Source organism: Cibotium barometz, chromosome 30 (genome assembly GCF_041138505.1).
Source record: "Cibotium barometz isolate CiBa-2024 chromosome 30, ASM4113850v1, whole genome shotgun sequence".
Lineage (NCBI taxonomy): Eukaryota > Viridiplantae > Streptophyta > Polypodiopsida > Cyatheales > Cibotiaceae > Cibotium > Cibotium barometz.
Genome location: NC_141075.1, coordinates 30,493,108 through 30,547,277, shown reverse-complemented (window position 1 = coordinate 30,547,277; position 54,170 = coordinate 30,493,108). Strand labels below are relative to the sequence as shown.

The window sequence follows — 54,170 nt, the reverse complement described above, 5'->3', positions numbered from 1 at the left end:
TAATTACTCCGAACCACATGTGTAGCTCGGAGTAGTCTCATCCAAGTCTCATCCAATATAGCCGTGTCATTCTCCACCAAATGAGCTGAACGTAAGAAAGAGACTTGCCACAATAGTAGCCTTTTATATGACCTATGTGAGCTATAATACCCACTTTTGCATCAAATATGAATGCATTCCTAGTTAACCAAATATGCCACAAACCTATCCACCTGAAAAAACGAAATAAAACTGAATGCTCTGGGTTATTTGGCCCATTCGGAATCTTTACCTTTAACTCTCTCTCTCTCTCTCTCTCTCTCTCTCTCTCTCTCTCTCTCTCTCTCGACCTTTCTAACAATATGCCACATGCAATAATTCTTGGACGATATCTCTCACTCCCTCTCTAACTCTCTCAAACTGGCCAACTCTCTCTCTAACTCTCTTTAACTCTCTCTCTCTCTCTCTCTCTCTCTCTCTCTCTCTCTAACACTCTCTCCCTATCTAACTGTCTTTACCTTTCTCTAACTCTCTCTAAGGCTCTTTCTTCCTCTTTCTAATCCCTTCTCTCTCTCTCTCTCTCTCTCTCTCTCTCTCTCTCTCTCTCTCTCTCTCTCTCTCTCTCTCTCTAACACTCACTTTTTCTCTCTAACTCACTTTCTTTACCTTTCTCTAACTCTCTCCAAGTCACTCTCTCTAGCTCTCTTTATTTTCTCTAATCCTTTCTCTCTCTAACTCTCTTTCTCTCTCTAACACTCATTGTTTCTCTCTTACTCACTCTCCCTTTCTCTAACTCTCTCTAACTCACTCTCTCTCTCTCTCTCTCTCTCTCTCTCTCTCTCTCTCTCTCTCTCTCTCTCTCTCTCTCTCTCTCTCTCTCTGACCCTCTAATCTAACCCCTCAAATTTATAATATATAAATATAGTAGTAGTAGTAGTATATATCTATCTCACTCTCACTCTCACTCACTCTCATTCCCTCTCTCTCTCTCTAACTCTCTCTATCTCTCTCTAACTCTCTCTTTATCTCTCTCTAAGTCTCTCAATCTCTCTTACGCTGTCTCTATTTCTCTTGAACTAGCCAACTCTCTCTCTCTCTCTCTCTCTCTCTCTCTCTCTCTCTCTCTCTCTCTCACGTGACGTTGCGCAAGCCCCCCTCCTTGCTCGCGTTGCACACTGGTGGTCTCTCTCTCTTCACCCCCCCTCCACCCTTGCTGTGTTGCGCTTGTTCGTACCCACCCACACACCCGCGCTGCCCTGCTCACGCTGCACGCTGGTGGTTTCTCTCTCTTCACGCCCCCCTCCGCCCTTGTTGTGCTGCGCCTGTTTGTACCCACGCACCCACGCTACTATGTTGCGCCTGTTTGCGCTCGCGCTCCTGTGCGCATCGCCTCCCTTGAGTACATTGTGTGGTGTACTGTGTGTCTGTCTCCCCTTTTTTGTTGCACCCGTTTGTGCTTGTGCTCCTGTGCGCACTGCCTCCCTTGAGTACACTGTGTGTGTATGTGTGTCCGCCCCCCTTTTCCCACACGCCCTTGCTCAGGTCCCCAAGGTAGCAACTAGGGGAAATAGCCACAATGAACCTACAGGACCCGGAGGCATACCATCAAGACAGTGGAGGACAATACCAAGAAGTTACTGGGTGAACAAAAGAAGGTGCTGGACAGGGTTCTGAACCAACATGAAAAACAGTTGGAAGGCCTCCGCAAGGAGATACAGGGAAAGAACAACAAGATTGAAGAACTGGTAGCCTAGGTGAACCACCAGGAAGAGGTGATTCAAATGTTGAAAGAGACACAGCGCTGCAATAAACAGGAATGCCAGAGGCTGCCCCAATGATAGGGGAACTGCAGGCAGATGGAAGCCCTAAAGGTACGGTCAAGGACATACAGTGGAGGAAGGGGAACTGAATATTCAGAAGGGTTTAAGGACTGACTTGGAGCAGTTGAAAGGTGGTGAGTGATAAGCTGTGGGAAGATTTGCTGACCACTCAGAAAGATTGGGTGGAGGTGGTGAAGAAGCACAAACACCCACAGAGCATCATACATGAGACTCTCGAGGAGGAGACTCTCGAGGAGGAGAAACGCAGGAAGGATAGGTCCCTCCATGTGCGAGTACGGAGGCTATAGGCGGGGGCTTCCCCAAGGAGGATGCCATGACGCTTTGCCAGATCCTAGGAGTGGACGGGATCGCCCCCCCCCCCCCCTTTGCAAATACATGGAGGGTAGGCAAGGATATGACACGAGAGCGGCCCCTCATCATGAGATTCCCTGATGCACCAGCAGACAGGCCTTCTTAGACAGGCGGGCTGCCCTCAAGGGCACACACGTGTACATGGGTAGGCAAGGATATGACACGAGAGAGGCCCCTCATCATTAGATTCCCTGATGCCACCAGCAGACAGGCCTTCTTAGACAGGCGGGCTGCCCTCAAGGGCACAGACGTGTACATGGGAGATGATCTCACTCTCGGCATAGGTGGCACACCGGCATGAGGCGATGGTTAACTGTTCATGAGGCCCGCAGAGAGCAACCAAGTGGGCTATCTACAGAGATGGTAGAGTCATTATCACTAAGCATCATCCCAAATAGGGACGTGGGGTCTATGAGACCAAACACCTAAGGTTGGCAGTATGGAATTGCAATGGCATACTGTGGTTGAATTGAGGAGGCTTGAGAGAGATTCTCACAGGCACGGATGTCATTTTTTATGCAAAGACTCATCAAAGCCCTAAGAGGGGCTTTACCATACATAGCCGGGTATGAGTGGGGAGTCATCTTTTTAATGCGAGACCCGCACATCAAGAGGAGTACGTGGCTCTGGGGGGGTAGCTGTCCTTTTTAGATCCCATCTCCGATAGATTCTCAGCATCGTCTGGAAGGATGAGGATGCACGATATCTTTGGGTGCGGCTACAACTTAGCAGTGACAGAGTCATCCACATTGCTGTGTGTTATTTTGCACCACGCCACTCCCCTTACGCCGCACAGCATGGCCAGTCACCGTACTTACCATTATATGGGGATATCGGACCCCGAAAAGTTTGTATACAATGCACTACAGTATATACCTTCTTCTCCTAAGAGGGTATCTCAATCAGAGATAGAAAAACAGGGTCGTAAGGAGGGAGATAGACTACTAGACCAAGTGTCAAGGAAGCTAGCTCTAATACCAATTGTTGGAATTAGGGTTAGGGTTGCAACAATGCACACACACAAGATAGAGAAGCTTGAGAGCACACAAACGCACTAGATTAGAATGAACAAATGTGTGCCAGATATAAAAGACAAGTACACACCTTAAAATGAGTAGATAAGAGGGTGTACATATGCACGGGGGGAAAAACCTTCTAGTGAGGGAAAAAGTGCCCCGACGGTCCTAAGTGTGTTTACACACATCACTAACATATAATGCTACATAATCAAATAGTTAAAATTTAATAAAATCAAATGAGAAAACGATGCAAAGATTAAAAAAGAAACCCAATTTATATTACTGTAAAGAGTACAATTGCCTCTTACTACTTGGCTCACCCAAAAGATGAAGGAGGGGCTTTAATAGCTCGGAGCAAAACTGCCTCCCTCGCAAGCTCCCTTTGGATTGCTACTTTCAAAACTATCCCTACAACATCTAGCTTGGAGAAAGTCGTGCCCCTGCGACACTCCAAGTTAATTTTTATGTACTTAGAGTAGCAGGAGGGGGGTGCACTACAAGCCATTGCGACAGTTGGCCACATTGCAGGGATACTGATCCCTACTCGCGGATTTCAATGCCAAGACGGGAAGTCAGCAGATCCCACTACTTGATCTAGATGACCCTATTAGACTACAGGAGCTGGACATCACTGACACAGGGCTCCAGCGAGCGATCATCACAGGACCATGAGGAGGTCACAGTGTATGGGAGATATTTCTTAGAGCTGGGAGAGCTGCACATGGTCTTGTTATCTATAACGGGATGTCCCGATGGCCCTCCTCCGACACCCTAACCTCCTTCCCTCACTCAAGAGGTACTAGGACTGTGGACTACCTTATGGGATCTCTGGCTTTGGCACACCTTCTCCCCGACTTCTCCATTCTGCCACCCCCTTTTGAAGCTGACCATGCCTACCTCTCTTTCACTCTTACCTGCACACCACCCGTCCCTCCACCACCACCCCCCCATCTCACATTACACTCAGGTCCTTTTTTATCATGAGCTTGACCTTGTTTACTCCAATCACATCTACCACCAACTCCAGGATGTGGAACCTACTGTCGCCATATCCACCCTCACAGCATAGCTCACCACCATAGTCCACAAGTCCCACTGCTTCTTTCATCTGCACGCAGAGGTCTACCACCAAGCCACCTTGCGGTTCCATGCCCCAGAACTGTTGGTATGATGACGAATGCCAGGCCACACACTCCTGTCTTAAGCATAAGGTATGGATTGGGCAAATCACGAAGCGCCAAGCGCAACGGATTTCTCAACGGCTTACCCAATGCAAGAAATGGGAGTTCTATGCTCGAAAAGAGGATGAGTTATACCGACTTTTCTTAGGGCAAAGAGGCCTAGAGGAAACTCCGAGAACATCACCCTCCCACACCTATCACCTGCTCGAACACATGGCACTCCTATGCACGCTCCCTCTATCATATCCCCCATCAGCAACCCCTAACCCCACCACCTCCACCTTCTTCACAAAGGGCATGGTCCTCAAGGCCATTCGTAGACTACGCAATGGGTGAGCCCAGGATCATGAGGGACTCACTGCCGAGTGCATATCGCATGCCGATGATACCGTGGTGCCCCCACTAGCCTACATGTTCAATAGAGCCTTTTGTGAAGGATTTCCACCCTCTTGGTCCACCAACACCATCACCCCCTTCCTCAAAGCCAGAGATCCACTTGATCCTAATAACTACAGGACGATCATAATTGGCCACACATTGGCCAAACTCTATGGATCAGTGCTAGAGGTGGAGCTCAGTTCATTTGCAGAGAGCCAGGGATGCAGAGCCTCAGGATAGGCTCGCTTTCGGAGGAGCTACTCTACTCTTGACCACATCTTCACCCTCCGTGCCATCATCAAGGAGGGTAGAGCACGACACCAAAGGATTTACTGCTGCTTTGTGGATTTTCGCAAAGCTTTTGATACTGTACCCCAAGCCTGCCTCCTACACCGTCTACAGGAGATTGGAGTCTCATCGACGAGTGAGAGCCCCAGGAGGTACATCACATGAGATTTCCACCATTATTGGGGTGAAACAAGGCTGCCCTTTATGACCCACTCTTTTCAGCCTCTACATTGATGAGATCTCGAGCTTCATTGATGGATTAGGCGGGACTAATCCCACACTGGCAAGCATATTGATCCCCATACTACTTTATGCAGCTGACATTGTCCTCCTCTCAGACTCATCCAAAGGGCTTCAGAGACAGTTGGATGCCTTACATGACTTTTGCACTCAGTGGGACCTCTCTGCTGTTAACCTCGGTAAAACCAAGGTAATGGTCTTCGATACCTCTCGCCCCTTCACATCCAGATTGAGCTTCACATATAGAGGGGATCCTATGGATATTGTCTCATCCTATGTCTACCTTGGTGTCACTTTCAGTGTCCCACGCTTTACCATGGTTCCCGCAGCACATGCCAGAGTGACGCGGGGATATGCAACCTTGAGCTTACTTGAGCGGCAGTGTTTCCAGGCACATTTCCAGGAGCCCAAGATGAAGGGCTGGCTTTTTGACACCCTCGTCCTCACACCAGCCTTGATGTATGGAGCAGCCTTCTAGGGGCCAAATTTATCTGATGAGGATTGACAGCAACAGCGAGTTGAGAGGCTCTAGGTCATGATGTTCTCCCGTATCAGCAAATCATCACTCCCACACCATATTATCCAGGCAGAGTTTGCTGCAGCCCCGATGATAGTGGATGCACTCTTCCAGACAGTCACATACCTCCATCGCATCAGTCACATGGATCCCCATAGGTACTCGAGGCTTGCCCTGGAGTCCTCCAGATAGCTAGCACTTAAGGGGCACTCTAGAGTCTGGTATGCACTAGTTTCCACTTGGTTCTTAGTATATGGGCTCTACATGGACCACCTACCCCCTCTTCAGTACAGTTTGGACTCCCCTTTTCTTCAGCTATCTCACGAGGATACCAACCGGGTTATCCGGTTAGATCTTCTCAGCCTCTACACACATTGCACATGGATCACACCTCCAGAGCTCCCCAACCACGAAGATGCACTTCTACAGAGATCACTTCCTCACACTCACTGAGGATGGATTCATCCAGCAGCCGGGCTATTTGAGTGTTCACATGTCCCATGCCATGCGGATTGTGATTGGCTAGATACAAGTTTCATCCCACCGCCTCAAAGTGGAGACAATTAGAGCTGAGCGCATCTTCAAAGCCGGAAAGCTCATACGGAGACCCAAAGAGGAGAGGATCTGCCGACTATGCCACACAGAGGTTGAGACGACAGAGGAGCATTACATATGCCACTGCCTACTATACTATGAGATCCATAGGAGGTTTCACTGTCTATTTCGTGAGGGATTCGGTCCACTCACCAAGATCATTGACTTCCAGGACCAGTGTTGCCTGGGCCTCTTCCTGCTTGAGCTCCGTAGACACAAGGACACCTTCTTGAGAGATCCTCGGCCCCACCACCCCGCCCCCTCTCTGGCCAGGCAACCATCACCAGTTTCTTCCGGACCCAGGAGGTGAAAGACATCGACATAGTGGATATTGTGGACCCTCCACCATGAGCTGCTCTAGACCTACCTCGCCCAAGAGGAGTTACCTCGGACCGAGCCTCTGCACTCGAGCATGCTCGACACCCTCGACCCCCCCCCCCCCCCCCCGTTGGCCATGATTACCTCATCAGCTCTTCAGATCCAGGACATGCTTCACCGCCAATCGAGCTACCTTTCCACGTGACATAGCTGAGGGAGACCTCTCAACTATACTCATTAGCCCCATGCTGATATTTTGGAGAGTGGTATACCATCTACTCAGAGTTGATGTTGCTCTCATGTTTCTATGTTCTTAGTATTCCATGATGAGTTTCCATGGACAGTTTTGTATCACCCTAGTGAGATAGCTATGTTTCTATGTTCTTAGTATTCCATGATGAGTTTCCATGGACAGTTTTGTATCACCCTAGTGAGATAGCTATGTTTATGTTTTCTTTCTGTTTTATTTTCCATTCCATGATGAGATATGCCATGGACATTATTGTATCACTTTGGTCTCATAGGCCCATTGGGTCTTTAGTAGACACTTAATCTCTCTCTCTCTCTCTCTCTCTCTCTCTCTCTCTCTCTCTCTCTCTCTCTCTCTCTCTTTACAAGCCAAACCAGCAAGTAGTGGGCTAGCGGGATACCCAATGATGCATACATCAAATGTGCTCCCAAAACCATTAACTAGCCTATAGATACACAAAACTATCCTATGCACATATACCTTCCTGAGTCAAACCTAGATACGTAGCCCCAATGGCTCCAAAATCGGTAGTTGAGCCTACAAATCTTAGAGCAGGAGCTCGTATTCTTGATGAAGCAAGAAGATTGCCAGATGATGCATTCTCATGATGGTCAGACTACCAAAAGGAATGAGAGATGAATACAATCATGGCTATCCAAGAATTAGAGCCTCACACATATCCAAGCAAGTGTCAAATTTTGAAGGATCTAGGGATTCCTACTACCACCTAGCCAGATTTAGACAAATATGTATGGTTGAGAAGGTAGCCAATCCTACAACTAAGATTGATGCCTTTGGATTGACCCTAGAAGGTAATGTATTGTTGTGGTTTTAAATGCTAGGAGACTCATAAAAAGGGACCATGGAGGATCTCGAGCTAGCATTTACCACATGCTTCTCAAAGACTGGTGTTAAGCACAACTCAATTACACAATCGTATCAATTCCAACAACTTGATGATGTCGTGTAGAGGAAAAACTAAGCCAAACCAAGCTAATTTAATTGTTCTTAGAAGGATTGAGAAGAAAACAATTACATGATGCATTGTATGCCAGAAGGCATAGAACATTAGTGGAGTGATGTCTAGATGCAATAGATTTTGATTATAACTTTGCATGCATCCCTTGCATGAAAAGTAGATGACCAGACTCTTAGGTCAAAACAAAACTTAGTCTCAAAAGTTAAGATACTAGGAAAACATAAGAGCCCAAGAAGGGCTAGAAGAATTGTAGAAAGTCTCTCCTAGGGAGACGGGCCATCCACATTTAGCTCCAAGGTAGGAAATGACTTGGTGTGTTGTTTGCAGAAGCAACCACACAATGCATGAGTGCCCCCTCTTGAGAGCAAGAGGGAACTAGTGGTGCAGGTATCGCAAAAGATATGGAAATCATGCACAACGAATGGCTAGAATGACAAGAGTGCTTGTGTTACTAGCCTCTTCTCAGTCTCATTAGCTTTACCAACCCCACCTACAACTAGACCAAATGCTACTCATGTAGTAACAGACCCTACATCGGCAAGAGACCTGGATAGAACATCAGATGTTCCACCTCCGGTGGTGTCACCACCACAATCAAACAACACCACCATAATCCACACCGATGAGGCTAGTAAATACAAAACACATATCAGATGAACCTCCTAGCACATCAAAATTTTTATGTTGACTACCTGGATTCAATCCCTAGAAGCCCACCTTAAAGGGAATATCATTCAAGACAACTAGGACTATTAATGTTGGATATGCAACAGTTGGTTGCTTTAATGTAAATAGGCAAATAGCATCAAAAGCTTATAGACCATGGGACATTAATGGCTTGAGGAGACCCCCTTTTTCTTGCTTTAGATGTCAAGGCCCTCACATAGTGGGGGGGGAAATGCTCCATGAAGGTAGATTCAAAAGAAGTAACAACAAATCTGCCACCATTAAATAGATGGTGTATCCGGTGGTGTGGCATAGATCACTTGATCAATGTGAATACCTATGCAAGCCCACCACTCCAAATCTATCTACCATTACCCAACAACCACCTTGGCATAGTCAATGTCATAAGCCAAACTTCTTCAAAAGATGAACCAGAAGTATTAGCGAGGATTGTGACTAGGGCTAACAAAAGCAAGATCAGGCTAGCCCTCCATCTACAACCCAAGTGCCGAAAACTTCCAAGAGTGATAAAAACAAGAAATGAGGCAAGGGAAAAGGTACATTTCCCTCCTCAGAGCTAGAAAAAGTAACCAATCAACTAGGGACCTCAAAAAGTCCTAGTGGGTAAGGGACCCAAAAGACCACCTTGGTTATGCTGAGATCGAGGATGTTTCGAATTCAGTAAGACAAATAACCTTGGATGAAGAGAAGGGACTAGATGGTCCTGATGGACCAGTCTTGGTAGAGAGAACCCCAAAACTCTAGGAGAAAGTTGGAAGAGCCTCAGAACCTCATAGAGAGGAACGAGCAACTATGCATTTAAAATCGAACGATGATCTGAGCTATGTGGAAATAGAAATCATCCTTGAACTGCTAGTTCAAATCACTTGATGAAGAACAAGGTGGGGAAGGTGAAGTCATCGAAAAGATGAGCTTCTTAAAATGGCCAAGAAAGTCGTGGAAAGGAAGTACAAATTCAGAGGATTAGAAGAGCCTCTTCCCAAGGAGTTACAAGCTTACCCTAACCCAAGAGAGGAAATCTCAAGGCTAAATGGCACGTAGGTGCTGGTGCAACAGGCCCAGCTAGAAATAGAAGGGCTTGTAGGACCAATTTCTATGTTAGTGGTGTAGCAGACCCAATAGAAATAGAAGGGCTTGTAGGACCAATTTCTATGTTAGTGGTGCAGTAGACCCAATAGAAATAGAAGGGCCTACAGGACCAATTTCTATGTTCCCATAGAGAACCATGTCAGAGAGGGAATTTCATGAGGGGAGTGTCTTGAGTAAGGTGAATTGCCTACAAAAGCACATGCATCTCACGAAGGGCTCGAAACCAAATCAAAAACATTCCAAGAGCTAGCTGCTAAAACGGAGAATATAAGGTTGCTCCATGAGCACATCATAAGGGAAAGGCTCAACCAAGAGAGGCAATTGCCAAGGGATAATGTTCAATGCACCATTCTCCCTATTGCAATTTGCCAAGATGACGCTCGATGCACCACTCTCCCTATTGATATTTGCTTAGATTATGTAGGTAGGTTCCCTAAGCTCTAGGAGGCTCATGTAAATGATGATGATTTTTCAGGGGACCCTAGCCTTGTAGAATTTTGTTGACTTGTATCAAGCTCAAATGCACCCCATGGTTACAAGCTACATTGCATGGGTATTCTATTTGAAACACATACCTCTTAACTTAGCAAAAGAGTACATTGAGCTAACAACCGAAGAGTACACAACCAGAGTGCCAATGGATATGGCCATTTATAAGGCAGACTTAACATGGCTGGAGGGCATGGGAAAGCAAATGACTGACTTACAAAAAGCTAGTGGATATGGCATGCTTTTTGTAAAAAGTCGACAAAGGACAAAGACAGAGAAGGCTCAGGGATCACAGACAAGAGCCTAAAACAAAGAGAGAAACCCATGGCCAGCTAGATAAAGAAAAGCATCCCAAAGGAAGCCATGGCCACCAAACAGACAAAGAAACACATGGATTGGACAAGGCTAGAAAACACAATCACAAAAAACCAAGGAAAGGAGAACAGCTTGTACAACCTCAACATGTTAAATATGAAAATCTACCTCCTTCAACAAGCTCACAAAGGAAGCAGCATAAGCCTCGGCACTACCTTGACCAAACAGCATTGAAGATTTCCAAGGCCTTTCCAATAGTTGTTCCCATGGAATAACCATGGCTCCCTCCATCCCCTAGCACACACTAATACTGGAATAGGAAGAAAGTGCATGAGAAGAAAGTTTGAATAAGGAAGGGGAACTACTCAAGAACTCAAAAGTCAACCTGCTATGCAAAACAGAAATTCAAAGGTTTAACACTTTCATCTACACAATAGCCTGCCATAGAGTGCAATCTCCAACAATGCTAGATATGTACAAGATGGAGTTTCCTCTACTAAAGGAGCATTTATAGCAAACATGGAGGAGATGGAATATAGACCACGCCATCAAGGAATGTACACACATGTGCTTATGCCTCGATTGTGTAATTTTCTAAAAAAAACTGTCCTCTAACAATTTCTTTTACAAGAAAAAAAAGGATAAAGAGGGATCTTACATTCTCCCCTACTTAAGCATTAAGATGTCCTCATCTCATGAAATAGGGATAGTCCTTAGCTAGATCCTCCTCATTTTCTCAAGTTGCATTTTCAAGTTACATCTTCAATAGGGAAATTTTCCACTTAACCAAATATTGTTTTAGAATTTTGTTTCTTAAAGGCTTTTCTCTAAAATCTAGGATTTCTTCAGATTCTAACACTATTGGACCAGCATAATAATCTGATCACATCCTCCAAGATATGCTCAAGGTTTGGATGATATTTCTTTAACAAACTAACATAAAAAACATTATGAATCTTAAGATGCGACGAAAGAAGTAATTTATAAGCCTGGTCTCACCAATCTTCCTCGTGATAATGTAAGATCCACAGTATCTTGGTGATAACTTCTTATAATTTCCCAAAGAGAAATTCTCTTAGGTTGCACATGAAGAAAAACCATAAGCTTAGTCACCAATCTTCCTCATGATAATGTAAGGTCCATAGCATCTTGGTGATAACTTCTTATACTTTCCCAATGATAGAGAACTTCTCTTGGATCACACATGAAGAAAGACCATATCACCTTCTTCAAATTCTCAAATGGACCTCTTCAGATCAGCATATTACTTCTATCTATCTAGAGTAGCTTTAAGATCTGTCTTTATTGATTATATCGGATTATCCATTTCTTTAAGCATTTAGTTAAAAAGGCATTCTTGTCCATATAGAGCTTTGAATGGACTGTCATACCAAAACTATGATGATAAGAAGAATTATATTGAGATTATATCCATGTATCTTGATCAAGATACATGAACGGCTAAGATCACATCCATGTATCTTGATCAAGATACATGAATGGCTGAAATCACATTCATGTATCTCTCAATCGAGATACATGAACGGTTGAGATCACATCGACATATCTTGATCGGGATATTTGGATGGTAGAGGTCACATTTCCATATCTTGTTTAAGATACATGGATGAGAGATCACAATTGTGTATCTCGATTGAGATACCTAAATGGCTAGGGTCGCATGTTGGTATCTCGATCGAGATACATGGTCTCGATGTCATGAGGGGCATAGTTGAATTGCATGGCATTACAATACATGGTTAATCTAGATCTGAGGTGGTAGTTATGCATATGTCGAATTGAGATCCTTTGTGGCATTGACATGGATACCAATGGACTAGCTATCTCAATTGAGATGACAATTGTTATGACATGGATCTTGATCAAGATAGGTGAACCCTCCCGTTGTTGCTCGCATGGTGATGCTAGGGATCTTGTTGACTGAGATACTGGGCTATTGGCTCAAGGGACACGTGTCATGTTGTGAGTGCTCTAAATATCTTTATTAAGATACCCTGCCTATTACTTTTCTCGTTTGCATTGACATCCTATGTCCCTTGAGAGTGAATGAAAGTGATCACCCTTACCATGCATCGACCCGACCCTCTACTCTAGCCACTATTGTGGGAGTTCAAAGATAGGGTGGAGATGGATCAAAACATTGAGCTTTGTTTGTATGTGAGTATGTGCATGTGTGTAAGAGAGAGCGAGAGAGAGAGAGAGAGAGAGAGAGAGAGAGAGAGAGAGAGAGAGAGGATGCCTTTTTATGTGTGGGGTGTGTGTGTGTGTGTGAGAGAGTATAAGTATGCATATATTTCTAATGGTGGGTGTGTGTATGTGTTTGGTGGTGGGTAGGGTGTGTGTGTGGGTGCCTCTATATGAGAGAGAGAGAGAGAGAGAGAGAGAGAGAGAGAGAGAGAGAGATGATGTGATGATATGTGTATCTATATGTGTGTTTTACATATGACAACTCCTTTCACAAGGAAAATGTTTGGTTAATGACAATTTGAGAATAGAAATTACAAAATAGTACTAGAAAATGGAAGCTAAGGAGAAAGAGTAGTGAGCAAGATTACAAGATAATATGCAAAAACCTCCTCCTTTAGGAGTGAAGTATGAGAAAAACTATGTCTAGCTTCACTTGAGATCCAAAACACTGAAGGGGAGGGATCCAAAAAGAAGACGAGTCAGTACTATTTTAGGAAGGCATGTGTCAAAAGATACCTCCTACATGTTATGGACATCACAATATTTTAGATAGGTAAATGAATATTGGAAATCAAATGCAAATGTTTTGTAGTTTTAGTACTAGACAAGGAGAGTATGATCAAGATTTTTAAATGATAGGAAGGAGCCTTACAATCCAAGATCAAATATTTTAGACAAGTAAATGAAGATTAGAAATCAAATGCAAGTGTTTGATAGTTTTAGTACTAGACAAGGAGAGTATGATCAAGATCTTTAAGAAACATGAAATGATAGGAAGGAGCCTTAAATTCAAGATCAAGCTATAATTAACCGCACTAGAAGAACTTCTGAAAAACAAAGATAAAATTACTTTAAAGCTAAGTAAAAAAGGAGATTCAAGTGTTTCAAAGAAATTAAGACATTCATTAAAATTTTACTTCTAGGAATGACATCTTGATCAATATATCACAGCAATTTGAATAGTAAATGGCATCATGATCCATACATCAAAGAAATTTGAATACTAAATGATAAAAACATTATAGTTACATGCTTATGGTATGAGTTTTTAAGTTATACCCCAACATATTTGATGAGAAAAGAAATTATGTTCAAGAGATGAGACTTGCATTAGGTCTAGTAAGTTATGAATCAATGTATTTCAATAGAGGGGGAGGACTATAGATAAATCAATATTAAAATTTACTTAGGATAGAAGACTCAATTAGTAGATGAAGGTCCACTAGTCTTAGAAGTAGTAGTGGTTCGTCTCCATATTAAATTCATCAGTGAGGCCATGCCAGTAACAAACTAAACAATGCAAGTGCTAGTAACAAATTAAGTGATTTTGTGTAATGTTAGAAATATAAATAAACAGGAGTCTAGAAAATTAAAATGCAACTGCTAGTGAAAAATTATGTGATTTTGTTTAATGTTATGAATATAAATAAAAATGAGTCTAGAAAATTTAAAAAATAAACACCAGAATGGTTACTTTATGATTGTCATGGAAAAAAACTTGTAAAACAAAATAAAACACATGATTTAAGAGAAAAATTAAATCAAAGAAATTAAACCCAAGAATTTCTTAAAAGGAAGCTTGCATTGATGATTAAAAAAAGATGCATATTCTATGTACTTAAATGACTCTTAATGCATTTTTAAAGACGAGAGTAGAATTTAGAGGCCTTATTGCTAGTATGGGTGTAGTAGAGGTGTAATCTTTGTAGGGATGGAAGGAGAGTAGCTTATTTAAACATGAGAGTATTCTTAAGAGATGTTTGCTCTTAATAGCACATAATCTAGAGTCGAGATGAGGCAGCTAAAGATGACTAAATTGGGCAGTGAAGCTAGGCGTAATTAGCAATGACTACTCGGTCAAACTCGACTACTAGAAAAAATTGGAAGTGATGTAGCCGTAATCACCAAAGCTTACGAGAGGTATGTGCCTAAAGTAATGACTACTAACTCGAACTCAACTACTAGAAAAAAAAAATAGAAGTGATGTAGCCGTAATCACCAAACCTTAAGAGAGGTATGTGCCTAAAGTATTCATAATTTCTATCTTTCAACTTTGATAAAGGTACATGACTAATGGTATTATTACTAAGAGAGTTATACACCTAGAGTATTACCTCAGTATTACTAATTTGTAAACTATCTTTCAACCTTAAGAAAGGTACATGACTAATGGTATTTTTACTAAGACAGGTATACGCCTAAAGTATTACTAATTTGCAAACTATCTTTCAACCTTACGAGATGTACATGACTAAAGTACTATTACTAAGAGAGGTACGTGCCTAAAGTATTAATAATTTGTAAACTATCTTTTAGCCTTAAGAAAGGTTGTACATGACTAAATTATTATTACTTAGTGAATGTACAAATTATACTCTCCTACAAAAGGGATAGTTATTAGGTGAAAACAAAGAGGAAAACATGGTTTTGCCAGTCAATAAATGAGACGATGAAGCTAATATAAGGAAAGAAATTTATAACACAACTAGGTGGCAATGCAAGTTATGCACCCCAATGAGTATAGTTGAAGAAGTTTGGAGCTTAGGTTAAAGCACCAAAGTTTTGTGTATGTGTGTGTACCCTCCTCTACCCATAGAAATGGTTACACACAATAGGTGAGACAATAGGTCGTCACCTAGTGTGATAACCTATTGTGTTCACCTAAAGAGTAAAAGGCCAGTATAGGCCTTCTAAATAAAGAAAAATATTGTCACTAATGTGTAAATAAGTCAACCCTTATAAGGAAAATTATTGTTTAAAGTGAATTAACAAGTCAACCCAAATAAAGGGTTAATCAGTAGGAATGAATAAAGCGGTCTTACTAGTAAACGACCAAGTTACAAGAGTAAAATGCTTTGTGTGTTTTATGTAAGATGCCCCCTTTCATAAGATAAATGTTTGGTCAATGACAATTTGAGAATATAAATTACAAAAAATACTAGAATATGAAAACCAAAGAAAAAAGGTAGCGAGCCGGATTACAAGATAATAATAGTCATCTTTTATTCATTTATCCATTTATTTTAGTATAGATAGTTATATTCATGCCTAGTGGTAGGTAATGCTTTGTATCTCTTTAGTTTTGTAACTTACTATTTAGCTTAATAAAATGCCATCTAGATCATCAAAATATTATCGACATATTTTGTTAGCATATTTTGTTAAAACGTTCACAATCTTTGTGCGTTTGTCTATGTCTTATGTTTTGTATTCATTATATTGTTTGATTATGTTTCATTAAGTTAATCAATATGGAGTTTAACCCATGTTGGTCATATACCACCAAGTTAGTGCTATGAGTTAGGCATACCCCCCACGTGTTATAAATGTCATAATATTTTAGATACCCAGCTCCACTAGACTAAGTAATACATGAAGATTAGAGTTCAAATAAGTTCATAGTTTTAGTACTAGTATGATGAAGACATCAAAGTAGTATATCAAAGTAATACATCAAATCAATTTGAATAGTAAATGATAAAAAAGATTATAGTTACATGCTTATATAGAAGTAATATATAGAAGAGATTTAGCAATCATCCTCTTGTTTTATAAGAGAATATCAACCCATGCTAGAAGGCACTCTCACTAGAGTGAGAAATAGCTTTGGAGCTCTTGGTGGATCGTTGCACTTACTCTTGCTCGATAACGAACGCGGGGACCAAAGCATGTGCAGCAAGGAGGTTAAAGTTCGAAGAACTTTGTTGTTGACGGAACAAGCGAAGGCCCGTATTTCAAACCAAAAAGTCTACGAGCCTCAAGGGGTAACTCAACAGCATAGAGTGAGCTTCCTTTTGGTATTAAGACAACGAACTTCCGAGGTCTCAAGTCATCATCAAATTTGGAGCACCAATTTAAGTCCCCACGTCATCTCATCAATGTTGGAGCATGCAAAAGGTTGGTGCCATAATTTTGTCCTGATTTTCTTGTGCTTTCCATTTTAAAGAAATAACCATAAAAATGTGCAAATAAATAAGAATCGATTACTATCACTACGTGCACACATAAAGTCAAGCAAATAAACCATTTCAACCATGGGCAGTAATAATGAAAGTCCACTTCTTAACAGTGTAAAACTTTATGGATCAAATTTCTCCATTTGAAAATTCAAAATGGAGAAAATTCTCAAGGTTAGAAAACTTTAGGAAAAGGCTAAAAAATGAAACCAACAAAGATGATAAAAGTCAATATGCACAATCCTTATTAACTTGAGTCAACATTATCCTATTTTAAAGAATATTGTAATGTCCAAAGAAGCCTAGGATCAAATTGAAAAAACCTATAAAAATAATAGTAACTAGATTATTCTAGCTATTAAAAGATAAATTTATTGACTAGAAAACATGAAGGAAGGAGACAGTGTGACAAATCACCTCACTCACATCAAATATTTACTAGATCAATTATCAAGGTTTGAGGTTATTGTTGAGACCACACTTTGAGTAGTCTCCTTCTTGGAAGTTGGAATCACTTTATGACATCCCTTTTTACCCATGATAAAATGCTGAACTTTAATGAGTTGCATGGTATTTTGATTTGCTAAAGAAACCAAACAAAAATCTAACCCACTAGCACGTGTATTATTTAGCTTGCTAATGATGGAATACATGGCCTCATTGAATGAATTTATTAATGTTGGAATACATGGCCTCAGTGAATTTATAGGCTATTAATTTATCGCACTTGCATTTTTCATCTTGTTAATGATAGATACATGACCTCAATGATGAGTTTATAGGCTATTATCGGATTGAATCACTACTACTTCTAAGATTAGAGGACCTTCATCTACTACAAAGTAGTGCCCTCAGTGAATGAGAGGATTTTTGTTATGTGTGGTACTTGCAAAAGAGTCTATCTTCAAAGAAAAGGATTTTGTTGATGATAATAAAGAACTAATGAGGTTGATGGTGTTAAGCCATGATGTCGAAATTCCACTTACAAAGGCCACTAAAGAGGATGTCAACATTTAAAGACCTAGCAAGGTGTTGATAGTAGCTCTTCAAGCACCTGGCTTGACTACATGTAAAGAAAGGGAAGCCTCTTGCAATCATCGACAATATCCTCACCTTCCATATGCCAAAAATAGCCCCACCTTCTAGGATCACCTTCCAATATTGTCTACATTGTCATTGTCTATGCACTTTAATTCTTTAACGTTAATGAAATCTGTGGCTTTTGCAAATTTTCATAAGGAACTTCTAACGAGTTCCTATATAGTTAAAAATAATAATTTACTAGATAATTTGCTAGATAGAATGAAGGTATCTAGTAAGAGTAAAAACTAGGAAATGTGAGACACTTCCTAGATTGTAAGATCCCTCTTTGCCCTTTTTTTTGTAAAAGAAATTATTGCAGAAAAGTTTTTTTAATAGATGAAATTGTGCATTTCTGAAGAGGAAGAAAATTACACAATAATCGAGGCATAAGCACATGTTTGTGTACTCTTAATGGCCTAAACATATGTAAAAATGAGTTTGAAGATTTAGAGAAAATTTAAATAGAATTAATGCCTAGCTTAAGTTGATTTATTTACGTATGGTACACCACTTAGAAAAATTAATGTGTCCACACTGGTGCCTGTGTGCACTTGTGCATGTGCATATGTGTAAAATCACCATAACCTTAAAATAATTTGAGAAAAATAAGTCCATAATTTAAATCAAAATATGGGGCTATGTGCTTGGCCAAAAATATTACTAGCACCTTAAGGGAATAAATTAAAAATTAGCTACACTAGGGGCACCCATCGACGAATTAATTAAATGGACTAAGGTTCAATGGTTGAGGTAAAACCATGGGTTTATGTAAAACCAAGGTGGGCACATGGTTTTTGGGTAGGTGGTAATTGTACATGGTTTTAGACTAGTGGTAGTTTGTATGGTGGTATGCATAGTGGTGTCGAACGTCCTTTCTTAAGTTGCATTAGTTGCATGGTGGCCTCATGCATTAGTGAGATTTAGTCTAGCCACCTTTCGCCCCCTTTTTGATGGAGTTACCTCATGTATGTAGAGTGCATGGTAGAATGGAACTTAAATATGGTATATATAGTAGATACCATGCATTGGGGGGGTGTTGGGCTATAAAAGAGATCCCCTCTCTTCATTTTTCCATACCTACTTGATAGCATCCCTTCGATATCATTTATTGCCTTAAAATCCTCACTTACATCTCTTGCATGCTATAGTACTACCCTAGCTAGTCAAACTAGCCATCTACTTCACATTAAAGCTTGTGTGGGGCACTAAAATCAAGGAAGAGGGGGGCATGGATTATTTGAGAGCTTGGGAAGTCATTTTCATTTATTGCAACACATATACACCTCTATTTGCAAGACTTATATATAAGTAAGTGATCAAACATCTCTCTTTTCCAAATTTTTGAAGTACAATGTACTTATGGCCTTTGTTTCTTTTCTTATATTTAAAATTTATCATCTCTTAGTTTTCTTAAGCTCTGTAAAAATTATAGAAAGCAAGAAAAGGTATTAGTTAAATGTAAATGACCTTACCCATGATTTAGATGGGCTAGATATCACCATCCTTGGGAAATTGATTATGCAGATGCCCTAGTACCTTACCTGACTGCTTGTGAGTCTCTAAAAAAATTATTAAGGTTGTTGCCTTAGGTTATAACACAACAACAAATTAAATTAGTGACCCTAGAAGGCATAGTTGCACTCAATCTATATCATTCCTTTTGTTAGATTTTTAGAAGATGATTTCACATTAGAATACCCAGAACCCGAAAAAAAAATTGTGAAGTGTTTAGTTTAGATTGAATGTGTGGAAGAAATTGTGCACCAATTTATGTGCAATCATGTACATATGAATATGTACTAAACCCTCATGAGGAATCCTTGTTATTTTTAGGAAGGTATGATGAGTAAATTTTAGAGTTTTACACATAGGAAACTAGGATTCTAGACTTTGACCCAAAAAAGTTTCTTCTTTTAGAGAGAGAAAATCTAATTTTTATGGCCCAAAATTTATGGGATAAAGCCTAGTGTAGGAGTGAATAATATCTATTGAAACATGTAGAATTTTAGGGGGAAAAGGGAAAGTACGATTTAAAACCCTAGTGAGAATTCTAGAGAGATAAAGTGCTACTTTTCTCAATTATCGCATAGGTAAAAGTAAAAACAAGTGATATGATAGGAAGTCCTTGACATTGGATTACCCCCATTTTTATGACTTAGGAGATCAAAAAAATAGGTTCTCCTAGGTGAGGAATAAGACTTTTTTGACCCTTATCAAGGTTGTAAGAATTAGAGAAAAGAGTTTGCTAGTGCATGTGAATCAAGGATATATAGAATTCCGACCTAAATCTTAAAAAACCCAAAGGCCAAGTTTTAAAAAAATTGGGGTCGAGAGACTCAAACAGAACAAGTGTTTGTGTCCAAAAACCTAAGAGATGAATTAGCTCTTGAAAATAAAAAAGAATACCTAGAGTTATTGAGACCTTAGAAGGCTTAACATTCAAAGCAAGTCAAAACACATGTTTTACTAGATCAAGTTATCGTGAGGATCATGACAAATTGGAGAAATATCATTCAAAGATCCAATGGAGAGCAGAGAATGTCTCATCGAGCTTAAAAATGTTTACTCAGTCTCAATGTATGTTTGTGCATCACTACTTGATCATGTTTTCTATATTGATTGTTTTCTTATTCATTGTATGTATTATTGTGAAAGCCTGTGAAGGTATCACACGTAGACATTTATATTGTCGATCATTTGAGTGGTGTGGATCCTATCGTGATGAAGATGGTCGTTCGAGTCCTTGATCCATCTCAGCACGGACATGGGTGTGCTCTTGACATGGTTAGTGTGATGGATGAGAGACAACTCCCATTGTATTGGGTAGTGAGTGTCTAGGGACTTGGACCGAGTGGCAGTCTATGGAGCTCCTATGCATTGGTTGGCCGGAGCGTTCATGCCTTGGGAATGGTGTGGCTGTTAGAAGTGGCTTCGTGTGACTTAAACAAATTCAAGATTTGGGTTTCTTTTTAGATGATGTGGTAGATGATTCAATCATGTCTTTCCAAGATACCTAGATTATCACAAAAAAATGACATCGTAACTTTTGCATTCAAGAATTTAGCTAATGATGCAAGCTCGACATTTTGAGGAGCTTTACTTTCTGACACAGGTGGAGCAGTGGGGTTTATTGGTTCACTCACACCATCACCACCTACTGTAGTTAGGATGTGATGATCTGGGAGAACATTTCTCTAGCTATGATCCACTTCAAGATGAGGATCATAGCCCAACTTAGACTATGTGAGCCTATGCCTAGGAATTTTAGGACTTTGACGCAAGTTTTTTGTGTTTTTAGTTACCTGTATTCCCCGACCCTAGATTTTCCCACTCCTCAAGTCATGTACCGCGTTTTCATGGCATGACTAGGAGAGTCGTAGGGCTATCTAGATGAGGGTGGAGAGAGAGCTTTAGATAGAGCCAAGGATTAGAACTAATGAGTTTTCATCTCTTTGTACCTAACCAAACTTGATATAATAAAAAGTATATGATGTTCTTTTCCTTCCTTGTCTACTTTTTTTTTTCTTGTACAAATTTTAAATGGGTAAAACTAAAAAGTGTAGTAATGGCACAAAGTATGGTATTTGTATGCAAGAGCAAGAAAGTCTTAAGGTTGTATTTCAACATTTAGCCAATAATAGATCTCCAGCAACTATTTTTTGTTAGAGTTGTAGAGAGTATTATTTTGGCCGACCATATCAACCTCTTTTCATGTAGAGATATGTTTGGGATCAAAGTGAAGCAAAGTTCACTATAGAGATGGACATTAATTATTTTACCCTATTATGTTTTGAACTTGTGTCTACCCATAATTATGAAAAGGACAAATTTACTAAAGGATTATAAGATCCATAGGGTAGAAGCCAATACACTTTAGACGAATATTTGTCTAGATTGAACCATTTGAATATGTATCTTTCTCCTCAAAAATTTATAATTGTGGGGCCAATTAGACAATTTTGTTTGTTTAGAGGTTGAGAAATCTCCCAATGATGTAATCATGTTTCAAAATAATAAGCATATCTTGTGTAAGAGGGATTTTTTGAAATACGAAAGAACTTATCTTTTTCAAGATAATGAAAATCATTACTTAAATTTTAGGAGAGAAATTATGCCTCGATGTTTAAATATGAAAGAACTTATCTTTTTCAAGATAATGAAAATAATTACTTAAATTTTAGGAGAGAAATTATGTCTCGATGTTTAAATGATAAGTACAAGATAATGACATTAAGGAGTCCTTACATAAATCTCAATCCACATTCTTCTGAGGAGAAGGGAATACTTGATCGAGAATGTGCGCAATTGAGTTGATGCTATGGATGATTATTTTTACATAGCCAATTATAAAATGAGCTATGGATGACACCCTAAAGGAAGATTACCATGATCACTCACAGTATGGCAATGATGCCATAGACCAAGACAAGGCATCTGGAGGAGCTTCTGCCCAAACGTGAGGTTGTTCCAGATGTTCTTCCACTTCGCTCCGCAGATGTGCATGTGTTACTAATATGGATCTAGCTATGAATTAACAATAACAAATTACTTTGCTATTTTTTAGATGCTCTCTATAAGAGCTTTTGACGATACAGTATGGTGTCAGTATGCCGAGAACAATAGCAACTATCCTTCCAGTGCTCAAATACAGGACATTCGATACTTGAAATTGAACGCAAGGGAGGACCATCCACTAGTGAATCAACGCAAGGAGTTCAACCTTATGATCACAAAGCATTGCCTCCTCTGAGGGTGATAATGATAATGGTGATGATGGTGGTAATGATGAAATGGTGATGACGGTAATGATGTTGAAATGGTGATGATATATATATATATATATATACCTAGATGAATCCACGAGCATGCCCAAATTCACCTTTTAGGAATGTGCATCTCATGGTAGTCAACCCACAAGACTATAAATATCAACTCCATTATGCATACTATGGACTAGATACTACGACATCCCCACTAACGTCATTAGTGCCCAATAGTGGGTGTCCAACTCTGTATCAAGATATGCTCTCACACACGCACTCCACACACACACACACACACACACAAGAGCATATATTCACACAAAGCCCTTCGTACTGAGTTTCTGTTAAACCTCTGGAGATGCAAGACAGACTCAGCCATAATGAAGCCTAGCACTAAGGGAAGTAGCAAATAGAAAGAATTAGTACAGTAAATAAATAGTTGATAGGGCAAATGCACCGCTAAAGATAGAAAGAATTAGCACAATATCAACTGGCCATGGTGGTAATGATGAAATAATGATGATGATACGGTGGGCACCATGGAGGGGCAAAGGGAAGGCAAATCTTTTTGCCAAAAAAAAAAAGGCCGTGGGGAGACTGCGTTGGCGCGGCCTCCCCACAACCATTTTTTTAAACAAAAAAATGGCATTGTTGCAGCATTATCATCATCTCATCACCACAATACCAACAGCTTTATTTAAAAAAAACTTACCTCAAAGGAGGCCACGCCCTCCTCTGAGGCAGTTTTTCTTGAAATGAAGGTATTTGTGTTTAGGGTGATGATGAGATGATGATAATGTTGATGATGGTGGTAATGATGATGATGAAGTGATATTGAAATGGTGATGATGGTGGTAATGATGATGACTGGCCAAGGTGAGCACCATGGAGGGATTAAGGGGATACGCACTATTGCTCCATTATCATCATCTTATCACCACGACACCAACACCTTCATATTGCCTCAAAGGAGGCCGTGCCGACACAACCTCCTCTGAGGCAATTTTTAAATGAAGGTATTTGTGTTTAGGATAATGACGATGAGATGATAATGTTGATGGTGTTAATGATGATGAACTGATGTTGAAATGGTGATGATGGTGGTAATGATGATTGGCCAAGGTGAGCAGCATGGAGGGATTGAGGGGAGACTATTTTTTGCAAAAAAGGCCGTGGGGAGACTGCATCGACGCGGTCTCCCCAAGGCAATTTTTTAAAATAGAAAATTGGCAATGTTACACCATTAACATCATCTCATCACCACCAACACCAATACCTTCATTTTTTTAAAACTTCCTCAAAGGAGAACCCACATTCCTCAATCCACTCAAGGAGAAGCGCCTTGGCTCTTCAAGTGATATGTTTGAGCCTCGAGACTTCTTCGCACCTGACCCACATCCAAGAGAGACACATGGAAAAAGCTGAAGATGCCCATCAAGAGTGAGAAGGTAGACAAGAATAACTTGTAACCATAAAAGTTTAGAATGAGAAACTTCCTCGTGGGAAGAGAATACTAGGAGTCCAAAGCTTCCGGAATAAAATGTCACTCCTCAACAAGCGCAGGCCTTTAAGTTGTGGCATGAGAGAGCCAACAAAGTGATGATGTATTGGTTGTCTGTTAGTGTGTCGGATTAGTAAAGTCAATCTCAAGATTGTTGACGCTCAAATCATTGTTCTCAAATCGATGCTTAAAAACATTTCATTTTTGTTGAGAGAGAGAGAGAGAGAGCTATAATCCTCCTTCCCAACGAGGAGAGGATGACCGGCATTCCACAATTTATCCCATGATGTCAAATTGTAGCACGCACATTTTTTACTTGGATGACCTAACAAACTGACAACCCTTACGTTTTCCTCGCATTAAAAGGTTTGATTGACTTGCATGTTAATTAATAAAACAAAGCTCTTAAAAAACGCTTAGGTGCCCTATTTGCACCTAAAAGTATTTTAGTGCCCTATTGGTTACATATACATATACATATTCACAACTACTGTCTTGGTCACATAAATTAATAAATGGGCTGCTTAATGTAGCCCATTTAATTAATGTTTTAACCTTAGATAAAAGTTGTGAATATATGAACACCTTAGGTCCTTTAAAACATGTTAGCCCACTCCGCCCCCTCGGCCTAGGCCACCCCCTCTCCTCCTCTCCCTCCTCCTCTAGCGTTATATATAGATGGAGTCCCTCATTGTGCTCTGCATTGAGCCACGGAGAAAGAAAGTCATGGTGTCCCATCTCTATAGACTGTTCGCATTTCCCTCTTCTGTGGTGGGGTAGGGAGAGACAGCCAACTGTCTTGTTGAGCAAGGGAGTTGGATCCAGCCCTTGTAGGACGAGTACGAAGTGGAGCTATAGCACACTTAAGATCAATGAAGGTGGCTACACCCTCCTATGATTCCTGCACAGCCTTCATAAAAAGACAGTGTGGCCTTGTGAAGAGGCCCTGTGGAGCACAAACAAAAGGGGGGCCACACATCTCTGTATGTGTGCACAAGGCAGCCCCATCAACAAGAGAGAGAGAGAGAGAGCAGCCATCAACAAGAGAGAGAGAGAGAGAGAGAGAGAGGCTTAAAGTAAGCCTCATAAAGGCGCATGGAAGAGGTGGCCAGCCTGATGGCAACCAAGAAGTGTGCGAGCAGCGGTGGAACTGTCATCAATGGGAAGGCACGTCCTTCACTGTCAGAGGGCCAGCATAATGTCAGCGCCTACAGTGTTAACAGAACGTCAAGGTCGGTTTCACCATCGGAATATCCATCTCCCTACATCTCTATAGGTCAAGCCGCCCATTCTTCAAGGAATTTGACATGTTGCCTTATGATTTCCACCATGCACATTGCTTTCAGCCTCGGAATGCTCACCACCTACTATCGACATCCTTGGAAAACATACTGCCTGCTGCCAGTAACGTGTAAATAATGGCCAGGGGTCTCCAAGTTTTTCGGAAACACCTCCCAGCTGCTGCTGCCGCCGGTAGCTGTTTGCCAGAAAACTGGTTCCCTTGTGGCCATTTTCTCTCTCTTCTACAAATGCCTTAAAATAATAAGGCTTAAGCCCTAAATTATAGCAATCCTTGCTGTAGTAGGTTGATTGGGCCTTCAGCACTCATGAGTCCTAGCAAAACACTACGTGATGATTTGAATATATTGGAGTTCTAGAAGGGGGGCCACACATCTCTGTATGTGTGCACAAGGCAGCCATCAACAAGAGAGAGAGAGAGAGCAGCCATCAACAAGAGAGAGAGAGAGAGGCTTAAAGTAAGCCTCATAAAGGCTTGTAGACTTGCATGGAAGAGGTGGCCAGCCTGATGGCAACCAAGAAGTGTGCGAGCAGAGGTGGAACTGTCATCAATGGGAAGGCACGTCCTTCACTGTCAGAGGGCCAGCATCACGTCAGCGCCTACAGTGTTAACAGAACGTCAAGGTCGGTTTCACCAGCGGAATATCCATCTCCCTACATCTATATAGGTCAAGCCCATTCTTCAAGGAATTTGACATGTTGCCTTATGATTTCCATGCACATTGCTTTCGGCCTCGGAATGCTCACCACCTACTATCAACATCCTCGGAAAACATACTGCCAGTAACATGTAAATAATGGCCAGGGGTCTCCAAGTTTTTCGGAAACACCTCCCAGCTGTGCTGCCACCGGTAGCTGTTTGCCAGAAAACTGGTTCCCTTGTGGCCATTTTCTCTCTCTTCTACAAATGCCTTTAAATAATAAGGCTTAAGCCCTAAATTATAGCAATCCTTGTTGCTGTAGGTTGATTGGGCCTTCAGGACTCATGAGTCCTAGCAAAACACTAAGTGATTTGAATATATTGGAGTTCTAGAAACCAGGTAATGAACTACACAAAATCTACATAAAATTTAATTTGTATAAAAAGTGACATTATTACTAGGTTTGCATAGCTTGGCAAATATTGAAATGTGTCAATGTTGTTAACAGAATATGATAAGAACACAAAGGGACATTATGTAGTACGATTTTTGTTCCTTGAAAATAAAGGCAATGTCAAAATTCAACCAGGAATTTTCAATTTCAATGTTGTTAACAGAATATGATAAGAACAGGACACATTGCACCTAAAATATATGATTTTTGTTCCTTCAAAATAAAGACAATGTCAAAATTCAACCAGGAATTTTTGATTTCAACCGGGAACAATACATTGCAAACTGGTTTTTAGAGCACTGCTCATGACAACTTTGCCTTGTCAACAATATGCTGATTATTGAACGAAGCTGACCATTGTTTCAGATTCGAATATACAGCAAGAAGAAGAAGGAGAACAAACACAAGGGCAGAAATTAAAGCTTCAAAAATGTAAGGGTACCTTGCTGGAGGTGCCAGGAACACATAACCCAAGTTCAGCAGAGATCCCGAAATAAAAAGCACCTTTGTCAAATGATTCAGTGGAAACATGAACTGTCTTCCCTCCTCCTTGTGTGAGAACTTTTTTTTGCCAAACAGAAGAGGAATGTCAAACATCAGAAGATGAAGAAAAAATAAAGCAACATATGGTACCACTAAACCATCTCTGCGGAGAAGCGGAAACATTGAGAACATAGCACACAAAACTACTCCTTTGTACAGCAGAGGATCCTCTAATATGAGAAGACTTGCTGGTAACAAAGGCAGCAAGATAGATTTTTCATGAACTGCAAATCATAAAACCATCATTGTCAGTATTTTTAAAATCTCAATCAAGCACCATGCTTTGAGGACTACTCAACAACCACATATTCTCATTCCTAGTGTACCTTGATATGAGAAAAGGTAAAAGGAGATGGAAGTATTAAACATGGCAAGAAGGAATCCATGATGGCTGGGAGCTTTTATCTGTTGCACAACAGAAGGTAGAGATGACATTATTGTTGCCACCAGAGCAACGCGAGCCAACAACACCATTGAACATATTTGTTTCCACTTGATAACTAGAGAAGTTGCACACCAAAAATTAGCCACATAGTCCTCAAAGATGCCACGCTGCAGTGGTGCCAACCGAGATATCACCTACATTTCACAATAAATAATAAAAGACCTAAGGTTTAAGTTGCATCCACCAATCATCCTCTCCTTCCAAAATAGCCAACAGATACTTACACCAAATGTTGCTTGCCATGAGTAAAGGAACGGCCACCAACAAGATACAAATGTGCCAATAACGACTATGCCAAGCTTCAAGACTTCAATGCATGGGTGCTGTTGACATAAGGACTTTCCAAATAGGTAGGCAAAGAACGCAGGAGCATAATATGCACTCATCTGTAGTCATAGAGCAAGTATTTGATACTATTCTGAAGGATGGGAAGGGAGAGGGAATGAAATGATTGATAGTATGTGCCTCTGAGCTAGATTCTATGCTCCATAATTTACTTGAAGAATCATGTCCAGTACCTGCTTATGGTTAAGGGCCAGACAAAACAGTACAGATGCCAAATGATCCTTTTGCAAGCAAATGGCAGCTACTGCCCCCATTGTTAAGCCTAAGCTTATGCAGTTGTACTGCGTTGTAAAGGAGGATCTTGTCAGTGCTACTTTTTTCCCCAAAAAAAAAAGTAAGAACAAGCAATTGCATTTGAACGGAAATGAGGATATACATAATATCAGAGGACACAAAATACAAACAGCACCTGAAAATGCCCATGATCTATCAAGATGAGAGCAGGCTGCAACAAGATCATTAATACAGCCCATGCCAGCTCCTCAAATCTCCTCCTACCATAATAGACAGCAGCAAAAGCCAAGGCTGCAGGAAAAAATACACAAGCATCTGATGACAAAACTGTCCAACGCATCAAAAGCTTGCTGCACTCCTTGCAAAAAACCAAACATTTATGTTCACATCAGTCTCTCTCTCTCTCTCTCTCTCTCTCTCTCTCTCTCTCTCAGCCATTCTCTTTAACACTACTAATGTCAACTAAGGACCATGAAGATCTTTGGGTGGAACACTAGTAATGTCAACTAGGACCATGAAGATCTTTGGGTGGAACACTAGCAATGTCAACTAAGGACCATTGGAACACTTCACAAATGGGCATAATACCCTAGCCCCCATTCTTGCAGCACTCTTTTATAGGACCTTGTGAAGGCTCCCCCCCCCTTCTTGGAATACCAACACCATTGTCCCTATCCATTAAGGAGGAGACCCCATACAACAATTACAAGACCATCGTGATAGGCCACACAATGGCCAAGATCTATGGGGCAGTATTGGAGGCTGAGATTGGGAACAAAAGCCCCATGCCAGGCAGGCTTCATGAGAAATCATTCTACTCTGATCATAATTTTACTCTCCAAGCCATTATAAAAAACGGAGCATAGTTTACTATTTATCTATTTGATTGGAGTTGCGGCTTAAGCCGTACGAAGTTAAAGCTTCATCGAGACAAAGGCACAGAAGCAACATGTGTATTTCTGTTTTGTAGACTTCAGAAAGGATTCTAACTCGGTCCCACAATCCAGACTTTTGCACAGTTTACAGAAGCTCCAATTTCAATCAGAAATGATATGAGGAGTGATGGTCTTTTATGAGGCCATGATCAGCACGGTATGGGCACCAAAAGGCTTGTTGGGTCGTGGGGGAAGAGCTCTGCAAGAGGCAAACACACAGATACACACACACAAGCACACAGAGAGAAACATGAGGTGCGCTCGATAGTTGCTGGAAAAGGTGTACTTTGATGATAAATGAAATGTCAAGTACAAAGTACTAAAAAGACCTAGGCTAAAAAGCCAACACACTTTAAGTGTGTTCACACGGGGAAAAACCCCACGTCCAACCATGGGAAAAAAGGTGCCCATGTGTAGACCAGTTCACACCTGAACTTCCCGGAGGACAATGGCTAACAAACCCCCCTGAAGTGAATGATGTGAACATGAACAGGGTGTAGCAGACCACCCTAATAGAGGCTGTAAGTTTAAAGCTTTGCGAAAAGCTTCAAACTTCTCTATCGAAAGAGGCTTTTTAAATCCATCTGCCAAATTGGCCCATGTAGGCACATAAGTCAAGTCAATCTCTCTAGCATGGAGCCTCTCCCTGACATAATGGTAATGTACCTCGATATGCTTTGTGCGGGCATGAAATACGGAATTTCGAGCAACAACCAAATCACTCTTGACTGTCAATGTGGATGGTGGTAGAAGACGGTTGTCTAACACCAAGATCGGCTAATAGACGTCGTAGCAAAACACATTCCACAGCATCTATAAAGGCTTCCCTATACTCAGGTTCTCAGCTAGGAGTGGCCACCTTAGGCGGCTTCTTGCTGAGCCATGAAATGCATGAACCACCAAGAAGAAAACAGTTTCCACTGGTAGACACTCGGGTGTCATAGTATCCTCCCCAATCATTGTCTGTAAAAGCAATCAAGCACATTGTAGAGGAGCTGCCATAAAACAACGCAAAGTCAATGGTGCCTTTAAGGTAGCAAAAGACACGCATACATGCTTGCCAATGCTAAGTGTCACGGCTATGCATGAATCTGCGCAACTGTGAAACATCGAATTCAATGTCCAAACAAGTAGTGCATAGATAAATAAGACATCCCACAGCCTGCTAATAAGTGGCAGCTCACCAAGATCCTCAAGTGAAAGTTTTAAGCTTGGTTCCATAGGAATTGAAACATGTTTAAAATTTGTCATTTGGAAACATTCAAGGAGCTGCTCACTATATCTCCGCTGCTGAGATAGCAAGATACCCCCGTTAACAGGTATAAACTAAATGCCCAAATAGTAATGCAAATGCCCCATGTCTGTGACATCAAAGGTGAAATTTTGTCCTCATCAAGACCAATAATGAGCCTGTCATCCACATAAAGAATAAGGATCGGCAAATTGTCCCCATCTCTGCAAACACAAAGAGTACTCTCAGTTGGACTATTTCTTAACCCATTAGCAATCAAGTATGCATGAATTTTATGGTACCAAGCACGAGGAGCTTATTTGAGGCCATAAAGTGCTTTATGTAACCAACATACTTTTTTTTTCTGCCCCTTTCTAAACAAAGCCAGGAGGCTGAGATACATACACTTCCTCTGGCAAATCGCCATTAAAAAAAGCAGTCTTAACATCCAATTGATGTACATGCCAACCCTTGTGTGCAGCCAAAGCAACAACAATACGAATGGTAGTCATACACAAAGTAGGAGCAAAAGTCTCCTCATAGTCAATGCCCTCACACTGAGCATAACCTTTGGCGACCAAACGAGCCCTATGGCGATCAACAGAATCATCAGGCTTACGTTTAAGCTTATACATCAACTTAGTGCCAATAGCACACTTGCTAGTAGGCAAGTCACATAACTCCCAAGTACTATTCTTTTCAATGGAGTCCAACTCCAAGTGTATGGCTGCAACCCAATGCTCATCCTCCAAAGCTTCAACATGAGAAATAGGTTCCTCGTTACATGTGGTGGCAACAAGAGCAATGTCAACAAAATTTGAAGATGCATGACGAGGCATACCAGTACCCTGGAGAAGTTAGAGAGGTCGTTCTATTGGCCCAAAATGCGACGGGACGTCTACCAACACGTCCAAGCATGTCAGATATGTCAAAAAGTGAAAGTTCTACATACGAAACAAGCAAGGTTACTTCAACCTTTGCCTATTCCAAAGGGACCTTTTCACAACATCAATATGGACTTCGTAGGCCCTCTTTCCACCTCAGCTGGATCTAGAAACACAGTGCATGACTACATGCGAGATGAAATTTTAAGGGAATTGGGTATATCTCTAGATCATGAAGCAATGGCTGAAGCAAGTGGACAAGCGTAGTCCCAAGCTTTCATTCCATAGTTTCAGCCCGTTTCCCGTCATTCAAAAGTTAAATGATGTCTCTATAAAGCTAAAGTGGCCAGAAAATTAGACTATGTACAATGTCTTTCATGTTTTTTGGTTGAAGCAATATGAGAAGAGTAACAACCGGATGTGATCAACTAGAGACAAGTCATAGAGCTCGATGCAATGTTTGTAAAGAAATAGTATCTTTTTCTAGGAATATTTTGTTAAAATATTGCATCTTTTCTTTTATGTTGTCGTGGAGCTGTCGACCTGTTTTCCTACAGCCGACTGCTTCATGTACTAGTATATAAGAGTTGCTCCCTTATTCATTCCAACATATCATTTCTTGCCCTATTTGCCGGCTCTTGTATTCTGTAACCTCAAGCTAATAAAGCTCAGTTCTTGCTTGCAATCTTTCTCTCTCTCTCATGTTCATTGCTTCCGCTTGTGCACATTCTTTCATGGTATCTTCCACCTAGGCTCTGGCTGCTACACAATCTGTTCCTCTACGTTTTCTACTTCCCTAGATTCTCCAGGCTGTAGATCCTTCAAAACACTGGCTGCATTTCTCTCTCTTAGCTGCGTTTTTGCTCTACAAGCTCTCCAACTGCTGTCGGCCAGCCCCCAGGCTGCGTTTTCTTCTACAGAGGCAAGTGGAGGGGTTCTAGCTGCAGATTCAGCAAGTGCATCAGACAAGTGGCACATCAGCTCTTCTCCCTCCAAGATCCCCTCCCTCTTCCGGTAGGAGGTTCCCGTTGGTGTGTTTTTTGCGTTTCTTTTGCTGCCGTCCAGCCTGCATCTTCAGAGGGGGCTACTAGTCCCTAGTTGGATCCTCTGGAAAGGTGCTTGAGAGAGCACGTGGATTGCTTAGCTACAGAGGTTGTTTGAGACATAGCTTCTTTGAGGCAGACATGGGTCCCCCCCTGCACGAACAAGGAGGACAAGCTCAATGGTACAAACTATGATCACTGGAAGCTACAGATGAAGGTCTGATTCACACACAAGGGTCTCTGGGAGATTGTTCAGGGCCACGAACGAAAGCCCAAACACCCTACCAGCTCTAGGAAGTGGACTCAGGACCAGGAGGATGCCTTTCTCACCGAACTTTCAGCTTGGGAGAATCAAGACTCAAAAGCTCACTCTGCACTTGTACGAGCCATCTCACCAGAGGTCTCCCCTGCCGTGCAAACATTGGATTGTGCTGCTTCTATTTGGAGAAAGCTGACAAACCTATATGCACGGGACTCTACAATGCGGTTTGTCAACCTTTTGGGTCAACTCTTTTCTCTGGAGTTTACAGCAGGGACTTCCATGCAGTCATTTGTGATGAAGGTTAAGGTAATTCATGACCAATTAGTGGCAATGGGTACTGCCTTGACCTCTTCTCAGTTAGCTACTCTCCTCCTCATCAGGCTTCTTGCAGATTATGACATGGTTTCCCGAGCTTTGCGGGTTAAAATCACAACACGTTCCCTCGAGTTTGATGATCTGTGTACTCTCCTCTTGGAAGAGGAATCCATCCTAGTTTCTCAGGGGAAATTGAAAGTTTCATCGTCTATTGGACCTGATCAGGCACTCTCGACAGTGCAGAAGAAAGTTCCAAGTCAGTGTTACAAGTGTGGGAAGAAAGGCTCCCCGTCAAAGGATTGTCAATCAAAGGACAAAGGCAAAGCCAAGGACAAGGGCAAGTCTTCCAAGAAGGACAAAGACAAGTCACATGACACTGACACAGACTCGTCTAGTGACAACCCCAGCTCTCCCAAGGCCTTACAGTCTGGAGAGAACATGACTGGTGTCCTGCTCTGATCCTAAGGGCATCCCCCGTGTGCTGTCTTCCAGAAACGGCTTGTGGGCGAGTGAGGGAGCTTTCAAAAGCTCTCTTATATTAAATCTCGAGCATGGGACCCGTATGTCGGAGTTCCAAGTATAAAGACAGGCAAGTTCACTTGATGGTCCGGATGAGTTCCAGGATCAACCAAGTTTCCTTCATGGTTCGGATGAGTTCCAGAACTATTGGTTAGCAGAGACTATGGACAATGATGGCTACTCTCTCTCTCTCTCTCTCTCTCTCTCTCTCTCTCTCTCTTGAAGGCTGCCCATGAAGAATACTGGCTGTTGGGGACTGTTTCGGAGGCTTCCATCGCGAAGAAATACTGAAGGCAAAGGTATTTAATCATTTTTTTATGATTTCTAGCCATTGTACTTGTTGTACCAACCTTTGTACCTACTGTACCAACCATTGTACTGGCTGTACCAGTCCTTGTACTTGTACTTGCTATACCACCCATTGTACAAGTTGTACCAACTTCTGTACTTGTTGTACCAGCCACTGTACCTGCTGTACTAGTCACTGTACATGCTGTACCAGCATTTGTACTTGCTGTACTTGCCATCGTACTTGTACCAACCACTGTACCAAATGTACCAACCACTGTACCGAATGTACCAGCCACTGTACCTACTGTACTACCGACTGAATGGAGAGTTGTACTTGCTATACTAGCTCTATTGCATGAAGACCCGTGGTTTTTGGGGAAGAATCAGTACCCACACGGAGGTATATGGATTATATTGTTGGCTCGGTATTTCTGCAGCCTATGTTCTGGCTTGGTTGCCTCATGTTGGGCTGTGTTATGGCATTTGAATATGGATAATCCGGCATCTCCCGTGGGGAGAGTAAGGCCCTCAAAGCTTGTACATGATATTATTCTCCTTGGGTAATAAAATACTCCAAGGGGAGGGTCGGCCCATTCCGGCCTCTATGCGGTGTCACACGTGCAAGCTCCACTTTCAGCATTAGTGGATGTTTTGTCCGGCTTTTATGTTTCATGCAAAGTGATGATGATGGATATATATGTTAAGGCCGTGGCCATGTTTAAATGTTTTATTATGCATTGATGGTATCAACAAGTGTGTCAAAGGCCCTAGTCCCCCGGGCACCCGCCGCGAGTTACACTCCAGCCACTTGGTGAAGGTAAAACGCAGCATTCTCATTCATTTACAGCATTCATATACAGTCTAGAACAGTCCGAAACAGCCCCTCTCTCAGCCCTAGCTTTGCATCCCTCCCTCATACCATTGGGAAGAGTGCATAGGCTCGAGATTGGACATCTTTGGTGCTTCTACAGTAGTGCACAATTCAACCCAACACTTGGTCTTCAGAGGTCTTGTGTTTGGCTTATCGTCAGTCACACCGTTAGTCTCTTTAAAGATAATAAAGCAAATACTATCTCGGTAACGGGATAGGGGGCCCTTCAGTGGGTAATCCGGGACCCCATACGGTGTACAATTTTCATCTCTCTCTCTCATATCTCTCTAAAGTTTGAAGTATTAAAATGGATTGCTAAACTCGCGAAACTCAGGATACAGAAAACGGTGTGAGCATTTTTGTGACAGGATCCTCCAATACGAAGACTTCCGCTCCAAGTTACACTTTCCTGCCCTTTCCTCCTCCGTGCCCTCCTTGTCTCCCTCTTCTTTGTGCTCCCCTCCTTGAATCCTTCCTCTTTGTCTCTCGCTCATCTCTAGCCTGCACTTGTAGCGCCCACTCGTTCTTCATTCGGCATTGTAGCTTGATTTTTGGCTCCACCCCTTCAAAGGACTCCATTGCAGCCATTCCATCTTCGCCTACAGAGACCACCCTCAATTGCCAATTTTCCGAAGTGGATGTCCAGCTCGTGTTAACCAATGTTGCCTCTTTGCAAGCCTCTTAACTAGTATGCAATCTTGCTGGTAGTGCCATCTCGCAAGGGGTTGATTCGGGACCTCTTGGAAGCTGCTTTGATCGACGAGTAGGGATGGATCTTTGACATCCAATTTGTGGGGAATGGCTACATCCAAGTGGAGTTCAACTCCTTCGCCTTGGCGGACCGAGTCCTGCGGCAAAGCCCCATTGCAGTACATAGCGCTCATGCATACTTTGCTTGATGGCATCATGGCTTCTCACCGACTCAAATTCCCTGGCGGTTGTGTCGGGATTTCCGATGACAATTTCTTCCTAGGGCTTCCAAAGTTCATTGAGACGCCTTGACGTGGCAGCTCGCATGGACAGTGTGAATGGTGGCATCTCCGGTGGTGAGGGCTTGCTTGAGGTAAGTGTAGAGTCTAGACTACGTGATGCTTTAAGGGTTGTATTTTTTTTTTCCCCGGGAGAAAGATCCTTCTGTTAGTTACCAAGAAAAACAGCCATAATGGCAAAGTACAAACTTGGCTCTACATGGGAAGTGAGAGTGTTAGAGTCAAGAACATAAAGAGGGGGGAAAGGATGCTCTTCTCCTCCAGTTGGTTGCTCTAGGAGGAGAAGGCTATCTCATACAATGAAGGGAGGGGGAAACAACTACACAGGTGGTCTATAGTGCCAAATGGCTCACCACCATTATCAGTGAGAAAGGGACCGTGACGCTAGATCCTCGGGAAGGCCCGCAGCGCTTCCGCATGCGGTCTGAACCACCCTGAAGCTTCCCCCATTGTCCATGGAGGGTATGAATGGTATCAAGTCAGATGCTCCAGATGGACTCTACTAGTGGGGTGAGGGTGCCTTTGATGGCTTTGTTGCATTGAGCTCTCTAGATATGTCATGCAACAATACTGCTGTAAATCTCCTATCTTTGGCTAAAACTTGGAGTTCGGTGACCAATAAATGGAGCTAGGACTGGCATTGCAGAAATGCGGAGATGAGAGACTTGAAAGGCTAGTCCCCCACCCTCCTTCTCATATGACATGACGGCCACAACCTCAATGGCCCAAGCAACAACGCCCCACATAATAGTGTGGGAGGGGGCTTGGTCCATAGTGAAGATGCAGAGAATTCACTGTTAGACCTGTTGGATCTATTCGCAGCCATTGCTGATTCCTCAAGAGTTTTCTTAGACTTGGATTCCTTACCCCCTAAACTAGAGCTAGGACTATTGTCTGTCTTAGTGTCTTTAAGAGACGAATTACCCTTCCCCTGTTGGGGTTTGGTATTGGACTGTGATGATTGCTTGGGCTTGCCTCCGTTCATCTTCATTTCTTCATTTCTTAGCGAGAGTCAAAGCCCGGTCATATGTGCTGGGTTCAAAGTTACGAACTGTGAACCGAATGTTAGGATCCAATCCACGAATGAATTGCTCCATCTTGGCCTGTGCAGATAGCCCTAACTGTTGTGCTAAGGTGATAACCTTGCCGGAAAACTGAAGCACTAGGGATCCGTTCTGTCTGAGTCCATAGAACTCATCTGCCAGACCGGTCATGTACTGGGACGGGAGGAAGCTGGTCTTCAAGTCATGGACAAAGGTATCCCAACTGAAAGCTGTGACACCTGTGGTCTGGTCTGTATAGAGATTAGACCAATGCTGCCACCAAGTGACTGCCTCACCAGTGAGATGGAGAGTCGCTACGTGGACTCTATCCTAAGAATCTGTGATCCTAGCTAATGGAAAATGAGCAATAAATTGATGAATAAATTGATTTATTGCTAGTTGATGCTACGGACTGCTGGCTGGTGGCACCTGAGACTGGGGATGCTGAAGAGAGGTGGTGGTATCTAAGATGAATGGCCTCCTTTTCTCTTTGGTGCTCGAGTACCATACGTTCTCGATCGAGCTCTCGTTGGTGCTCCCGAGCGACGAGTTCAACCTGACGCCGGTCTTTGTCGATCCTGCGTTGGGCTTCTTCATAGTCCCATCTTTCTGCTTTTTCTTGTTGCTTTCTAGCTTCTGCTTCTGCTTTTTCTTCTCTCCTTCGGGCCTCATCCTCTCTCCTTTGTTGTTCCATCTGAAAGAAGAGGGAGATGTAGTCAGGTGCTGCTGGAGGCGGAGGACGTGCTACTGCTGCCTCCAAGAGTTAGAGACACTCCATGAGCAGTTGGTTCTGAGCTCTAAGAAGAGCTATGGTGTCTGTGGTAGACGGAAGAGCAGGGTCTCCTTCGGGCGAGACGCCTTCCGGCTGATGAGTACTCTCCTATGTAGACATGATGCTGAAGTCGGTGGTCGTGCCGGAACGCAATCTTACCATGCAAGGATGCCCTCACGCTAGGATACAGTGTGTGTGGACAAGCTAAATCTGATACCGATGTAACATGCAGCGGAAGTCTTCGTATTGAAGGATCCTGTCACACAAATGCTCACACCGTCTTCTGTATCCTGAATTTCGTGAGTTTAGCAATCCACTTTAATACTTCAAACTTTAGAGAGATGTAAGAGAGAGAGATGAGAACTGTACACCGTATGGAGTCCCGAATTACCCAACTGAAGGGACCCCTATCCCGTTACCGAGATAGTATTTGCTTTATTATCTTTAAAGGGATTAACGGTGTGACTGACGATAAGCCAAACGTAAGACCTCTGAAGACCAAAAGTTGGGCTGAACTATGCATTGCTGTAGAAGCACCAAAGATGTCCAATCTCGAGCCTATGCACTCTTCCCAATGGTACGAGGGAGGGATGCAAAGCTAGGGCTTAGAGAGGAGCTGTTTGGGACTGTTCTAGACTGTATATGAATGCTGTAAATGAATGAGAATGCTGCATTTTACCTTCACCAAGTGGCTAGAGCAAAACGATGAATGAATGAATGCTGAAAAGTGCATGGATGCAAAAAACGCAAGATGGACTGAAGGCTGAATGCTGAATTGCTGCGTTTTACTTATGTAGATGGCTGAATGCTCATGCGTTTGAGGCGCCTAGGGCTGTAGGGGAGAAACGCTCGAGAGAGAGGGCTGAAACTACAATCGCCTATGCTCCTGGGGCTGAGGATGGTAAGCACTTGATGGCTCTCTTGCTGAATATGATGAATGAATAGATGATTATGCAAAGCCTCTATTTATACTAGTGATGTTGCTAGTCGGTTGGCACTAGATGTTGGCCGACTGCTATATATAAACATTAAATGCTTAATGATGATGCATAAATGCTGAAAATGATGAAAAAAACACCCAAAAAATCCTAGATAAATCCTGGATAATTCCTAGATGCTATCTGAGGTTCCTCCAATGGTCTAGATGCTATGCATGAATGATGTGCAATATGCAGGATGCTTTCTGATGCAAACCCTAAGGTTTCTATTGACTGTATATGCATGAATGCGTCTCTTTAAGTGGGTTAAGGGACTTAGACTGACTGACTATGGTTAAGAATGACCTACGTAGCACATGCCTGACTTATCTTGGACTGAGGATATACAATGGGGTCACGACGTACGACAAATATAATCCTGAATGGAACTAATACTGTACAAATGTCGCACTGTTGACGATGAGCCAGCTTGTCACATGCACTACAGTGCAGAGTGCAATGTGACAAAAAGAGGCTACGCGAAAGAGGGAAGGGGCAGAAGGAGGGCAAGGGGAAAGCTTGAGAAGGGGACCCAGAGAGCCTAGAGGCTGCACAGAGGAAGGTTGGGCAAAAAGGAGAGGGGGGAGAGGGGGTGGGGGAAAGAATAATGGAGAGCTGCCCATAGAAGGGAGGGCGGCAGGGAGGTCTGCCACCAGAGGGGGGCACAGCGAGGGGAAGAGAGGCAGAACCAAGGGGTGGGGGGTGGTTGCTCAAGGCGCACGTGGGAGCTAGCTCTTGATCAGGCTCCAACGGAATATGACCAACAATCTTCTCTTTGCCACTCGTAAGTTTAACCTTAAATTTTGATTTCTTACCACAGCATTCACATAAGTTCCTTAGCTCGTACTTTGACTAGATTGAAACTTACTATGGATAATCACTATGACATCCAAAATCTATGGAATGGTCAAGGTCTTGAACATTAGAATGCTGTTAAGATTACTAGCTCACCAATCCATTTTCTTTCTGGCATAAGGTGTGGAAATTGGATCAATTATTTCATTTTTAAATCTTCAGTGCATTGAGCACACTTGAGAAACTAGAAACGCGCACTCTCATTATGTCATGTACAAATTGCATTTCACCCGGTGTCTTGTTGTTTTATAACCCCGTAAGGAAAATTCTAATTGCAATTTCTAATTCAGGATGCATATTCACTCTTAGAGATGCAAGCATAAATGGCAGAGTTCTCTCAAAGAAATAAAGAGAGGCATCATGAGAAGGAAATACCTGCTCGGAGTCTCGTAGCCACGAGACGTATGCAGAGCCACAGACTCTGGCTCGAAAGTGTTCAATGCGAGACCATGAAGCAGACTCTGGTAAGCAGTAAGGGGTGGATAGTCCAGTCCCCAGTACTGCAAGTCATTGTGGGTGGTATTCACATACCATTCCTTCACTGGTGTGTGAAGCGTGATCTCCATCCAATGGCGCTGCGCTTCATAGTCTCCAAAACGGGGGGGCATGCCAGCACCTTCACACCATGGAAGCGATTTTAAAACCTTGAACACGTTTAGAGAGTGAAATCCTTATTCAAACATATCCAAAAAGCTATGAAAAAGCCTTCATATAAGCACCCCCACCTGAGTAAGAATGCAGAGAAACAAGTATCCGGATCCAGAACGCAAACAAGGCAATCGCAGCGAGGCTCCCATGCCTAAGTTTAGAGTCCATAGTAGTTGTACGCACTGAGCTAGGCAAGCTACAGAACTCGTTCATTAGGTCTGCCTAATTCAAAGAAATATTAAGAAAAATACTTTAAAATGTTAATGAATATGCAATATTTCTATTAACAGAAATTTTTAGTTAACATTTGAAATGGTGTGCCACCCAACCATATGCATCTCCATTTCCTAAATCGATTGATTGCAAGCTGATGGGACATCCACAAAACTTCCAAAGCCGCTACAGATCTTTCAGACATGTGTACACATGCCAGTGAACCCTAGCTATGGTTGATACCTTGATCTCATGGTGAGTTCGTTTGAACAAGACCGACATCCGGCTACTACCGCCGCCCCCCTAAACATGCCGGGCCTAATCAAACAAGCCCTAATCTTCTAAACAAATCCTAATCTTTTAAAGGCCTAATCAAACAAGCCCTAATCTTCTATGCTCCTAAGCACATGACAATCACTATTAATCTGCATACGTTTGCTACTATAAAAACCCTTATCTACCTAGATTTGATGCTAAAAACATAGCACTGAACACTAATCAGCTAGAATAAGGTGGACAGAAAGATTACCATCTTGGCCTACAGCAGAATCGCGTCACGACCTTTAAAAACTCGGCAGTCTGTGTGATTTTTCCAATTGTGTAATTTTTCCGGTTGAAATAGAAAACGCCCTACCGATGGCTTGGTCCAATTTTAAAATATACTAAAGGGCACCAAAATCTTGTTTTGCATTTCCATTAAATAAATTCTGTGAGTTTTTCAAGAGTAAAAGTGTTTTTCTAAGTAGTATCTAATTATTAATGGTTGAAAAAAGTCAATTTCTATTTTGCATGCAATATCGTCTCTATTTAAGGTTTCACAAGAGTTAATAATTAATTAGTGCTTTTTAGGAAAGTTTTCTCAACAGCGTATGCCCTTTCTCTCGAACATGCACAAGGACTCGTATTGCTCCTCTTCTTGTGTCTCTTTGCTGCACACGGAGTGATAAGGGGAGGTGTGAGGGAGGGGTGGAGAGACTGATGCAAGTGGGGAGGGGAAGGGATTACCTTTTTCCACCTTAGTATTAATTAAGTGGCCACTTAATTAATACAACCAAGATAGATGTCCAATTTTAAACTATTTTTAGTCTGCCTATTCACATCATTTGCCTAACATGGCATTTAAAAAATTGGAGCCATAGCCTAAGGTTCTCTCTTCCTTCTCTCTCTACGTTCTCCCCCCAACTCTCTCTATCTATCTATCTCCCTCCTCGCCTCCTCTCTCTCTCTCTCTCTCTCTCTCTCTCTCTCTCTCTCTCTCTCTCCCCCTTCACTCGTTCTCACACCTCGCCCTACTACTCTCCCTATTCCCCCACCTCCCCTCCCCCTTCGCCCTCCTAATCCCCCTTCCTCTTGCCCCTGCTCGTCTCGCAAAGCCACAACCTTGTCCTCGTGAGAGAGAAGCATGCGACAATCATATGGACAGAGAAGAAGAGAGAGAGAGGAGCTTGACACATGGTGAGGACAAGACACAAAACGAGAGAGAGAGAGAGAGAGAGAGAGAGAGAGAGAGAGAGAGAGAGAGAGCTCTATTTGTCGAAAGAGAAAGCCCACAGGTAGATGGCTGCAATGCATCAATTACTAATAATATAAGAAAAAAATGCCATCTGTGTGACAGTGTCAAACGTGTCAAATAAGGAGGATTCATCCAGATTCACTACTAAATATAGGCATTAAAAACATATAAACCCACCAAAACCTTTTAACTCTTTGCTGATTAATTAATATAAACTCAAAAAAAAAAGATTTTGGTTGCCTATTTCGATGGTTTTAATATGTTGCTATCAATTAATGTCCATCTTTTACGCGAACATTAATTAACATAAAGGTACCCCCTAGCTAGAGCCCCTCTTATAGCCCCTTCAATGTATGATGGCTGCCTCGTGCCCTCCTCTGCCACCTATAAAGAGAGATGTGATGCATGCCCTCAAACACTTTCTTCTAGATAGGAAGATCACGCCTCTTGCATGCTTCTTCCCAGAGCTTTGTTGTACACCAAAGAGGGGAGGAAGATGACCTCTATGTGCATGTGTGTTGCTAGTTTAAAGATCACATCTATGTGCATGTGTGTGTGTTGCTAGTTTAAAGCATATACAATATCCAAAGATGAATAGACAAAACTATTCATGAAGCCATACCATCTTGATTCAAATATATGCAAGAAGAGGGGGAGGGGGTTATCCAGCGAAAAGATGAACGAACTCTGGTTCAGAAGAGGAAGATTGATGATCATTAAGTAAAAAACACATCAAATACCATCCAAGCGAGAAACTCAATAAAGGCTCCTCATACATGAACACCAAGCAAGAGTTCCACAAAAGCAGTGCCTCAAAGGTTGGTGATTGGTGGACTTGAAAATTGAAATAGATACCAAAGAACAGCTGAACAGCTGTGTGTGTAAGTACACATGTTTCTGTGTCTGCACATATCATATATTGTATATGCATGAGCATATAGGCGTATACAGGTGCTGGGTCTTTATCTTTGAATCAACAACTGCCATCGCATGTGTGTGTACATGCATGAGCATATAGGCATATACAGGTTCTGAGTCTGTATCTTTGAATCAAGAATTGTCATTGCATGTGTATGAGTGTGTATGTACACATACAGAAGTGTGTACATACCAATAAAAAGTTCAGGTCATTTTCCAGAGTTAAGGATATCAGATACGCTCAACTCAATGAAAGTTAACCACAAAGCTTAACATGGACTCCATCGTGCAAAGCATAGACTACACTCGTGTCATGGGCACCCAACAGTAGGTGCCAATTCATGCATAAACGCATGCCCTCAGTAAGATTCTCTGATCCTAATAATGTTGACTCTGTTCAAACTCAAAACAGAAAGCAGCAGTATATTCGATATCCGGGGGTTCCAAGCAAAAAAACAAGCTGGACGGCAGAGCTACATGATCTTGTTTGTTTCAATGCGCAACCAGTGGATCAGCTACAACGAGGAGTAGAGAGGGTAGAGAGCTACATTGATGGATGAAGGGCCCTAAGAGAAAACTCGGATCTGAGGCAACATTCTGCGGATGGCAAAGATGAAAAGCACATTTCTGGGCACCCAAAACAGAGTCTTTCTGGAGTACTCAGAACTCATTTTGGGTACACACAAGACCCATTTCGAGCACCCACAGGACCCATTTTGGGCAACCACAGGACCCATTTCTGGGCGCGCGCAAGGACCACTTTTTGGGCACCTTCAGGACGAACCCATAAAAATCCATAACCGTTTGATCCGATGGCCTTGTGAACCGGTTTCTACGAGCCCAATATCTACATTTCATCACAGAGGCGTGATGAGGAGAAGTAGCAAATCAAACCCAAGTTTGGGCGCACGAGAGAAACCGAAGAGCTACTGAGAGAAGGCGGAGCTCTTACTGAGAGAAGGCGGAGCTCTTACCTTAGATCTGCTCCAGCTGCAGTTGCAACAAGATTGTGCCTCTCCTCTTCTGCGAAAAAACACAAGAGGGAAGACTCTGAACTGGAGAAAAACTAATGAAGCCACCGCACATAAAAGAAAGCCACCTGGGACCTGCTGGCAAAAGGTTCGCAAGCAGGTCCTCTTTATGAAAAAAAAAATTGCCAGGCCAAGCTGGCACCCAACAAGCCAAGTTTTGGTCCTGCACATTAACCATCATTTTTAGGCCGCCCATTATCAGCTCTGATGAATCTAAGCCGTCCACTACTACTACCACCCATCTCTTTTTTAACCTTGGAAAGCACACACAACAGGTCCCTATCCAGCCTGTCCTTTTTGTACCTACTTCAAGCTGTTGTGTCTCTTTATTAAATTTAGTGTGCTACTTCATAATTTTGTCATGTGAGTTAGGCCCTATGCACACTAGAGTGGCACCTGAGTTGAGTGCCTAAAGCATGGGCATGCAAAAATACACATGGGCACCCATGTTACACACTCATAGCTGCCCATTTAAAAAGTGTTGCTCACAAAAAAACAAAAAATTTGAAAAGGGAAAATTTTGATTGGTTGGAAAATGGGGAGCCCATCTTTGGGTAGCCTCAAGTGGCTGCCCACGATTTTGAAAAGTTGGGTAATAGGTTGCAGCTGACTAGGATTGAAGTCTAGCATTCAACTTGGCAATGTGTAAGGGGGGGAGTGCCCGCCAAGCCTTTTTTTGAAACCTTATTGGCTACATCAAAAAATTATTGGCAAGCACCCTCCAGTCTGTAGCAGCCCTTAACCTTGAACTTTCTCTACTCCATAAGGTTCGTTAGAGGCGGGGGAGTAACCCAACGGTAAAGCTTCAGCTTTGGAAGATTGGAGTGCGGGTTCAATACTCGACACCCCCCCTTCCCCCCTCCTACACCATAAGGGATGGGGTTTAAAACTAAGTGTCGTTACATACATTAATTTAGCTCATCATTCCACACCCAAGCAATGGCCAGCTTGACTTCATTGTTATACCTAAACGTGCCTTTACATACCAATAGGTATTTACATACTACTAGAATCCACTACCTTTCATGGAGCATACAATGGAGATGTTATGGATGGGCAATACTCTTCATCCATCAAAGTGCTTGCATGCCCGTCCAAAATTAGTTTGTAAACATCCTAGGAAACTCTTGAGGTCGTGTTGGGCCTGTAGCAATATAATCATTCCCAACCTGACATGAAATCCCAATTCACACATCCACACAAGCTGCAAGAAGGGCACACATTGGCACTAGGCTTGGTGATTCAGAGCATGGGTGATAATTGTGTGTGTCCCCTACATGTCAACTTTATCTACTAATAGTTGTACTATGTTCATACGGACATAACTTAATTTCAAGGCTTGCACTAGCATACACCAGCTACTCGACTCGTCGAACACAACATCCCTACTCACTTGCATCTCACGCATAGTGGGGTTATAACAAGCATGTATAAGCTTTCTGCTCAAGGGAATAACCAATTAATGTACATGTTTCTCACGTGTGTAATGGGGCTTTAGCATCTGATTCTTTGCTTCAATCTCTATATGATCCTTCACTACCGTATACCAGCTACTCATCTCATCAAACCCAACATCCTTGCTCACTCGCATCTCACGCATATTGGGGTTATAGCATTTATAAGCTTTCTTCTCAAGGGAATAATCAATGAATATACATTTTTCTACCTTGGGATCCAACTTACTTCTCACCTGATCTAGTACATATATATAAGCAATGTACCTAAACACTTTTGGGTGTGCCAAATCTGGTTTTCTACCTGTAAACTTTTGTTCAGGCATCATGCTATGAATTGTTGCCATGGGCATCTGTTCATAATATAAATTATAGTTGCTACTACTTCAGCCTAAAAATAATGGGAATCTCTTTCTCATTTATCAATGCATGGATAACTTTTGTAATATGCCTATCTTTCCATTCTGCAACCTTGTTTTATCATGAAGTGTGTGCGTACATATAAACTACCTCTTTATCCCATGCTCTCTCAAATAGTCAATGAATTCATTGGATAAATATTCTCCCCCACAATCTGACCTAAAGCATTTTATGTGCATGCATTTCTCTTTCTCTACCATAGCATTGAAGCCTCGAAGCTCTAAAAGTGAGTAAAACACTTCACTTTTTTCTTTCATGAAATAACCCACACTTTCCTAGTGTGTCATCAAAGAAAGATACATAATAATGGCAGCCTTTGATTGATACAATCTTTATTGGGCCCTAAACATCAGAATTCACCACATCCAAAGGTCTTTGACTTGCATGCTTATCATGCAAAAATGCATGCTTACCGTGATTCCCTAATTGGCATACTTCATATACTCTGTCATTCCATCTACTTTAAACTTTGGCAAACCTATAATACTTTGGGTAGCATATTCTTCAGTCACCACTAAATATTGACATATCTAATGCGTTTATGCCAAATATCAATGTCTTCAATCGCACTTATACCATATGCAATCACTTTGGCGAACCTGTATAATAATACTTTGGGCTAGCATTTCAACCCCATTGAATATTGATATGTCTAATGCATTTATGTCAAATATCAATGTCTTCAATCACATATGTACCATATGCAAACATTGTAGCCTTAACTTAAGGCATGCCAATGTATTGATATGTCTAATGCATTTATGCCAAAATCAATGTCTTCAATCACATATGTACCATATGCAAACATTGTAGCCTTAACTTAAGGCATGTCTTAACTTAAGGCATGCCAATGTAAAAAATCTACTAACTATGTATTCCTTTGCAACCAAGCCACATACCATCCACGAGAGTTGCATACCCTACTCAATCATTTTCCCAATAGAAACCAAATTCTTTGTTTTGAAGCACATCAGCAAGGTACTTCATTTTTCCTACCTACATAGACAAAGAAACTTTCCCAACATAACGTGGAACTATGCACGCTCACTTTGGTCACTTGAATCTTGGTAATTTGTTGTGCCTTAAAATGCAAGAGATTGTTCAAATGGAAGATCTTCATAAGTAGATTACAAGGGTGTTGATTAAAAAGGTCAGGGTTTTTGACTGAATTGTGGTTTTGACCTATTGACCCTCTTGGTTTACGGAAAAAATTTGACATGACCTTGCTGCAATGTGACCACAATCTCAACCCCAAACCAAACATAGCAATTCATACCCTTACTTCATAAAAATCATTTGCTTTACAATCAAGTGTCAATTGGTAAACCATTGCTTGGCATAGCGTTCTATTGACCTTGCAATCAGGTGTCAACTGCTAAACCATTTCCTAGCATCACTTCAAAAGCTTATTGATGAAGAGATTTTTCTTGCCGATATCATAGTCCAAGCCTTCTCACCCTCTTACCAGAGTTTGAAATCTAATGGCAAGAGTTGAGGCTGTTTCTTCACAACATGTATCTAATCCTTCTCCTTATTGCTTTACCAAAACACTCACGGCGGCAACGAGAATTCAAGACACACTCTACCCTTAGCTATTTCTTCACACCATGTACCTAATCCTTCCCCTTATCACTTTACCAAAACACTCATGGCAATGAGAATTTAAGACACACTCTACTCTTGGTGCGTCAAGGGCTCCCTCTCAACAATTTAGATTCTAGAATGGATATAGAACGAAGTAGATTGCCAATGAGAGGATAAAGTTGTTGATTCACTTCCAATGGTTGCATGTACTTGTGCTTATCAGTATGTTTTCCTAATCTTAATACAAGAGGTTAATGATAATGAAGAGGTTAATGTAAAGCTTGTAAATCTTATTCCTCCCATGGTTCAATGGTTTCCCAAACTTAATATAAGAGGTTGATGGTAAAGCTTATAAATCTTTTTCCTCCCATGGTTCAATGGTTTGATAGTCTTTCAATAGTACTTGCTTGAGTGGCTTCAATCTCCATTCAAGATTGCATGTATCCCTCCTTTCTTTTCCCAAACCTTATGGGAAAGCTTATGCGTGGAAAAAGCTCTGCAAATGCTTCCAAAATATAGTAATCCAATTCAAGGCATGAAGATTGATCAAGAAAATGCATGGATGAATCCCAATTAATGAAAAGCTTGCCATGGTTGTTTGCATTAGTGAAAGTCCCCCTTATTCTTGACCAAATCTTGAAACCTCAATATGTATGGAAAGAGGAAAGCTATGAGAAAAAGATTATGGCCCCAACATTTAAGAGGGATTCATGGAAACCCTAATTTTTGCAAGAAGAGGAAAAACCTAAATCCCATGTCCATCTTGCAAGAAAATCACATGTATGGGTAGAGCAGAACATGGAGAATAGGAAATAGCCATTTCCTTGATGTCCATATTATAAGAAAATCACGTGTATGGGTAGATGAGAACATGGAAAATAGGAAATATCCATTTTCTTGATATAAACCGTAATTTCTTGAGAAAACCCTAGTCACCAAAAGAGTGTAAATGGAAGCTTACATGAAGGAGAACCATTGCACAAAATTGAATCACCACCATTAGCCACCATCATCATCACCAATATGCTTAAGGAATGGGCAGCACAAATTGTAGCCTCATGATGCAAATCAATGAGGGAATGTGGCCAAGAGAGAGCTCTATGTGGTGCTTGAGAGCTTGGTAATGATAGCCTTAAGTTTTTGTTAAGCGTAGGAGGTGTGTATAATGGCCCATAGCCATGGAAAGCTTCAAGAAATAAGAAGAGGAAAGAGCAAAAAACACGAGATGCAAAAATTTATCCCGAATTCCATCCCCACATCTAAAAATTTGGTCAAAACTAGGTTAAATTTGGTGATATGATTGCCCAATTTTTACACAAAAACCTTCTAAAGATGACTAAATATAGCAAAAATATGCTACAATCTATCTCCCCCATCACCATTACATGAGAAGAAAATTTTTGCAGGTCTATATTTGTTGAGAAAACCATCAAACTTATAAAAATTAAGAAAATCAAGAAACCATGGTGCAAAAATGCATGAGAATCTATCCAACTCCAAGGAAAATTGAATCAAAGCTCTCATACTAATGCGAGAGAGAGAGAGAGAGAGAGAGAGGAAACTAATGCACTTAAGTGGAGTACCACATGTATGCACTCTATGGGAGTACCACCATTGCCAAGAGCTTGGATCTCATTCTTTATATTATGAATATCAAGATTAGTTACATAAACTTGTCTAAGTTCACTTATATAGGCTTTAGTGTGTTCACATAACCTTATTGTCCATGGTCCTATTTACATGGATGAGTTCATTTACATAGACCTTAGTATGTTCACATGACCTTATTATCCATGGCCCTATTTATATGGCCACCCTTGGCAATGTGTTCCTCTACATTACGGGGACGAGGGGGGGCTTTTATATTTGAAAATGACGGTTGCACTCTCTACATGATACTTAACCTTAGATCCACGCATTTTCTTATGCACTCAACCACTCTAAATGCATCCCATAAATTTAGTTAACTCCCACATAAATGTATAGAGTTATCTATTAGTTCAGCATACTTATCTCCACATAATTTTTATTTTTTCTCCAAAAATTATCCCTAATTTTTTTGCACTCACCTTTTAATCTTTCACCCATCGACCTTTAAATGTATTAGTTGTGCACTCTATTCACACCTTTTACCAAGGTTAATGAACATACTCTCCCTAACATATTTTTATGAATAATAATTATGTTTAATTTCCCTAAAAATACTTTTTTTCTAATAATTATTTATTTAAATTTACTTAAAATAATTCTTTTATTTACTTATTTATTTCCTTTATCTTTCTAATCATAAAATGTACAAGTGGTGCACATATGCACATGTGCATATGGAAAAATCCCAACTTAATTTTTGCACATGATAACTTGGCTTTTATCGTTAAATTTTATTTTTCTAATTTATAATTTTTTGAGGATTCCAAATATCTCATTAAATTGTTCATCTTATTAGAATTTTAAATTCTCTCACTAGAAATATACATCCAAAAATTAATATCTCAGCCACACTAGGTTAAGTGATCTTACATAACATGGAAGGATTGTTGAGATATCGAGCTCAACTAGTGCTGCAGACATTGATGATCCACCTCGGTGATAGATTTTGCACTTATGCCATTGGCACAGTTGGTGAGATTATGGTTGATATGCCACCAATGGATGACACATTGTGTGATAGCCACATTTGGATTACTAGAGTATGGCATAGTTATAGCACCGGCTCATATAGTCAGGTTCACACTATGGACTGACCATAGTATGAACATGACCATTGTATGTTATAGTAGGAGAGTACTTTCCCTTATAGCATGTACTCAATCTCTCCCTCTCCCCCACATTCTCTTTAAGGGTGTGTCATGCCATGTAACACTCTCCTACCTCCTCCATATCTTTGCATAGTAAGATTCAACTCTTTGAAGTTGTTGCAAAGATGCTCAACTTATGGTGCCAAAAAATGTAAATCATTCTGTGTGATGAAGCTCATGGGGAATTCCTCAAAGTGTTCGTAAAAGGATTATGCTCGATTATGATTCTTCATTTGCATGGAATTTCTCTTACATCTACCACACCAATAAAGTATCCTTATGCGCAACCATGCATCAGTTCCTATTATAGGGCTTATCATCCAAGCTAGATGATGTTGACAAATGCGATGATATCCCATATTTAACATTTAAATGTTAGTATAACATCGAAAAAAGATATACAAGTTGAACTTATATTTTTTCCTAAGGTTGTAAGTGAGAATGATCTTTTCATAAGAACTTGTTCCGAAATAAGATTTACAAGTTAAACTTATATTATTTCCTAGGGTTGTAACTAAGAATGATAAAAAGCTTGTTTTGATGTTAATATAACACACTAACAAGATTTATAAGTTGAACTTATATTTTTCCCAAGGGTTGTAACTAAGAATGATCTTTTTCACAAAAATATAATCAGATTTATATTCTTTTTGTGCATTTTTCCCAGTTTGCTACTATTTTTGTTGTTTAAAAAAAAATATATGCGGTTAGCTTTTATTAGATATAAGAAGAGAAAGGAAAAGGTACATAATGCTTTTTATTAGATATAAGAAGAGAAAGGAATAGGTACATAATGTTTTTTACTCAAAGAAGCAAAACTTCTACATGATAAAATTATCAGAAGACCTCTATTCTTGATATTCCTTCATAGCTAGCAAAGTCTTGCTTTTTACTCTAAGAAGCATAACGTTTACATGATAAAATTATCAAAAGACCTCTACTCTTGATATTCCTTCCCAAGGCTAGCAAAGTCTAGATGTGGTCAACCATTTTTAGTCCTATCTCATAAACCCCTAAGAGTAGCTCCTTCCCCAAGTGAGATCTCGATCTAGAATAGGGCAGCAAGAGCTTTGGCACTTCAATGTTGTTCGGGCATGCTATTAAAAAGATTTTGGTTCCTTATTGCATTTAGCACACATGCCACTTCCTATGCCCATTTTTTGTGCTTTGGACTTGGTCCAGTAGATATGATATCTTTAGAGGAATGCTTGGAGACTAGGTTTTAGAGAATTTAAACCCCCACTATTTTAGTCCCACAATATTGCCATCTATCATTCACTTTGTAGTGTAGAGTAGGGCCCTGATAGATTCACTATTTTAGTCCCACAATATTACCATCTATCATTCACTTTGTAGTGTAGAGTAGGGCCCTGATATGGTTTGGGGTTGTTTTAATGCTTTTATTTTTCTTCTTTTTTCTAAATGATGTCCTTCAAGGTATTCTTAGTCAAGGGGCCATGATAGCGTCTAAGCTTACTACTGTTGAAGAACCCTTGCATTTTGACACCATTAAATGTTTCAATGCACGGCTCTGATCCTTATGAGGTGAGTTCACACACAAGGAATGGTCCTAGCCCCTTATACTTAAGCTGGCGCTTTTGGTATTTTGGTCTATAGGAAGAATCATGTCCCTGACTTTGATATCTTTGCCCTTGATCTTTTCATCCAACCATTCCTTGTGCCTTAGCTTTTCGACTAGCATTCCGTAGGCAACTCCATAGGCAGCGTGCAATCTGGCTTCATCCAAGCATTCAAGTTTAAATAATCGTTTGGTCATCACATTTTCTATGAATCTCTCCTTGATGACAATTCTTAATCTTGGTACCAAGAACTTGGGATGCATGACAACATGTGTTTTGTATGTTAAGTGAAAAGGCATTGTGTGTGTGTGGATGGTGACTTTATAGGCCATCCTATAAGCCCAAAGAGCAGTGGGGGTAACTTCTGTTCCCAGTCATTGCATGAGGCTTCTACCGTCTTAGTCATGATAGCATACATAATCTTATTAGTGCTTTCTGCTTGAGCATTGGCTTGGGGGTAGTAGGGTGAGGATTTGTGATGTATGACCATGAATTCACTCCAACAAGAACTTGATCACATCATTGATGAATTGGGTTCCCCTATCACTTTACTAGTTTGAGCAGACACCCAAAACTAATAAAATTATGTTCTCGTAAAGGAATTTGGTAGTTGCCCTTGCGTCTTCCTTTTAGGTCACACGGGCCTCTACCCACTCCATGCTTGATTACTGCGAGCCACTAGACTAACTGGCCTAACAAAGTGTATTCTCCACTTTTCAAATGATTGAAGAGACACTACAAGGTGCACAGGCATTTTATCACAGTTGAAGAGACACTACAGGGTATATGAGACACGGGCATTTTATCACAGTTGAAGAGACACTACAGGGTATATGAGACACGGGCATTTTATCACAGTTGAAGAGACACTACAGGGTATATGAGCATTTTATCACACTTGTTAACACCATGAATCACTGACATTTATCGTAGCCCTTTACAAATTTGGTTGCATCTCCAAACAAAGTGGGCCACCACAAGCCTACCAGTAGAATTTTTTTGGCAATGGTTTCTACGGAGAAATGTCCAAAGTAGGAGCTTCATAATGTGACTAGAGAAAAACTGAGTATAAATTATTGCTCGTCACTGAAGGTTGGAGGGCTTTGTGCGCTTTTGCCGCACAGGTCGTAGCTGGGGACTTGCCGAACACCGTATGTGAGCCACGAATGGCTACAAGCATACAACCAGGATTCTCGCGTCGCAACAGTGAAGGAGGAGCCGCCGTCGCCGCTCTACCGCCGTGCCGCTACACAGTGCTCGATCACTCTCTCACTCTCTCTCTCTCTCTCTCTCACACGCAGGAGAAGGAAACCAAGGAGATAAGGCAAGAGCACTCTTGTATTCACAACACATGAGAATGAGGGTTTAAGGGTTACATTTGACTCTTATAGGTGACTTGGCCGTTCACACATGGGCACCCATACATGGCCGGCCGATCCTAACCCTTATCATATTGATATTCAAGGTGTGCCTCTCATCGGCGATCACCCAATCCCTTTATCCTTTGCATATGGTGCCGAGAAGCCCGGCCCATGACTCAGAATATTTAAATAAATGACGTAAAACATAGTACGTCTCAATGTCCGTCATAGGTTAACATGCCCCCCTTCTTGATGTAGATTCCATCCTCGGAAGCTATGGTATGGTAAGCTCGATAGGGTTGTTGTGGTAGACCATCTGCAAAACAGGGAAGTAGAGTGAAAGTATGCTGGAATTCAAAAGATATAAAGTGTATAAATTCAAGCATGTTAGACCACAATGGATGTTGCTATGAGACTTAGTTTAAGGGGTCACATGAATGAGCTACTTTAGCAAATTAACAGGAGTTTAATAATTATTGAAAGTAAATCAAGAGTTAGCAAGGTGTCAAAGGTTAATCAAGGTTTATATTAACTGGCCTAAGTCAAGGAAAATAACCAAGCTTAATAAATAAACAGATGACCACACTGTGTCTACTCTAAGAACAAGTTAATACCACGAGTCTAGGGACACAAGAAACATTAGAGTTACAGGAGCCTTTTGCCTTTTTTTTTAATGCACGTGACAATTTTTACACACAACGGCGACCTTCCTAAGGCAAAACTAACATCGATCCTGGTACCATGTTTAACACAAGGCATTATCCAGGAATCTATTAGTTCACCTTAGGCAAGGCTACCCCCTACCAACCAAGGCATCGGTCTGGAGTAGAATACTCCTCACCTACCAAGTATCAATAAGGCAATAGGCCAACATTAAAGCACATCATAGACTTGTATTGCCATTTATTGTAGGCTTTTTAAAAAAAAAATATTTCTTTTGATCTTCGCTCCTGAACTATAATTTGTCTTGCATCCTTTCGCGACAAAGGGGTAAAAGCTATGTCCTAGAGGTCAACACACACATAGCCAGGTGTCAAACATTAAGATGGTTTGATCCTAGACCTAAGACAATCGTATTCCAAGGTTAACTAAAGACTGCATGCATTCTCAAGAATATATCCAATAAGGTTAAACTCATTAATGATTCATACTAGCACGTCAAGCAACTTCAAAAACTAAGTAGTACATTGATAATTTCCATGTGGTCATGCATTATAGTTCATGTAATTAATTGAACAGTAAAAATGAAAGAGAGTGGGTATGGAAGAATTACACCTGTATTTTGGAGATCTCCTTGATTCGATGAGAAAAATGCCCGCAATTTGATGAGATATTTATGTATAAGCGTTGCGGCTATCTCAGGACTTGAAAGTGAACCCACCTCAAACTTTTCAACCTGTACAATCAACTAACAAGCACTATACCTCGAGAGGCACATCAGTGTGAAAAATTAAAGACTCATTAAGGAATCCAAACTAGAAAAAACTTGAAAACACTAACCTACCTACCAGTCACCACACTACTACTGAGGATACGGTAAGAGGATGTTGTAGAGTCTTGGCTCTAGCCCTAAAGCTAAGCCTCTATCCGCATCATCCAAATAAATAAAGTCAATCTCAGTAATGCCATGAGTTTCATCCGTCCATTCATCATTGTCGGATATTTCCTTTTCATTT

The 54,170-nt window shown here is 41.3% G+C and overlaps 1 protein-coding gene across 5 annotated transcripts; it reads right to left on the bottom strand.

Moving 5' to 3' along the window:
- Window positions 1-26,605: 26,605 nt before the first annotated feature.
- Window positions 26,606-43,392, bottom strand: LOC147621374 (putative dolichyl pyrophosphate Man9GlcNAc2 alpha-1,3-glucosyltransferase). 5 transcript variants are annotated; one of them, XM_086824117.1, is made up of 8 exons: window positions 43,241-43,383; window positions 39,700-39,818; window positions 39,350-39,590; window positions 28,163-28,337; window positions 27,927-28,034; window positions 27,633-27,794; window positions 27,290-27,542; window positions 26,606-27,187 (listed from the first exon to the last, which is right to left on the bottom strand). In XM_086824117.1, the coding sequence occupies exons 2-8, from the start codon at window positions 39,788-39,790 to the stop codon at window positions 26,724-26,726; spliced, it is 1,494 nt and encodes a 497-aa protein (XP_086680243.1). In that variant the 5' UTR covers window positions 39,791-39,818; window positions 43,241-43,383; the 3' UTR covers window positions 26,606-26,723. The 5 variants fall into 5 exon arrangements, with proteins under 5 accessions (XP_086680243.1, XP_086680242.1, XP_086680241.1 ...); XM_086824116.1 differs by having other exon boundaries at window positions 39,700-39,844; window positions 43,241-43,372; XM_086824115.1 differs by having other exon boundaries at window positions 39,700-39,840; window positions 43,241-43,372.
- Window positions 43,393-54,170: the final 10,778 nt, after the last annotated feature.

Coding starts and splice junctions, on each gene's coding strand:
- LOC147621374 (XM_086824116.1), bottom strand. CDS start 39,835: ATGAACGAGTTCTGTAGCTTGCCTAGCTCAGTGCGTACAACTACTATG. Junction 28,338..39,349: donor GGCTACGAGACTCCGAGCAG/GTATTTCCTTCT, acceptor CAAGGAGTGCAG/CAAGCTTTTGATGCGTTGGA. Junction 27,795..27,926: donor TGGCCCTTAACCATAAGCAG/GTACTGGACATG, acceptor CTATGACTACAG/ATGAGTGCATATTATGCTCC.